The sequence below is a fragment of the Hemiscyllium ocellatum genome, chromosome 47, assembly GCF_020745735.1.
Source record: "Hemiscyllium ocellatum isolate sHemOce1 chromosome 47, sHemOce1.pat.X.cur, whole genome shotgun sequence".
NCBI classification, from domain to species: domain Eukaryota; kingdom Metazoa; phylum Chordata; class Chondrichthyes; order Orectolobiformes; family Hemiscylliidae; genus Hemiscyllium; species Hemiscyllium ocellatum.
The window spans coordinates 29,254,072-29,326,160 of NC_083447.1; positions in this window are offsets into that span (position 1 = coordinate 29,254,072).

Genomic DNA, 72,089 nt, shown 5'->3' on the forward strand with positions numbered 1-72,089 from the left:
CTCAGTACACGAATATTTTAAATCTTGTATCACAACAAGTAAAGCAAATATTTCCTTTGCTTTGGCACAAAACTCTTCGAAATGTCTGACTGTTCATTCACACGAATATATGTTCTTAATTCTTTTTCACATTTCACATTAAATACCATTCATTCTAAAAATTGCTAGGTTTCAAATTGTTGTTCACTTTAATTTAATAACACAGATCATTTATTTAATCTAATATTATCTGTTCATATTGAATTATTGTCATTGTTCAATTGTTGGTAAAGAACTGAAGGTCGCACATTTAGTGAGAAATTAAACTGATCGATTATGTATAAATGTGTAAGAACGCTATTTCTATATGACTGTTCAATCATTTCTCACTCGAAAAATACAATCAGTCAGAAGCGAACGACTTTCCAAATGTTGGAGCAACGATGTATTCATTTGAATACTGATAATGAGTATGTAATTATAGAGAGATTTGAGAAGATTTGTAGCTCAGGTGGATGTATTGGATGTAGACTTCTTCGCTGAGCTGAGAGTTTCATTTCGAGATATTTTACCATCTTCATCTTCAGTGGGCCTCAGGGGAACCAATGCTGAAAATTCCTGCTTTCTATTTATATGTTTGAGTTTCTTTGGGTTGTTAATGTCATTTCCTGTTGTGATGTTATTACCCGTGGTGAAGTCACGTCCTGTTCCTTTTCTCAGGGGTGACAGTTGAGGTCGAACTCGATGGTTTTGTTGATAGAGTTCTGGTTGGAATGCCATGCTTCTATGAATTCTCGTGCGTACCTCTATTTGGTTTTTCCTAGGATGGATGTGTTGTCCCACTCGAAGCGGTGTCCTTCCTCATCCGAATGTGAGAATACTAGTGAGAGAGAATGATGTAGTTTTGTGGTTATTTGATGTTCATGTATCCTAAAGTATGTAATTGTGATCACCACTATAGTCAGATAACATGTTCTTTGTTTCATATTAAATAAAATTTGCATTCTTTAGTTTTGTTTCATAAAATGTTGACAGGAATGTATATTTTAGTTCCATAAATATGACATCAACATAATTGTTTCAGAGATGATGCAATTATTGTTTGTTTGAATACTAATAGTTCACATTTTTGTCAATCACAATTCACAAACATAGCAAATATCTGATTTTTTTCAGATCAGATTGCAATCATAACCTACGTTGAAAAAAGACTTTAAAAGATTTGAATTCAGTCACAGCTGCCTGTGATACTGGGTAAGACATTTGCCTGTTCTTAAATGAATCAACCGAGCTTCCACCTGGGTCAGGGCAGTCATTCAAACATTATTTCACAACAAATTATTTCGACTCCTTCTTCGGTCTGAGCCTTGACTGGGGACAGATGAATTGACATGGAGTGTCAGAATCACATCACACAAGTTACTTATGGTGATGGCATCTGGCCTGGCTCCCAGACTCCAAGCATCTGCTACATGGACCAGACACTGGGTGAAGACGTTAACAAGTTGACAGTATTCTTCAGCACTTTTTGTCTCGCAAAGAAACCTCTAAAACCGTGTCCAATAAATGTCACCTTCACATTCACCAGCATCGAAATAAAATTCTACATCTCTATTGATTGACAAAAATTAATACATGGGTCAACCAACAAAATCTATCTAAACAAAACAGCAGCAAATGGCAAGTCCAGAACCACCTTAATAACAGAACTTGACGGATTCTGTCTGATGTAGGTCGTCACACGCATATTGTACTGGTACTCAGGTGACTGTGAGAATGCACCCCAGAAGTGGACGTCTTAGTCTACCACCCCTACGAAGCTTCCTGGTCTCACACACATCACTCCCTCACATATTCAACAATTGATAAGGATCCACATGCTGGGTGAAACATAGAACAGTACTGTACAGTGCGGACCTTTTGGCCCTTGACGTGCTGCCGACTCTTTATCCGACTCTAAGATGAGACTTACCAACATACACTTCATTATACTATAATTCATTTGCCTATGCAATAGTCACTTAACTTATCCCCAATACAGCTGACTCTACTACAGTTGCCAGCAGTGCATTCCACCCATCCACCATTCTCTGTGTAAGAAACCTATCTCTGACATCTCCATTCAACATTTCTCCATCGTGATAGATATTTCCACCATCGGAAAAAGTATCTTGCTATCCACTCATCATCTTTGCCTCTCATCATCTTATACACGTCTGTCAAGTCATCTCTCATCCTTCTTTGCACCAATGAGAAAAGCCCTGAACTATTCTTTGTTAGCATCCTGATAAATCTTCTCAGCACCCTCATTAAAGTTTTCACATCCTTCCTACAATGTGGCGACGATAACTGATCACAATATTCTATGTGTGATCTCACCATGGTTCCATAGAGCTGCATCATAACCTCGCAGCTCTTAAACACTATCCCCCTACTAAAGGAAACATCATATGCCTTCTTAACAACCTTATCAAACTGGTTCGCAACTCTGAGATAGCTATGACATGGACCACAAGATCAACCTGTTCATCCACAATGTAGGAATCCTGCTTTTTTTCTGCATTCAAATTCGACCTTCCAAAATGAATTGCTTTGTACATTTCCAGGTTAAGCTCCATCTGCCACTTATCAGCCACGTTCTGCATTCTGTCGATGTCCCATTGCAAACTACAACAGTCCTCCACACAACCAACAAATTCAATAATCTTTGTTATATCGACAGACTTACTAACTTACCCTTCCATTTCCTCATCCTAGTCAGTTATTAAAATCACAAACAACAGAGGTCCCAGAACCAATCCCAACAGAACACCACTGATCACTGACCTCCAGACTGTATACTTTCCATTTACCACCACTTTGTGTCTTCTATGTGCCAGCCAGTTCTGTATCAAGACTGATCCTTGCATCCCATCCCTCCTTCCTTTCTGAATGTACCTGCCTTGGGGAATATTATTAAACGCCTTTTTAAAATCCATGCTCTCCACATCCACTGCTCCACCTTCTTCAATGTGTTTGATCCCACCCTCACGAATGCAGTAAGATTTGTGAGGCATGATCTGCCCCTCACAAAGCCATGCTGACTATTTCTAATCAAACTATGATTTTCCAAGTAATCATGAATTCTGTCTCTCAGAAACCCGTCTAATACTTTGCCCAATATTGATGTAAGACGGACTGGTCTGTAATTCTCGGATTAACCCTGGCACTTCCCTTGAACACGGAGTTACAATTACCGCCTTCCAATCATCTGTCGCTACTCCAGTCGGCAGTGAGGATGTAAAGATCATCGCTAAAAGCACAGAAATCTTTTCCTTCTCTTCCTGTAGTAACTAGGATTTTGTCCGTCGAACTAAGGGGATTTATCTTTTCTTATGTTTGTACTTCAATCAATCTGTACTTCACCTCAAAATGTCCACTCTCTGTCTAAATAAATGATTGACAGCTTTCCATTTTAGGGCTATATACAGTGCTGCCTTCTGGAACACATATGGTTCCCCATATCCTGTCAATCATGGAATGGAAAACATGGGAAGGTACCAATGTCTTCCTGATGAACTGTTGATTCCCAAAACTTTGACTCTCCTGTTCCTGAGATGCTGCTCGACCAGCTTTACCAGCGCCACACGTTTCGACTCTGATCCCCAGGACCTGCAGTTCTCACTTTCTCCATTACTTAGAGCTCTCCCCTCTGCACACTGAGCAGGGAATTAATCAGCAGAAACTCATTGCATGTGGAGCTGACTAATTAGTTCCGAAAAGTTGCATTTGATGAATACATTTATTAGAAGAGAAATTACAATTCAATCAATATTCATTCATTCCCAGAGTTACAGTTAAGGTTCATGAATTGGGCAGCTACAACGAACAATGAATGACTAATGAAGTCCACGTTGTAGAGTATTCCAGATGTTATATTCCAGGCTGGATGTCCTTTACGTTAATGCTGAGAATACTATCGGATATGTGATAACGGAATGAGGTGAAATGAGGAAGTGTGACATTTTTGCCATCACAAAGATGTGTTTTAGGGAGGTCAGGGCTGGCAACCCAATATCCTGTGGTACAAGATCTATAGGCACGACAGGGGAGGTGGGAAAAGAGGAAGGTGGGCTGCATTCCTAATTATCGAGTTAGGTACTGCAGTAAGATCGATCCAATGAGGCTGGTAGTTCGAGCTCAGGATCATAACCATGACAGACACACCGCTGGGGATAATTTATAGACTCCCAAACAAAAGAAAGTACAGGAGCTGATATAAAATAAATTTACTGAGGTGTGTTAATACAACAATAGGATCATTACATTCAAGCATTTCAATTCCAAACATTCATTCGGGCCATGATAACTTTTTAAGAGGGGACAGATGCCTTGATATTTATTCTAGAGAGCTTCTTATGTCAACGTGTAGCAGATGCATCAATGGGCGGGGCTATGCTGTGCCTCATCGTGGGGAACGAAACCAGTCAGATGTTGTAGGCAGGATTGGGAACGCATGGAAGGACCAGTGACCGTGACTCCTATGTCTAGAGTTTGCTAAGTAAAAGACCCAAAAAATGCTTGAAAAATAAAAGCTTTTTGGATTTGGGAGACCGATTTCATTAAAAAATATTACAGGATCTGGCCAAAGGGCAGTCGCTTCTGGGTGAAACTGTAGCAGAACAAGGTGGGACGGGAGTGAGGAGGTCACTTGATCAAAATGTAATTGATGACAGAGTCTGCCCAGCATGTTACGCCGAAGATGAGTTTTGGGAACACAAGCCCAGAGAACCTCGGATGTCGACACAAATTCTGAACAGAATTAAAAAGGAAAAAGAAGCTTCAAGAACCATGCCATGGGTACTTCAGGCTTACCTATCTGTTCTGTTGCATTTAAATAAAGGCAGATTAATCCAACAGGAGTACTTGCTCCCTGTTGTGTTCAAGATATAGAGGAGTTGGGCGACCACCTAAAATGGCGAAAGGAGTTGGCAGAGAATGCTGGAATCCCCTGTGGCAATTCCCCTCGAAAACAAGTACACCGTTTTGGATACTGTTCAGGAGAATGACGTTTCAGCGGAAAGCTGCATCAGCCAGGTTGGTGGCACTACCATTGACTCTGGGGCACAGTGGGAAAGGGTAACGGTAAACAGGACATTAGATATCGTAGTGTCGATTGTTAGAGAGACAGATCAGAGATTCTGTGGCCTCAAATTGGAATCCAGGATTTGTTACCTCCAAGGCGCCAGAGTCCAGGATGTCTCCGAGCGGCTGCAGAACATTCTCAAGCGGAGGTGACCAGCCGGAAGTCATTCTGCACGTTGTCACAAATGACACATTTAGATATAGGAATGCGGTCCTACAGAGTGATTACTGAGAGCTGGGAGAAAAGTTAAAAACCAGGACCTTGACGGTAGTACTCTCCTGATTACTTCCAGTGTGATGCGGTAATGAAGGTAAGAGCAGGAGGATATGGCAGATAAATAAGTAACTAAAGAATTGGTGCGGAGGTGGTGGGGGGGGGGGAGGGCAGGGAGATTCAGATTTTTACATAATTCAGTCTTTTCTGTGACAGAGTTAGCCTGATCAGGAGGGGCAGGTGGCACATGCACAGGTTAGGGGACCAATATTTTGTTGGCGAATTTTGTTAGTGCTACAAGGGAAGGTTTAAACTATATTGGCGAGGAGCGATACCCTCATGATCAGGGAGGCTGGAAGGAGATACAGAATCAGAAACAATAAAGTGATGAGACAGGTCATGCTGGAACATGATGAGAAGTAAGGAATGCCTGTTGGATTAAACTACTTTTATTTCGGTGCAAGAGGGCTGGCAGGTAAGACCAATAAACTGACGGCATGGATAGGAATGTGTGATTGGGATAATATAGCTTTTATAGATACATGGCTAAGCGAGAGACAGGACTGGCAGCTTAACGCATCAGGGTGCATGTGCTTAAGGCGGGTCAGGGATGGTGGAAGGAGGGGAGGAGGAGTTGAATTCCTAATTAAGGGGATTATCACAGCAGTGATCAGAGATAAAATAACTGACCAATCATCCAGTGAGGCTTTGTGGGTGGAGCTAAGAAGTAGGAAGGAGATGATGATGTCACCGGGGTTGTACTATAGGCCTCCAAAAAGTCAACGTGAATTCGAGTAACAAACATACAGGGAGAAGGGAGACATGCAGGAGCAATATGGTTGTCATAAGAGTGGATTTTAATTTTTGTAACAGACTGAGACTGCCGGAGCGTTAAGGAAGTTGATGGAGTGGAATCCGATAATTGTGTTTAAGAAAGTTACCTCTACTTGTCCAATAGTTTCGATGCGCTGACTGGCTTTCTGACATTCTTGTGAAACCTGCTTGAAATGCTGAATGAGCTCGTATTTTTTAATCCTGTGGAAATGTTCAGTGTCCAGTAATGCAGCTGTGTGAGACAGAGAGTCCCCAACATTCTCTACCCTCTGAGAGAGGACAACACTCCCCACACATATACATTGGCCTATTGATATGAACAAAAATACGAACTCAGCGTCAGAGTGGCTGGCTCTGACATTACGGCAGGATTTGATGGAACAAGCTGTCAAGGAGTCTGAATAAGTTTGAACTGAATGGGACCAGGTGTAAACTCCCCACTGGACCATTCAGAAAACAATGTGTCTGGTGACAGCAATCCACTTAGTCGCTGGATCTCTCTGTGGACGATCCTTTGGGTAGCTTCCTCGGCACAAACACCTGCAGCTGATTTATCAAAGTATTACCCTCCATTATTCGGTCAGAAGTGAGCAGGTTCAGAAAAGATCGCATAAAGCATAAAAAATTGGAAACATTCAAGGTTGTTGTTAACGTGTAGGTAATATTCATGTCACAGCACTGCTGGACACGGAACATTTCCACAGGAAAAAAAAAGAGGAGCTCATTCAGCATCTCAAGGAGGTTTCACAAGAATGTCAGAAAGCCAGACAGCCACGAAACTATTGGGCAAGAAGAGTCACCGCTAATTCACTCTCTCCTGCCTATTACTTATGAAGATTTTTTTAAAAATTGCAAATATTAGAAAGCAGGAGGCTGGAAGACCACACCAAGTAAAGCAGCATCAGGAGGTGGAGAAGTTAACACTTTGTGTGTAACATTTCTTCAGGAGTGGGGATGAAAGTAGGGATGTTTACAGATAAAGAAGCGGCGTGGGAAGGAGGAGGTGGTGTGGTGAGGTGGGATAGATCAACACTGGTAGAGGGTACCACTGAGTTAGTCGGTTGGAGGAATGAATGCAGTTGGAAGCTAGAAGAAGGGTGGATCAGAGGAACAGAAGGAAGCTGGAGGGGCTGGGAAGGGAGGGGAAAGTGATGGGATGGGAGTGGAAGGGACTGGGAAGGGAGTCAGAAGATTTGAAAGGAGGTTATCTGAAATTGGAGAACTCAGTGTTCTCGAGATACTGACACTTCAAAAGAAGAGGCCATTCAGCCCCTCCAAACTGTGATACTGAAACAGGAGGATGTCTTTGATGCTGCAACATGACAAACTAATGAAGTAGAAACTGCACAGACACACTGATCCATGTTGTTCCTCCTGGCTCCATTGTTAATGGTACACACGTGTTAAGTTAACATGGTTTGCTGACCATGAGGAGGGAAAGTGAATGATTTGCACCAAGTTCCAAGGAGACATCTTCCCTTTGCGAGTTATAGGGACCAGTCTAGATCACTCAAAACATTCTTAAGCAAACAGCCCAGAGCATAACATCCCAATTTGTTTCATTAAATGTACGATGAATATTGCCTGGTGTAATTTAGCTACATTGATTACTGGGTTTTAAAACAGACAAAAACTTTATTCACAAAAGTACGCAATGAAACACAAAGAACAGAATAAAGAACCCCGACAGAACTCCACCTATCTAGCTAGACTTAATTATGCTGCTCTGAATGCACATAAGAGTCCCAATAAGCAAACACCCTTTTAAATCCAGTATAAATGGAACACATGCTTACAGGTTGAAGTTTAAGGGAAGAGAGACTTTCCACACAGCTCCCTGTTGAACTTTGCAGTTCAAGACTCAACTGAAAACTGCTCAGCTCAGATAGTTCAGCTAAAAGAGTTCATCACTCCCCTTTCATTATACAGATCACTTATAAAACACAACCACTTTGGCCTGACGCCTCATCTGTTTACCGATAAAAAGAAGGCCTCTGAAAATCCTTTTAGTCTCTGTACCAAACCAGACTTACCGGAATCAGGCCCCGTTTTATTGATCCTCTGAAAAAAAATCAAAGACAGCGTCCAACTGAGCCGAGATAAAGCTTCTTGACAAAAAAGGGACTAGCGTTGTGACGCCTCCGCCTTAAAAATGGACCATCAATACCAAAAGATGGCTGCATTTTTAACCATTCAAAGCCACTTGGTAGTCTAAAAACACACAAAAACTATAGCAACTGTAAACATGCAAGCATGCACAATCCCATGCAAATTCAAACCGCGGTACACTCACCACCAAATGCTTCCATATTTCATTCAAGTTTCAATAACGCATCGGCAATCACGTTTTCACAACCTGCCACATTCACAATTGTCATAATGAATGGCAGCAACAACAAGCTCCATCGAAAGAGTCTGGCATTTTTGTCCTTAAATTTATCCACAAATATCAACGGGTTGTGATCAGTGAACATGATTGTCCCAGATGCATCGCTGGTGATATAACCACTGAAATTTTGGCATGCTAACACCAAGCTTAAATTCTCTTTATCCACTGTTGAATATTTTTGTTGATGAAGTTCAACTTCCTGGAAAAAATACCCGATGGCTCTCTTAATTCCCTCGTCATTCTTCTGCAGACCACCACACTGACACCCACATCACTGGCATCGAGAGCCACCTTGACAAGATTTGTGCAATCCGGTGGAGCTCATAGTGGGGGCAGTGGTTAACATAGTTTTTATGCTGTCAAATGCCTTTTGACTGCTTGCTGTCCACTGAGAGTTCTTGCCATTTTTAATAATTTGGTGAGTGGTGCAGCTACACTGCTAAAGTTTTGCACAGACTTTCAGTAAAATCCAGTCAATCCCAGGAACAGTAATACTGCGTTTTGCCGATGGTGTGGGAATTTTCCCACTACTTTCGTTTTTGTATCTCATGGGGCGATTGGTCCATGTACAATAACATGGCCCAGGGACGTGAGTTGGGCTTTCGCAAATTCTTGTTTCACTAGGTGTACCACCAAGCCTGCCTTCTGAAGTCGAGACAGCAAGCGGAATAAATACTGAAAGTGTTCCATCAATGAGTGACAAAAAATCACCAGGTCATCAATGTACACTACATAGTTGGGTAATCCGGCAAAAAACAACATTATTGTCAATCTCTGAAATGTGTGTGGACCATTTTCCATACCAAATGCCATGTCTTTGAACTGATGCAGTTCATTTGGTGTTATGAAAGCCGAAATTGCCTTTGCTCTCTATGGCAGAGTTCCTTGCCAGTAGCCTCTGAACAAGTATAACTTAGAAATGTTAGCGACTTCTCCCACTTTTTCGGCACAGTTCTCCAAACATGGAATTGGATATGCATCAGTCTTTGCAATGGTGTTGATTTTGTGATAGTCCTCACATGACTTTCGGGTACCATCTGGCTTTGACATCATAACTATAAGTGAGTTCCAGTCACTGTAACTCACTTCGATTATGCCATCTTGGAGCAATCACTAGCGCTCTTTCTGAACCTGTGCCAACATTGGAGGGTTAGGCCTATAAGGATGTTGCTTAATCAGAAAGCAACTCCTATATCTACATCATGCACAATTATGCATATACTTCCCAGTTTATTTCCGTATATCTCCCAAAGTGATAGTAATAACTCTTTTGGGTCATTTCGATTTTTCTTGTGGAAGATAACTCAATAATTTATCCCAATTTTTGACAACTTTCTCATTGTTCAGTTTGATTTGAGGAATGTCCAATTTAGAATCCTCAGAGTTTGGTTCTTCCCTCTGTGCTGCAATAATGAACACCTCCTCTTGCTTTCTTTCACTATCAACCTATCTTTTGAGCATATTCACAAAACACACTTTGTCAGATTTCTTCCTGTCTGGATTCCTTATCAATTAGTTCATCTCACTAAAGTTATTCTCAATTTGATAAGGTACACAAAACCTTGTTTTTAAAGGTTCACCTGTTACTGGAAGGAACACCAATGCTTTATTACCAATTACAAAATTGTAAAGATGAGATTTCCTCTCCGCTTCCTGTTTCATTGTATACTGTGATACTTTTAAGTGTATCTAGCCAACTCTCCAGCTCTACTTAATCGTTCCCTAAAATTTGACACATTGTCCAAATGGGTAATCTCTGAATTCTGACTTATTAATTCCTCCTAATTCAATTTTTAATGGTCATGCTAGTTCTTGCCAAAAAAATAACTAAAACGGACTGAATTTGGTCCATTCATTAGATGCATCTCTGATCGCAAAAAGTTAAAAAGTAATTTCCTTATTGCAGTCATCTGGATAATTCTGATCACAAAAATTCAATATGGTCTTCAGTTTTTGATGCCATCTCTCTCGTGCTCTCTGTGATTCTGGATAGTGAGCAGTAGATTTGAATTGCTTTATTCCCAAGTTATCCATCGCCTCCTTGAATAGTTTGGATGTGAAGTTTGATCGTTGATCTGACTGTATCGTTATTGGTAGTCCGTATCTAGTAAAAAAATTAACTATTTTTTCTGCAACCTTTTAAGCTGTGATGCTGCATAATGAGATTGCCTCTGGATATCTAGTCGGTACATCCATAATTGCTAATAAATGCTAATTCCCACCTTTTGTTTGTGGTAGGGTACCTACGCAATCAATCAAGACTCTTGTGAAAGGATCCTCAAATGCTCGTATAGGTACTAAATGTACAAGTTTTATTACTGCCTGCGTGACATGTTTTACGCGTCTGGCAAAATTCAGCTACATCTTTATGTAGTCCAGGCCTGTAAACAAATCTTTCTATTTTAGTCGGTGTTGTCCTCACCCCAAAATGACCTCCAACTGGTAGCTCAAGTGCCAATCGCGGCACCTCATTTATATACCCAACTGGCAAAACAATTTGATGAATTTCTGTCCATGCCTAATCTACTTGAAATTGTGATTGTCTTCATTTCTTCATTAAGACATCATTTTTTAAGTAATAACAGACAAGAATGCGTTCTTTCTTGCTTGCTAAATGCATTTTGATACAACTGTTTTAAGTCCTCATCTTTCTGCTGCAAGACAATCAACTCAGCAGAACTAAAAATACTAGCATGTTTTCCCACCTGCTCCTTCTCTGTTCTACTTAGCTGTTCAAAATACGATCAAGATAACTCTACATCAGCTTCCTATTCATCCATGCCTTTTGATCTCTCCTGATTCATCTTTTACATTGTGATCTGTGATCACACAATCAGGAAAAGTTCCTGGATAAGCATTCTCCAGGTCTTCCATTGCCTGCAACTCAACTGGCTTTTCAATTAGAGTAGGTGAATCAGCTATATCATTTGCAAGGACAAATTTTATCCCTGGAGCTGAGTGTTTATTGTCCAGTACTCCTATCACACATTTTCCACTGCTCTCACTTTACACAACTGAGCAGTTTTTGGCTCACCATGAATTTTTGTTACCAGCACATTTTCTGACAATAGTCTCTCAGGAGTGCATATTTCCTCATCCCTCAGCATTACAGACTGAGAAGGTCCTGCGTCCAATAATATTGGATCTTCCTTACATATTACTCCTGGCCTATGTGAATTACCTTTAATCTTGCAATATATATTTTTAAAAAGATCTTGACACATCCTCATTAATCAACCTCTGATCATCTTTAAACTCTGAGACAGTTGTCTAACCTCTCTTGTACTTTTTTTTACTAGTCCAACAAAACTTCCACCCTTGTCTCGTTTTCCTAAATCTGGTTTTCTGCTCGCCCACCAACGATTTTGTGTGGCCCACTTTATTGCAACGAAAACACCTGTGCCTTTTAGCTTCTCTGTCCCCCTTAAGGGTTTCTTTTTTTCACTGTGGTAAATTATCCTTATGACCTTCACTAAGATCTAACTTTCGCTTTCCATGTGAGGAAATCTCTTTGCTCCAATTTCTATCCCACATAGATATTGATTCTGGAAATTGATTCTGGAAGCCCAACCGAGTTTATGGAACAGTTCATAATCATCAGCCACTTCAACAGCTCACCTTGCTGTTTTAGCTCTCTTCTTTTCCATGTGAGTTCACACCACTTCAGGCAGTGAACTTTTGACTTCATCCAAAACTCCAAAACACTTACCTCTCTAAGGGCATCATAGTTTTGCTTGATTTTTAAAGTGCTTTTCCATTCAACGAAGTAACTCTGTTTAATCGTTTCGAATTCAATGGAGGTTTGACCAGGGTCCCTCCTTAGAATTCTGAAAAGTTGTCGATAGCCTTCTAGTACAAGCTCATATGAAGTTAAAATGGCTTTTTTCACCTCCTCATACTCCCCAGATACCTCCTCTGATAGGGATGCAAATACCTCACTTGTCCTACCTACACGTTTCGTTTGTGTCAACAAACCCACATTGCCTCTGGCCACTGCATTTGTTCAGCCACCTTTTCAAATAATTTGAAAAAAAGACTTCTACATCCTTCTCATCAAATTTAGGCAATGTTTGAACATACTTAAAGAGCTTCTCACTGCGCATCTGGCTTTCAGGGGCTTGCTCATCCTCACTAAGCCCCCAAAGCCTTTCTTTCCAGCCTTTTACGCTGACTTTCCTTTTTAAAGTGTCAGTTTTCGTGGTCAAAAAAGCGCTCTCATTTTCTCCTCTAATGCTCTCTCCTTTTCCGTTTCTTTTGCTTTTAATCGTAACTCAAACTCTTTCATTTCTGTTTCCCTTTCCTTACCTCTCACCTCAATCTCAAGCTTCTTCATTTGCAATTGAATTGTTGCCAACTCTACAGATTCTGATGGTTTCTGCAGCAGGCTTAATTGATGTGCTACTGCTGTAACACAATCTCATTTCCTCACAAAAGCAGGCAGTTCTAATTCCAGCTTCTCTGCTATTTCTTGCTACTTGATCTCTTTCACTTTTTGTTAAACTTCCAGAGTCACTGCATCCACATCGAAAAAACCTCTGGCGACTGAAAGAGAAATTACTGTCCCAAGCTTTGCCTACCCAACAAAACCAACACCCGAACTAAGGATACGAGCACCGCACACTCGCTGTTTAAATTCCCGCAAAGAGCCCGCAATCTGTTATGGGTTAGGCTAGACCACTCAATCCTTTTAAAGCAGGCAGCGCAGATCCTAACTTTGCAATTTGTTTCATTAAATGTACAATGGAAATTGCCCCGAGTAAGATAGCGAGGTTGTCCACTAGATATTAAAAGACACAAAAACTGTACTCACAAAATTACACAATGAAACACAAAGAACAGAGTAAAGAACCCATATAGAACTCAACCTATCCAGCTCGATTAATTTAAGTATTCCGAATATATACAACAATCCCAAAAGCAAACTCCCTTTAAACCCAAGTATAAATGGAACACATGCTTACAAGTTGAAGGTGAAGGACAGAAAAGAGAGAGAGAGAGTTTCCACACAGTTCCCTGCTGAACGTCCCAGTTGGAGACTCTAGTGAAAACTGCTCAACTCTGCTCAGCTTAGCTAGTTCATCTAAAAGACCTGAACATTCCCCTTTCATTATACAGGTCACTTCAAAAGCATGACCACTTTGGCCTGAAGTCCCATCTGTTTACATATAAACAAACATCTCTTAAAATCCTTTTCATCTCTTTATGAAAACAAATGATTGGAGTCAGTCCTGTTTTATTGCCCATAAAATCAAGGGCAGTCTCTTTGAGCCAAGGAACAGCCTTGAGAAAACAAAAGGGGCTAGCTTATTTTTGACAGAGAAGAGAGGCTAGTGTTCAGTATGGAGATCACAATCTGATAGGAATGGTTAACTCGATCAGAGGATGACTGCTGACAGATCTGTGAACAACATGACGCTTAGTGCAGGGTCAGTTAACAACTGGACATTGAGGAGGTGAGAGTTCATTCAGAACCGGGAGCTCTCTCCCAATCATCATGGTGGGGGTGTCCACAGAGCAATGTAAAGTATCATAGAGTCATAGAATCCTACAGCGCGGAGACAGTCCGTTTAGCACAAACTGGTTCATTCTGACAAAAATGTCCACTCATGCTAAATTAATTTCTCTGCACTTGGCCCATATCCTTCTCAACATTTCCTATCTATATATTTGGCCAAGTGTGAAGATGTGTATCGCGGAAAACACGTTATGTTTCACGCTATCAACATTTTGGTTTGGAAATAATGAGAGTTAATCCATAATGCTCAAGTTTTAATACAATCAGTTCATTTTAAAAATTATTTTGTAGATATACAGCCTAAACACTCATTTCCTTCACTCTGTCCTCATGGTACCATCACTGCAGGGATAGTATAGTGAAATTACATTACAATATCACTCTGTAGCAAGGAGATAATTCATTATAAAGGAGAGAAAATCTGTTCACAGTGACAATGTACTGTCTCAATAACAAATTACAACTGCAGAAACGTGTCATCACACTTATATATTAATCATTTTTGCAATGAACGATACCACACATTTACTGTGCTGATTACTTACTGCTCTGTCTGAAGTCTGTCAGTGGCTCATGTCCAAGGACATTCACCTCCTGTTCACCAAGAGCACTTCCCATCATCTCGCCTTCTCATAAATACAAAATGAGAAGGATGGCGTATTTTGCCAAATCATTTATTTGCCTTATGAATCAAAACCACACCAAAAGCATCATCACTATTGTCAGTGGAGATGCTGAGGAGGCGATGGTCCAGCTGTATTATCTCCGAAATATTAATCCAGGGAGCCAGGTAATGACCCAGAGCCGGGATTTGAATCCTACCACGGCAAATGTTGGAATGATATCAATTAAATATCAGGAATTCAGAATCAAACAAAACAACGAAACCATTCTCGATTGTCCTACTTGGCAGCCTCATGCTCTTCAGGGAAATCAATCTACCAACTTAACCAGTTCGGGCTTACATGTGACTCCAGAACTACAGCAATGTGGTTAACTCTCAGTTGTAGTTTGAAACGGCGAAGCCAGCCACTCAGTTATATCACTCACTTCACAGTCTCAAAGAAATGAAACAGCACGGAACTAAGCACTGTCTCCTTACAGCCCACAGACTGCAATGCGTCAGGAAGGCAGCTCATCAACGTCTTCTCAAGGACAATGAGGAAAGAAAATTAAATGCTGTCTCAGCATTCATTAATGAATACAAGAAGATGATCACACTCAGAGAAGAGAGACAAAAGGGCATAAGTCATTTCAACAGTGACTTTGATTTATACCTTACATGGGCATGATTTTCAGTAATATGGGAACAAGAGTAAAATAAATATGGTTAATCTCGTTTTATTTTCCATCCCTGCTGACCATCAACAATCCCTTTGTTTGCTTCTTTCTCTCTGTCCCTCACTTTCTCTATCTATTCAATACAGTCCTACTCCCCTTTACACAGATTTCCATGTCACCAGCATCAATCACGCTATTTCACAGCTGTGTTCAGTTCTGATGTATGCTCATTGTACTTGAAATGGCAATTTTGTTTTTACTCTCTATCCGAGGCTGCCAAATCTGCTCAATGTCTCTGGCACTTTCTCGTTCTCTTTGCTTCTGATCTCTTGCGAAATTCGTTCTTTTATTTAACCTTTAATTTTGTTATTACATGGGATGTCTGCATCGCTGGCAATGGCAGCATCTTTCAGGCAGTATACAGCCAAGCTCATTGGCTGTGGGTCTGACGTCAGTCTTATGACAGACCAGATAACAATGCTAGATGTCTTATTGACAAAATTCAGGTGAAGTTATGTTTGATATGAGTGAAAATCGCTTTTATTTCTAATTCCTGTCATTTGGGTTTAAGTTCTGACATCATCTGTGATAGGATCTGAAAAACTATCATTATATGTCACAACCTTGGCCTCTGACTTAAATTTGTTGTGACATTACGAATATGACAGTGTGTCTCTCGTGGAGTTAATTTAGAGACAAGGACAATGCTGTGATCAAAATAGTTGCAACTGAAATCGTGCTTCGAAGAAAGCTGGAACCATATAGTCTCAATTTTATCAAGGTATAGATAATCGTTTATTAAGTATCAGAATTGATGCCAAGATGGTAACTGGGGATAGGTTTGGTGACAGCCAGAATAACAAGACATAAATTAATTCAGGGAAAAAAAGGTACTTCGGGACTGTGAACAGTCTTGTTCTCAGATATCTGTGAGGCCAGGACCGTGGGCGATTCGGAAATCTGTGGGTAATGAATGGGATGTGCAGTTAAAACTGAAGACAACAGTTTCGGTCTTTGCTAAATATAGATAACAGAAATAACAATGAAGTTTGCCATGGTTTATGAGATTAATGAATGGTTAGAGATGGAGAGACTTACCAGGAACACCAACAATAACAAGCATGGGATAGTAACCCGCCTGAATAATCAACAGTACACCATACAGCTGATCGGAAAATGTCGATCCAGGCCAAGAAAAATAGATAAGAGACCAGGATAAACTCCTGTCCATTGTTGCAGCATTCCAGTCTAATGTTCTCAGATTCTGGTCCATTAATGGAACATTTCAGACTATTCTCAGATGTTGATCTCTCCTCTTACTGTCCCTGGAACTGTTGGTCAATGTTAGTGTTGGATGTTATGCATCTGCTGCTACAATTTGATAAAGCATTGCAAGTATCCCCGTACTAATAGAAGAGGGAAACCATCCAGTGACACAATTATGATCCATGGAGACTGATATCAACTACAGTCACTGAACAAACAGATTGAGTTAACTCCATTCAGTACGGTTCCTTCGGAACAGAATACGAACGGGACTGGATTGAATGTGGGTGTTTCTGGCTATTGGTCATATCTCCCATCACCAATTTTTCGAGTGAGGTTAGTTGTGAGGGAGAATGATTGATGTTTTCTTCTCACAGGCTGGATGATTCTTCTGTATTGTCTGTTGCAATGCTGTAACCGCTTGAACCTCCCACCATCACCCCCAGAAAACACAACCTCGATGTTGTTATCGAGCCAATCTCTTCTCGACTAGACAAGCTAAGCTGATAGATTCCCACTGGGTATATTTTCCCTGACCATGCACAGTAAGTGTTGGACTGTCTGGGCATTCATTTTATTGTTCTTTGTATCTTCAATACACAATGCGCTAAAGTATTTTTCAATACAAACTCACAAACATCTTAATACACTTGATTTGCATCAAACCAGTAAGTTTTGCCATTTCTTTGAATTCAGCCCAAAGCCAAATGCGGCATGTTACAAAGCCGGTCCATTTAAAAGTTTGATTGTCCTTGTTTCTTTAAGAGAGGGTTCTAAACTCAGTGCCATTCTCCATTTGTAACCTTGACTGCATTAGTCTAATTTCCCATTCTGTCTATTTCTCTATCTCCTGTAGGTATTCCTGATGTCCCTGACTCAGCAGAATTCTCAATTCCTTCTCATCCATCACCACATTGAAGACGGTTGGTCAGCCAGAGAGAGATGGAGTGAGAGATCTGGAGCCTTCAGTAAATCCTGCGGCCGGTAAGATCACAGTAAACAGCACAGGGCATGATGTAGGAACAATGCTGGGCAAGGAACATGAGACAAATCTCAGGTTTCATTACCACCATCCTGTCTGCAAATGTATCTGTTCCACAGACCCCTCCCTATGTCTGTCAGTTTCTCCACTGTCTGTTTCATAGATACCACATCCTCTATATCTATCAGCCACTATAATCCTGCCTATCCATGTAAGCTCCTCATATCAGTAAAACTTTCCAACTCTCTGCCTTTGCCTTTAATCCTGGGTTCTGTCACATCTCTCCTTATCTGTGAAAAACAACTCTTCAGTTCCTTCAGCCATCCTTGTCAGTGTAGTTCTTTCCAGCCCTGAAAAACTTCCCTGTCATGCCTTTTTCAAACTCCTCCTACTTCATGATCTCTGTAAACTTCCCAGTCACGACAACAAAAACGCTCTGGACCTTAGTAAACACCTCCAGCTGTTAGACCCCTCCTTGTCTCTGGACACAATGCTTCGCTGATAAATTGGTTTCCGCAATTCTCGTGATGACCATGAACTCATCCTGTCTCTAAAACACATTCAGCCTCTGTAAACTCTGCTGGTCCCGCTTCATGTAATTTCCTTCAGAAACTACAAACCTTTATGCCTTTAACCTCCTCCTGACGCGACCACACAGTTTATTTCTAAAACCTCCATGAGTCATACAGTCATCGAGATGAACAATATTGAAAATGACCCTTCGGTTCAACCTGTCTGTGCCGACCAGATATTCCAAATCAATCTCGTCCCACCTATTTGCACCCGGCCCATATCCCTCCAAATCCTTCCTATAGCCATCCAAATGCCTATGAAATGTTGCAATTGTACCAGCCTCCACAACATTCTCTGGGAGCTCATTCCATAGAGGTACTACCCTCTGTGTAAAAACGTTGCCCCTTGGGTTTCTTTTATACCTTTCCCCTCTCACCCTAAAGCTATGCCCTCTAGTTCTGGACTCCGCGACCCCAAGGGAAAGGACTTTGTCTATTTATCCTACCCATACCCCACATAATTTTGTAACTCTCCGTAAAGTTACCCCTCAGCCTCCGATGCTCTCGTGAAAACAGCCCCAGCCTGTTCAGCCTCTCCCTGCAGCTCATATCCTCCAACACTGGCAGCATCCTTGAAAATCTTTTCCGAACTATTTCAAGTTTTACAACATCTTTCCGATAGGAAGTTGACCAGAATTGCACGCAATATTCCAACAGTGGCCGACCAAATGTCCTGTACAGCAGTAACATGACCTCCAAACTCCTGTACTCAATACTCTGACCAATAAAGGAAAGCATACCAAATGCCTTCTTCACTATCCTGTCTACCTGCGACTCCACTTTCAAGGAGCTATGAGCCCACACTCCAAGGTATCTTTGTTCACACTAGGAACTTACAATTAAGTGTATAAGTCCTGTTAAGTTTTGCTTTCCCAAAATGCAGCACCTCGCATTTATCTGAATTTATCTCCATCTGTCACTTGTCAGAGCATTGGCTCAGTTGGTCCAGATCCTCTTGTAATCTGAGGTAACACTCTTCGTTGTCCACTACACCTCAAATTTTGGTGTCATCTGCAAACTTACTAAGTGTACCTCTTCTGCTCACATCCAAATCATTTATGTAAATGACAAAAAGTAGAGGACCCAGCACCGATCCTTGTGCGACCACAACCACCACAACCTCCACAACCACCCTCTGTCTTCTACCTTTGAGCCAGTTCTGTATCCAAGTGGCGAGTTCTCCCTGTATTCCATGAGATCTAACCTTGCTAAGCAGTCTCCTATGGGAAAATTATCGAACGCCTCACTGAAAACCATATAGATCACATCTATCACTCTGCCCTCATCACCCTTCTTTGTTACATCTTGAAAAAACTCAATCAAGTTTGTGCGACATGATTTCCCAAACACAAAGCCATGTTGACTATCCCTAATCAATCCTTGCCTTTCCAATACATGTACATCCTATCCCTCAGGATTCTGTCCAACAACTTGCCCATCACTGAGGTGAGGCTCACTGATCTATAGTTCCCTGGCTTGTCTTTACCCCACTTCTGAAACGGTGACACCATGCTTGCCAACCTCCAGTCTTCCGCCACCTCATCTGTGACTATTGATGACACAAATATCTCAGCAAGAGGCCCAGCAATCACTTCTCTAGCTTCTCACAGAGTTATCGGATGCACCTGATAAGGTCCTGGGGATTTATCCACCTTTAAGAGTTTCAAGCCATCCAGCACTCCCTCCACTGTATATCTGGACATTTTACAAGATATCACCATTTATTTCCCTACAGTCTATATCTTCCATATCCTTTTCCACAGTAAATACTGATGCAAAATATATTTAGTATCTCCCCAATTTTCTGTGGCTCCACACAAAGGCTGCCTTGCTGATGGGGCCCTATTCTGTCCCTAGTTACCCTTTTGTCATTAATATATTTGTAAAAATCCTTTGGATTCTCCTTAATTCTGTTTGCCAGAGCTATCTCATGCCCTGGTTCTGCCCTCCTGATTTCTCTCTTATGGATACTCCTATTTCCTTTATACTCTTCTAAGGATTCACTCGATCTATCCTGTCTATATCTGACATGCTTCCATCTTTTTCTTAACCAAACCCTCAACTTCTTTAGTCATCCAGCCTTCCCTGTCACCCTGACAGGAATATACTTTCTCTGGATTTTTGTAATCTCATTTCTGAAGGCTTCCCATTTTCCCCTGTCCCTTTACCTGCGAACATCTGCCTCCAATCAGCTTTCGAAAGTGCTCGCCTAATTCCGTTAAAATTGGCCTTTCTCCAATTTAGAACTTCAACTTTTAGATCTGGTCTATCCTTTACCATCACTATTTTAAAACGAATAGAATTATGGTCGTTGGCTCCAAAGGGTTTCCCCACTGGCACCTCAGTCACCTGCCCTGTCTTATTTCCCAAGTATAGGCCAATTTTGCATCTTCTCTAGTAGTAATACTGAATCAGAAAATTGTCTTGTACACAATTAAGAAGTTCCTCTCCATCTAAGCCTTTAACACTATGGCAGTCCCAGTCAATGTTGAGAAAGTTAAAATCCCCTATCATAACTATCCTACTATTCTTACAGACAGCTGAGATCTCCTCACAAGTTTGTTTGTCAATTTCTCTCTGACTAGTGGGGGGTCTATAATACAATCACAATGAGGTGATCATCTCTTTCTTATTTCTCAGTTCCACCCAGATAACTTCCCTGGATGTATTTCTGGGAATATCCTCCCTCCGCACAGCTGTAATGTTATCCCTTATCAAAAACGCCACTCCCCCTCCTCTCTTGCCTCCCTTTCTATTTTTCCTGTAGTTTCTTTCCTGGAACATTAATCTGCCAGTCCTGCCGATCCCTGAGCTATGTTTCTGTAATTGCTATGAGATCACATTGCCATGTTTCTAACCATGCCCTGAGTTTATCTGCCTTCCCTATTAGGTCCCTTGCATTGAAATAAATGCAGTTTAATGTATTTGTCCCTGCCTGCCCTGACTGTTTGATTCACTTCTGTTCTCAGCTGTACCCGTCTCAGATCGAGCTCCCAAAATCCTTCCTGTGATTGATATTATGTCCCATCCCTGCATTCCTCTAAATCCGTGTAAAGTCCTTCCATTCCTAAAACCTTCCCTGTATTTGTCACCTGTTCCAGCTTCCACAACTCTCCCTATCTCTGTAAGACACACTCTCGTCCCAGTTACTACGGCCTGCTGTATCACTAAATGCCAGTAGTCACTATAATATCAGGGTAAGTTGTGAAAGCAGTAATACTGTACTGGGTTAGATATCAGTCCTGATCATATTGAATGGTGGGACCGACTGTGTTATCAAATTGCCGATACCTGCTCTTTTTCCTGTGCTTCTCTATAAACTTACTATCTCAATAACCTCCTTCATGTCCCCACAGTCTTCCCTACGTGTATAAGCTCCTAAAGACCCCACAGCTCTCCCTATCTCCATAAACTCCTTCAGTTCCCACGACTCTTCCCATCAATGTAACCTGTATCATTCCCAAAAAAACCTCCATAACTCCATAACCTTCAAAAGGCCCCACGACCCTCCCTAAATTCATAATCTCATCCAGATCCGACGACCCTCCCATTCAGAGTAAACCTCCTTCAGTCCCCATAATACTCCTGATCTGTGCAACTTCATTCAGTCCCAAGAGCCCTCCAGATCTCTTTGGCCACTTTCAGGCCCCACATCACTCCTAATCTCCATAATGTTTTCAGTCACCACAGCACTCTCTATGTCCATAATCTCATACAGTTCCCACATCACTTCCTATTACCATAATGTCCTTCAGTCCCCATGACCCTCCATATTTCCAAAGCCTCGATTACCTGTTGAACCTGTAAGCTACCTTTTTCAGATTGAGAAACAAGAACTCCCATAAACCTGTCTGCTGTCAGTCTGAAACAACACAGTGTTAGCCTGACAGTAGGTCAGGAGCTGGAATGTGTTAGACATGAAAGATTTATAAACAATAACTGGACCTTTAGAAACACTTTTAATAAAAAGCAATTGTGGTTTTGAGCCTGTTGGATTGTATTTTTATTGTTGTGAGTATAAATGGCCGAATAGATACGGGTGTAGGAGTGCTTGTTCATAGGATATAGTTTATTTAAATTTTCAGAAACCTTTGCCCAAGATTCAATAAGGGCTAAGGAGTAACTTGGTAGACAATAGACACTTTAACTGTCAGGAGGTGGGTGAGATATTAGACAAAATAGTCTTGTCAGTATTTATTGTGGAGAAAGACATAAAAGCTCGGGAACTTGGGAAATAAATAACGATGTCTTGGAAGAAATCCTCACCAGAGTAGAGAAAGTGCTGGAATCTTAAAACAAGTAAAGATAGATCAATCCTCAGTAGCTCATTAGATCTAACCTAGAATATTATGGGAAGCGAGAGAGGAGATTGCGGTGTCCCTAACAGAGATACTTATATCATCAACAGACACAATGAGGTGTCAGAAGACTACAGGATGCTTAATGCTGTTCAAGCAGTTCAGGGCTGCAGGGAAACGCCAGGAAATTACAGCCCATTCAGCCCAGTGATGGGGAAGTTGTTGGAGGAAATTCTGAGAGAAATGAGCTACATATATTTGGAAAGGCAGGGGCTGATTAGAGATGGTCAGCATGGCTTTGTGAGTGGAATTCCGTATTTCACAAACTGGATTGACTCTTTGAGGAGGTTGCCAAGAGATAGGTGAAGGCAGAGCAGTCAACGTTGTCTACATGGACTCCAGCAAAGCATTTGCCAAGGTTTCAATGGATGTAGAACATCTAGTCAAGAGGAAGAAGGAAGCTAAATTAAGGTTGAGGAACCAAGGATCAGAAGCAGGGCTCTAGAGAGTTACATGGGCCAGCACGGTGGCTCAGTGGTTAGCACTGCTGCCATACAGCACCAGGGGCGCGATTTTGATTCCAGCCCCGGGCGACTAACTGTGTGTATTTTGCATATTCTCTCCATGTCTGCATGGGTTTCTGACAGGTGCTCCGGTTTCCACGCACAGTCCAAAGATGAGCAGGTTAGGTGAATCAGCCATGAGTTGTTTAAAAAAGGGAATAGAGATAATCCTCTTAACTACAGACCTGTCAGTCTTCTGTCTGTGATGTGCAGATTATTGGAGATGACGCAGAGAGACAGGATTTATGATTCCTTGGAAAACCACAGTTTGATTACAGAGAGTCAGCATGGCTTTGTAAGGGAAAGGTCATGCCTCATAAATCTTATTGAATCCTTTGAGAATGTGACAAACGGCATTTATGGCACATTGGAAAAGTACAGAACATGGGATGGAGGGAAACCTGCCAGTCTGGATACAGAATTCCTGGTCCATGGAAGACAGAGGGTAATGACAGACGGAACGCATTCAGCCTGGAACTCGGTTACCAGTGGTTTTCTGCAGGGAGAGGTTACAGGACCTCTGGTCTTTGTGAGTTTATGAATGACTTGGATGTGTGAGTGGAAGATTTGGTTAGTAAGTTTGGTAATGACACGAAGGTTAGTGGAGTGGTGAATAGTGTTGAGTTTTGTTGTAAGTTGCAACTGGACTTTGACAGGATGTAGCGCTGGGCAGAGAAGTGGCAGATGAAGTCAAATCTGGAGAAGTGTGAAGTGATTCACTTTGCAGAATACAGGGGTAAAGGCAGAGCACTGGATAGTCTGGAGGAACAGATGGATCTTGGATTTCATGACCTGAGATCCGTCAAATTTGTCACCCAAGCTGATAATGTTGTTAATTAGGAATATGTTGTGTTGAGTATTAAAGCCATGAGGTTATGCTGCAGCTCTATAGAGCCCTGATTAGACCGCACTTAGAATATTGTGTTCAGTTCGGATCCCCTCATTACAGGAAGGATATGAAATCTTTAGAGAAGGTGAAGAGGAGATTTACCAGGATGCTGCCTGGACTGGAGTGCATGTCTTATGAAGGAATGTTGAGGGAGCTTCGGCTGTTCTTATTGGAGTGAAGAAGGGTGAGGGGCAACTTGGTAGAGGTGAACAAGATGGTGTGAGGCATAGATAGAGTGAATAGTGAGAGACGTCTTTATCCCATGGCATACATGGTACAAGGGGCATAATTTTAAAGTGATTGGAGGGTGGGTAAGGGGAAATTTCAGATCTAGGTTCTTTACACAGAGAGTGATGGATGGGTGTAACGGGACATTTAATAGATTTTTGGTTAGGCACATGGATAATAGTAAAATCAAGTTTATGTAGGTTAGTTTGACCTTACAGTTGAGTAAAAGGTTGGCATGACATCATGGCCGAAGGGTATTATGCTGTCTCATTCTGTGTTCTATGATCTGTATGATAAACTGGATAATAAGCTCAGATCAATGTAAAAAGATATGGCATTCAGGAGGGGACAGTCAACTGGATACAAAATTGGCTTGATGGTCGGAAACATAGTGTGGTGGGATACATGTTGTTTTTCTGACTGGAGGGATGAGACCAGCGGTGTAGTGGGTCCACTGTTGTTTGTCATTTGGATAAATGGTTTGGATGGGAATATTGGTTTCCTGGCAAATAAACTTCTTGGGTGACACTGACATTGGTGGTAAAGTGGACAGTGAAGAAGGTTATCTATGATACAAGAGGATGAACAGTACTGCTGGGATAGTGGACTGAAGAATAGCAGATAGAGTTTAATTAGATAAATGTGAAGTGTTCCATTTTGGTGAAACAAAGCAGGGTGGGACTTGTGCAGTTAATGTTCGGGCCCTGGGTGGTGTTGTCAGTCAGAGACACAGGGATGCAGGAACACAGTTCTTTTAAAGTTGCATCACAGGCAGGCAGGCTGGTGAAGCAGGCGTTTGGGATGGTTACCCTCATTGGTCAGAACATGGAGAGGAGGAGTTAGGATCTCATGTTGTATCTGTACAAGACATTGGCGAGGCCAAAGTAAATACATTGCTGATCAGTAGGAAGAACCCATGAGGTTCACTTCCTTGCTTTCGGGAAGGACGACAAATATTCTCACCTGGTCTGGCCAACATTTGACTCCAGACCCACAACAAGAGGGCTGACTCGGAGCTGCCCTCAGGGCAATTCAGAGTGGGTTCAAAGAATGTTAGTCCAGGCAGTGACAACCACATCCCATAAATGAATAAATACAAATATATATATGTCCCTCCCTACTTCTGCAAACCCCTCCAGCTGCAAGAATCTGTACTTAGTTCGAAACATTCTTCAGGTCATGACCACTCTCTGTAACACTCTCACCACCTCCAACACCTTCACCTCTCCCTGTTCTTATTGTGACATTATAACCTCACAGGGATTCCTCTGCCAACTGCCCTTCTCCTGCTTGCAGACCCTTTACAACCCCTTTAAAACGTACTCCTAAAACACTCTCGCACTTCAGGACTTCAAGTACTTTTTGGTGATCTTCTCAGCTTCATAATATAATATGATCCATTTTTTTCTGTGTGAGGGACAGGTGTGAGTTTCTTGTTGAGGCTTTGTCTGTTTCAATGGAATATCCTTTTGTTGAGAGATTTATACTGTTCCTTCAAATGTTTACCACTGTTCATTTACACACACACATGTTTCAGTCTGTTTAGCTTTTTTACCTTGGTCAGTTCTCCTCTCAAACTCATGTATTTGGCTTTTTTTTTTTGTTTTTAGTCGTAGCTTGTCCTTTCTGCAATTCACTTTAAAATTTTATATTTCTTTAAAATGCACTTTATCACACTTTCCCACAGGATCTCTCCAGGTGACATTACTCATTCAGTAAGTTTCATCACACAACGTCGATCTGACATAGTTACATCCCTAGCCAGTTGCACAATGTGTTATTTAAAGAAACACAAAAAAACTTCGAACTTCCCTTCCAATATCACTGCTGTCAGTGTGATTGTCAAGATTATACGAATTTTGAATTTTCACTGAATTGTCATTACGCCTTTGTTACAAATTCCAATGAGTTCCTGTTTAATGCAGTGATGAGCAATGAAATGCTGTTCAGTGGCCCACAACCGTCCTGCTGTTTGTGTCCGTAGCAAGTAGTAGCCAAAATTTACATTCAGACTGACTCTACATCATGATCTGAGGCCAAATGCTTTCTCTGTAATGCCCTTGTTATCCATTATTGTTAGCGTTGTCCACTTTGCCTGAGTTTGCACAAGATGGTGAAGCATTGAATATTTATGTCTACCTTTTTTCATCCTGTAACCACGTCACCCTGATGTCTAACTCTCTTTTATCTCTGTGTCACAAATCCATCTACCTTATGGCAGAGGCTTTGTCCATTCTACAAAAAAAACATAATTTACTGTTTCCTACAATTTCCTGTAACACATTGATTCGCTGACGTATAGTTTTAGTGAAACTTGGTCCCATCCTGGTCCTTTCTGCTTGTCTTCAGCCCTCATTCCCATGCTGTTCCAAAGCTTCACCTTTTCTATTTGGATATGGAAAGTTCCTTTTACCTGAACTCTGTCCCTGATCCTTTCTGTCATTTTAAAGCCCTGTCCGTAAACCTACCAACGTGATTGGCCACGATACTGGTCCCAGCCCACTTCCAGCGGGACCATCCGAATGGTTTATTTTTAAACTCAGGTATGGGATGTTGGTGTCTCTGGCTGACCAGCCTTTCTTACCCAGCCCTCGCTGCCCTTGAGCTGAGTAACTTGCTCGGCCATTTCAGAGGCAAACATTTTGCTGTGGGGATGTCGTACAGACCACGTGAGGATGACAGATGTCCCCGAGTGTATTTTTCACGAACAAACATTATTTTGGACATCAGCAATGATTTCGTACTTATTCATGGATTGTTAATTTTTAAAAAATGATGATTGCAAATTCCACCATTTCTGATTTTGGGATTGAAACCTGCCTCCACTGAACATTGGATGAGCTTTTGGATACATGCTCTCGCAGTAATAACACGAGACCATCATTTCACCTGCTCAAAGGTTGCTCATTCCTGAGCACTGACACCAGGGCATCAGGAACCTAAACCTGTTCTTCTTCCATGATTGTTTCGTTATGAAATCTTCCTGCCCTCTGGTGATATCACTCAGACTCACTCCATGTGGTATCCATCACTGTGAGGGTCTAATTGCTGCTTCTGTCAGTGTCTCTCACTCTTGCAGCTATTGCGGATCCTGAGCCAATTGAATTCTTCACTCCAGAGAGACGCAGCAGCACAGGCCAGGGATGGAGACAGGGTTTTTTTCAGATCTCTGTTGGACTGAGTTTCATTCTCCATGTGTATCCCTCACGGGTTCATTCTAATTTCCCAAACTGTCAATTCCTCTGACTCCTGTAGGTATTAGGAAGGACCTGACTCAATAGACTTCCCAGCTGCTAGGTGTATCGTCCATCGCCACATTGAAGATGGTTGATCAGCCAGGGAGACGAAAGGAAGGGAGATTTGGAGTCTTCAACAAATCCTGCAGTGAAGTAAGATCACTCACAGTGAACAGAGCAGAGAGCAAAGAGAGAGTTCCAAACATCGGCTAACAAAACATGACATAGATAGAGTGCTGGAGGGGGAGTACAGTACAGACACGCACCTGGCTCAATAAACACACTTATAGTAAGTTATGTTGTGCTAAGACTCACTACTCTGCAACACTCTATCTATGGCATGTTTTGGTGACTAGTGTCTTCCATAATTTTTAACTCCTATAACAGTTCCTGTCCCGGTAACCTCCTCCCTTCCCTATACTCCTTCCACATATTTGAATTGTACTGCATTACAGACTACCATCCCTATCGCTGTAACTTTCTTCCGTGCCTTATCTCAGTAGTCTCCTCCTCCAATAACAGGAGACAGGGTCATGCAGCATGGAAACGGTTCCTTCGATCCAACTAGTCCATGCTGACCAGAGTCGCTGAATGAGTCGCGTTTCCCTGCACTTGTCCCATATCTCTTCAAACCTTCTCCTCTCCATGCACCTACTCAAATGTCTTTTACATGTTGTTATTGTACTTTCCCCTAAAACTTCCCCTGGAAACCCATTCCATACCTTCACCATACTCTGTGTGGAAAATCTTCTCCTCCAAACACTTTTAAGTTTTTTTTTCCTCACCCATCTCCTACTTATGCCCTCCAGAATACAGAACATAAGAACATGACAGTGTAGTACAGGCCCTTCAGTCCTCAATGTGCGCCAACCTGTCGAGCCAATCTGAAGCCCATCTAACATTCCCTATTCCATTCTCATTCATATGCCTATCAAATGACTGTTGAAATGCCCTTAAAGTTGGCCAGTCTACCACTGTTTCAGGCCATGCATTCCATGCCTGACAATTCTGAGCAAAGATTCTGGATTAGTGGTGCTGGAAGAGCACAGCAGTTCAGGCAGCATCCAAGGAGCAGCGAAATCTACATTTCGGGCAAAAGCCCTTCATCGGGAATAAAGGCAGAGAGCCTGAAGTGTGGAGAGATAAGCTAGAGGAGGGTGGGGTGGGGAGAATGTATAATAGAGTACATTAGGTGAGTGGGGGAGGGGATGATGGTGATAGGTCAGGGAGGAGAGAGTGGAGTGGATAGGTGGAAAAAGAGATAGGCAGGTAGGACAAGTCCGGACAAGTCATGGGGTCAGTGCTGAGCTTGAAGTTTGGAAATAGAGTGAGGTGGGGGAAGGGGAAATGAGGAAACTGTTGAAGTCCACTTTGATACCCTGGGGTTGAAGTGTGCCGAGGCGGAAGATGAGGCGTTCTTCCTCCTGGCGTCTGGTGGTGAGGGACCGGAGGTGAAGGAGGACCATGACCTCCATGTCCTCAGCAGAGTGGGAGGGGGAGTTGAAATGTTGGGCCACGAGGCAGTGTGGTTGATTGGTGCGGGTGTCCTGGAGATGTTCCCTATTGGCTCCTCTAGGAGGCGCCCAGTCTCCCCAATGTAGAGGAGACTGCATTGGGAGCAACGGGTGCAAAAAATGATATTAGTGGATGAGCAGGTAAAACTTCGATGGATGTGGAAGGCTCCCTCAGGGCCTTGGATAGAGGTGAGGGAGGAGGTGAGGGCGCAGGTTATCCAGTTCCTGCGGTGTCAGGGGAAGGTGCCAGGATGAGAGGGTGTGTTGTAGGGGGGCGTGGACCTGAACAGGAAGTCACGGAGGGAACAGTCTTTGCGGAAGGTGGAAAGGGGTGCAGACGGAAATATATCCCTGGTGCTGGGGTCTTTTTGGAGGTGGTGGAAATGTTGGCGGATGATTTGGTTTATGCGAAGCTTGGTAGGGTGGAAGGTGAGCACCAGGGGCGTTCTGTCCTTGTTACGTTTGGAGGGGTGAGGTCTGAGGTCGGAGGTGCGGAATGTGGACGAGATGCGTTGGAGGGCATCTTTAACTACGTGGGAAGGCAAATTGCGGTCTCTAAAGAAGGAGGCCATCTGTTGTGTTCTGTGGTGGAACTGGTCCTCCTGGGAGAAGATACGGTGGAGGCAGAGAAATTGGGAATACGGGATGGCATTTTTGCAAGAGGTAGGGTGGCAAGAAGTGTAATCCAGGTAGCTGTGGAGGCGGTGGGTTTGTAAAAAATGTCAGTGTCAAGTCGGTCGTCATTAATGGAGATGGAGAAGTTCAGGGAGGGGAGGGAGTTGTCAGAGATGTCCCAGCTAAATTTAAAGCCAAGGTGGAATGTGTTGGTGAAGTTGATGAATTGTTCAACCAACCTCACGGGAACACGAGGTGGCGCCAATGCAGTCATCAATGTAGCAGAGGAAGAGGTGGGGACTGGTGCCGGTGTAATTACAAAGATCAACTGTTCTACGTAACCAACAAAGAGACAGGCATAGCTGGGGCCCGTACGTGTGCCCATGGCTGCCCCTTTGGACTGGAGGATGTGGGAGGATTCAAACGAGAAATTGTTAAGGGTGAGGTCCAGTTTGGCCAAACGAATGAGAGCGTCAGTGGAAGAGTATTGTTGGGGATGTCTGGAGAGGGGAAAAAAAACGGAGGGCTTGGAGACCCGGGTCATGGCGGATGGAGGTGTAGAGGGATTGGATATCATTGGTGAAGATGAGGCGTTGGGGGCCGGGGAAACGGAAGTCGTGGAGAACGTGGAGGGCGTGGGTGGTGTCTCGAACGTATGTGGGGTGTTCCTGGACTAGGGGGGATAGGACAGTGTTGAGATAGGTAGAACTGAGTTCAGTGGCGTAGGAACATGCTGAGACAATGGGTCGACCAGGGTGGTCAGGCTTGTGGATCTTGGGAAGGAGGTAGGATGGGCAGTGCAGGGTTCCCGGACTATGTGGTTGGAAGCTGTGGGTGGGAGATCTCCTGAGGTGATGAGGTTCTGTATTGTCTGTGAGGTGATGGTTTGGTGATGGGGGTGGGATCATGGTCGAGGGAGCAATAGGAAGAGGTGTCCTTGAGTTGGCGTATGGCTTCAGCAGTGTAGAGGTCAGTGCGCCAGACTACTATTCTGAGTATAGAACCTACCTCTGGCATCTGTCCCATATCTATTAATTAATATTAATTGTTACCTCAATATAAAGCTATTTGCCCTCGTGTTAGGCATCGTCATCCGAGGGAAAAGGCTCTCACTGTCCCAACCATGTCACCCTCTGATTATCTTATATCTCTCAATTAATTGGCCTTAAACTCTTCTCTCAAACAAAAACAGATTCAAGTCCCTCAGACTTCCTCATGACATCTTCCCTGCGTACCAGGTAACATTGTATTAAAACTCCTCGGAACCCTTTCCAAATGTTTTAACATTCTTCTTCTAATGTGGTGACTTGGACCATAGGCAACACTCCAAATGCGGCCGCACCAGAGTTTTGTACAGCTGCAGCATTATCTCATGGTTCCAAAACTCAGTCCCTGTACCAATAAAAGCTCACGTGCTGTATGCCTTCTTAACAACCCTATCAAACTGGGTGGCAACTTTCAGCGATCCATGTGCATGGACACAGTGATTTCTCTACTCATCTGCAATATCAAGATCTGCTTTACCCACATCCACCTGTTTGGTCACCTCAAAGAAGTCAACAAGGTTTGTAAGGCATGACTTACCCTTCACAAAACCGTGCTGACTATCCCTCATCAACATATTCATCTCCAGATGATTATAAATGCTAGGTTTTACAAGCCTTTCCAACACTTTACCCAGAATCAAAGTAAGGCTCACAGCTCTATAATTACCAAGGTTGTCGCTATTCACCTTCTTGGTCAAGGGGACAACATTTGCAGTTGTCCGGCCTTCTGACACTATTCCTGAAGGCAATGATGGCATAAAGATCAAAGCCAAAGTCTCAGCAATCTCCTTACTGGCCTCCCAGAGATGCCAACAATAAATCCCATCTGGCCCAGGGGACCTTTTGTTTTCACTTTCCAGAATTGCTAACACCTTATTCTTCTGCAGTTCAAGCCCATCTAGTTATGGACTCCACTTCCCTGTGGTAAAGACGTTGGCTACCTGTAATGCCTCATGGTTTTATAAACCTTTATAAGGTCACCCCTCAGACACCTACACCCGGTGGAAATATGAAGGACAATGATATAAATATATCTGCTCGCGTCCCTGCTACTACTTTGCCACAACGTTTCTATATACACTTGTTCAAGACCTAGGGCTTTCTTTACCTTTGTGTTCTAAGACCTCCAGCACCACCTCTTCTGTAATGGGGACTCTTTACAAGCCATCACTGTTTATTTCCCTTTGTTTCCTAGTCTTTGTTCACAGTACGTTCTGACATGAAACGCTCATTTAGGCTGTCTCCCATCTCCTGTGATTCGACACTTGGATGGCCTCACTGATCACTGAGGAGCCCTCGTGTCTCTCCAGTTGCTTTTTTGTACTTGTGTGCTGTAGAACATTCTTCGCAAAATACTTAGACTTATCTACCAAATCTATCTCATTACCCCATATATTTTTCCAGCTTATCCAGCCTCTCCGTTTCTGTCAAACCCTCCAGGATCAGTAACATCTTCGTCAATCTTTGCTCCGTTGGCAGTTTCAGGAAATGTTTCCAAGATCAGGATGATCAAAATTCTATGCAGCGTTCCAAAGCTGTGCTGATTATCCCTAATCAATCCTTGTCGTTGCAAATGTATGTAACTCCTGTCCTGCAGAATCGCTTCCAACAAAGTCTGCATCGCTGACATCAAACTAATTGGTGTTGATGTCCCTGACTTTCCCTTGCAGTCTTTCCTAAACACTGGCACAACCTTAGCCACCCTCCAGGCTTCCAGCTCATCACCCATGGCTCTCAGTGATAGAAATATCTCTTTATGGGGCACCACAATTTCTTCCTGAGCTTCCCGCAATATCCTGGTATATACGTGATTAGTTCCCAAGGATTTGTCCATCTTATATGCATTTTAGAACCTTCAGTACCTCCTGTTCTGTTAAGTGGAGTTTTTTGAAGATGTCACTGTTCCTTATTCCCTGACTTGCCCAGTATTTCTCCAAGTTAAATTCAAACATGAAAGTTTTGTTCAGGATCTCTCCCATCTCCTGTGTTTCCACACTTGGATGGCCCCATTCATCGTCAAGGGGCTATATTCTTCCTCTAGTTAATCTCCTGAAGAATATACTTGAAGAATCTCTTTGGATTTTCCTCAGCCTGATTTGCCAATGCTTTTTGTGGTCCGCTTTGTGCCCTCCTGATTTCCCTCTGAAGTGAATTACTCCACCCTCTATGTTCTTCAATGGATTCCCTTAATCCAGCTGCCTATATGTGACACGTGCCCCCTTTTTGTTGACCAGAGTCTCAATACCCCCAGTCATCCAGTGTATCTCACTTGTGTCAGCATTGTCCTTCACACTAACAGAGACATGGTGTCCCTGAACTCCCATTTTATCTCTCTTTTGAAAGCTTCCCACCTGCCTGACATCCCTTTACCTGCAAATAGCCTCCACAATCAATTGCCAAAGCTCTTCACTAATACCTTCTGGATTACAGCAAGACGAATTTTGATCTTTGGCTTGTGGACCAGGCTTGTGCTTTTCCATTGCTATTTTCAAACTAATACAATTCTGCTCACTTTGCCAAAGTGTAGCCCCAGTCCCTATCCCTACCTGGGCCCCAAGGGGAGGTCAGGTTTTACCCCTTCCTGCAGTCCAACCATTTACATTCTGACTGAGACATTTTTCTTGTACATGCCTAACAAATTCCACCCATTCAAGCTCTGAGCACTCTGGTAGTCCCAGACTAGGTTTAGAATGTTAAAATCCCTGACCATTCCAACCCTATCATCCTTACAGATATCTGAGATCTCCCGACATATTTGCTGCTCAAAATCTCGCTGACTGTTGGGGGCCTGTAGTACAGTCATATCAAACTGATGACCCATTCCCATTTCTCAACTGCACGATCATCGCTTCAATGGGCGTTCCCTAGGAATATCCTTTCTAAGTGCTGCAGTGATATTTCACTGATCAAAAACTCCACCCCTCCTCTCTCACCTCCTGTTCTATCCTTCCTATGGAATCTGTACCCTGGAATATTGAGCTCCCTCTCCTGTCCCACTCTCAGCTGTGTTTCTGCCATATCTATGGTATTCCAGTCCCATGTTCTCATCCATGCGCCGACTTCATTTGCCTTAATTGTTAGGCCTTTGATTAAATTGGATTAATTTCAAAATAAATCAGTTTTCCCTCATTGTCTGTTGTGCTCTTTCCTGATGTTTCTACTTAAGTTCCTGTCATGAAATTCTGTCCCAGCCTTTACCTTCAGACTGCAGCCTGGCACCATCCACCTCACTATGGACAACACGCTCACCTTTCATGTCATTTGCAAACCTACTAATGATATCTTCTGATTTCACATCAGAGTGATGAATGTATATAATAAACAGCAATGGTTCCCGCACAGATCCCTGTGGTACACCCGTTGGTGAAAGAATTTCAATCGTAAAACAGCCCTCCACCAGTTGTGGATCCTGTTTTCCAAATTGCCTTGGATCCCATTGGTCTGTTGGACCAGGCTTCTATGTGAGACCTCGTCAAACGATGTAATGAACTTCATGTAACCCACATCATCTGCACAGCCCTCATCAAAATCCTCAATCGTAATTTCAATTAAAAATCTCAGCTGAATTTGAGAAAGGATATTACTCTAACAAATCTATTATGAGTATCCCTAACTGATCTCTGCCTTTCCAAATTCTGATTCATTCTGTTCCTCAGAATTGTTCCCAATAATTTCCCTCCCCCTGCTGTCAGACTATCTGCTCTGTAATTACCTGGCCTATCCCTGCTGCCCTTCTTGAACAAAGGAACCACATTAGCTATCCTCCAGCCATTCAGCACTTTATCTGTGGCCAGCAAGTTATTAAATATATCCACCAGGGTCCCAGCAATCTCCTACGTTACCTCTCATAGCAGCGTGGGATACATTTCATTGGGCACTGGGGATTTCTCCACCTTTGAGCCTGTGAAAACATTTAATATCTCCTCCTTAATGATCTTAATATGTTTGAGAAACTCACCATCCCAACTGAAATCCCCGGCTACAATGCCTTGCTCCTGTGTGAATATAGGTGGGAAGCATTCATTGAAGACCTCACCTACTTCCTCTGGCTCCATGTACCTATTGTCCATTTGGCTTCTAAATTTCCCCAGTAATTCTCTTATTCTGAAATACCTTGTGGCTTTTGTTTAAAACTATCTACAAAGGATGTTTAATAGCCATTGTTTGTCCTTCATTTTTAAGAAGCCCCCTTGCACACTCTATACTTTCGAAGGGCTTCAAATTAGTTTATTGCAATGTATTTTCTTTATCAAACTTAGGATATCGCTTAACCAGTATTCGCTGGACTTGATGCCTTTACTATTCCCTTGTCAGGACCACACTGGCCATGAATTCTCACTGTATCACTTCAACATAACACATTTCACAAATTCCACCCCATACAGGACTTTTATATTCTGGTGGTCCAGTCAATACAGGGGAAGTTAAAATCTCCAACTAATACTATTCTCTTATTTCTATAGGTATCTGTAATCTCTCTTCACACCTGCTCCTCTAGTACCCGCTGGCTGTTTGGGGATCCAGAACACCATCCCAGCAGACTGACCATCCCCTTTTAATTTCTAACTTCTAACCATATGACCCCATTTGATTACCCCAAAAGAGTATCCTCTCTAAGCACTGTGGTTATGTCCTCCCTTATCAATAAGGCAGCTTCCCCTCCTCACTTACTTGTCCTTCTGTCACGCCTGTACCTTGTGTGTCCTGGAACACTGAGCTGCCAGTCCTGCCCTTCTCTCAGCCATGTTTCTGTTATGGTTATAATATCCCAGTCACCAGACCCAATCCATGCTCTGAGCTCGTCTGCCTTATCAGTCAGGCCTCGTGTGTTGAAATAAATGTCCTTTAAACCAGAAGTATTTTCCCTCCCTTGACTGTGTCCCGGATATCCGGGATAGGAAACTTGCTCTCGATGGCTGATGTATTTTCCCCTGACTGGTTGATGGTACCTCTCTTACTCAGAGTCCAAACCCCTGCCAAAATATTTTAAACCTTCCAGGGTAAGACAAGCAAATCTCCACCCAGGGATACTAGTGCCCTTATGGTTCAAGTCGAAGCACGAGCTTTTGAAGTCAAGGTGATCATTCTGAAAGAAGAAATGTTAAACTAAATTTGTTTGGTATTACATTCCATGACACTGCAATCCTGTTGCTATAAATTCTGGGCCTGATTATTGTGCTCCACAACCACCTGATGAAGCAGCGCTATGAAACCAAGTGCCTCCAAATAAACCCGCTGGACTGTAAGCTGCTGTTGTGTGATTTTTAACGTTGTCCATCCCAGTCCAACACCAGCTCCTCCACATCATGCACCCATCCACTGGGTGGTCTGTTTGAAGGATACGGAATGACTGGCAAATGGGAGGCTTTTAAAAGTGTGATCTCAAGAATCCAATATGTCCCTGTTAGAGTGAAGGAAAAAGCTGGCAGGTTTAGGGATCCCTGGCTGATGGGGGATATTGAGGCTTTGTTCAACAAAAAGAAGGCGTCACACAATGTGTTCAATGTTTCTGTATCTACGTAACCTCTTCCATTCCTAAAGATACTATCCTTCGGTGGAGACACAACAATCCGCTCAGGTCCCTGCAGCACTCCCGATCTGTATAACCCACTGAAAGCCTGTGATTCTCCCGATCCAGTTCAGACAAGACTCACTCTCAGTGTAACATCACCCCATCGATAACACCCACCATTTCAATGTAAGCTCCTCCTGTATCTCCATTCATTTACTTATCTCCATAACCTTCTCCAGCTCTTAAACCCCTACCTTTGTAAATGTCACCCTCCCCTACAACCCTTTCCACTTTGACCAAACTGGAGGAGGCTACTAATGCTTCCTTATCTGTGAAACTGTCTCCAACCAAAGCTACTGCCCTTCTGGATAATCTGTCAGACTCTACACCCTTCATATCTAAATCATCTCCAGAAGTAAAGCTTCCTACATCTATAATCATCTTCAGTCATGACTACCCGCCATATCTCTGTTTGGACCTCCAGTCCATACAACCACTTTATCCCTATCATCTGCTCCATTCACCGAAAATCCTCCCTGTCTGCGTAAACCGCTCCATCCTACTAACTCCCTTCTCCCTGTAAACTGCTCCATCCCTCCCAACCTCGCCATCTTCATGAACATGTAGCTATTCATTCAAATCCCATCCTCATCAGCCTCCTGAAACCTCTTCCTGTCATTGTAACCCTCCCTATTTAGAACACAGAACAGTACAGCCCGGTACAGGTCCTTTAGCCCTCAATTTTCATCTTTTATCCTACTACAAGATCGATCTAACCTACAGGTCATTGAAAGAACAAAGAAAATCACAGCATAGGAAGAGGGTCTTCAGCCCGCTAAATCTCTGCTGATCCAGATTCTCTGTCTAAACCTGTCGCCTATTCTGTCGCCTATTTGGTGAGGATCTGTATCACTTTGCTCCCTACCCATTCATACAGTTGTCTGAATACATCTTAACTGACGTTATAATTCCCGCCTGCACCATCTCCGCTGGCAAAGTGTTCCAGGCCCCCATCACTCTCGGCGTAAAGATCTTTCCGCACATATCTGCCCTAAACCTTTCCCCTGTCACTGTGAACTCGTGACCCCTAGTAATTGAGTCCCACACGCTGGGGGAAAAATGCTTCTTGCTATCCACCTTGTCTATACATCCCATGATTTTGAGAACCTCAATCAGGTCCCCAGTCAACCTTCATCTTTCTAATGAAAATAATCCAAAACTCTTCAATCTCTCCTTATTGCTAGCGCCCTCTATACCAGGCAACATTCTGGTGAACCTCCAGCAGCATTGCAATGAGAGCTGTCAGTGCATGCACATCCTTTTGGTAATGTGGAGACCAGAACCGTACATAATATTCCATACTAATGCCCTACACAACTTAACATGACCTGCCAACTCTTGTACTCAATACCACGTCCAATGAAGGAAAGCATGCCATATGCCACCTTGACCACTTTACTGACCTGCGTTGCCACCTTCAAGGAACAATGGACCTGAATACCCAGATCTCCATTTTCCGGGACGTTCCCATTTGCTGTATAATTCACTGTATAATTGGATCTTCCGAAATGCATCACCTCGCATTTGCCCGAATTGAACTCCATCTGCCATTTCTCTGCCCGCCTCTCCAAACTATTTATATTCTGATGTATTATCTGACATTCCCCTTCACTGTCTACTACTCCACCAATCTTAGTGTCATCTGCAAACTTGCTAATCAAGGAACCAATACCTTCCTCCAAGTCTACCAACATTCAGCTCCTCACCACCACCCTCCACCTTTGCAGGGGAAGGGTCCTGACCCTAACAACCACGAGAGACTGACTGACCATGTCCAAGGTCCCGGACTGGGATCAGAGACTCCCCCTGACTCACTGTGCTAGGCACCGTGACTGATTGTGGACAATGATGCCAAGCTTCCTGGATTTGTGTTTGCACTGAACACCAAGACAGTGCAGCAGGCGGGTGAGCCTGGTAGCTCTAGCTGAGGGGTAACACTGCTAAAGGCAGGGTGAGGTAAGGCAATAATTCTGTGAGCATTCAAGTCAGCTCAAAGTGAGTGTATGCAAACACGGAGTGAGCAGCCCAGAGGGACAGTCCATGAGCTGGTTGGGTGTCCCTGAGCACAGTGTCCTTGCAGCAGCATTGAGTGTGTACAAACACGTCGTGAGTAGCCCAGAGGGACAGGCCACGACCTGGGTGTATCCCTGAGCACTGTGCCCTTGCAGCAGCATTGCAATGAGAGCTGTCAGTGCACCCTGAGCTGCAGCATTGAAGTACAGAAGAGTACTGTCAGTGTGTCAGAGATCTGCTGGAATGGCATGGTGAGGCTGACATGTGTCACATGCCAGCATTGGAGGATATTTAGTACATGCAGATGTGGTCTGTGCAGTGTCCCCTGAGACGCTGATGTCCAAGACAGAAGGCCATAGGCGTGAGGGTCATGATGGTGTCACCAGATACCAGCTCTAACATTCATGTCAAATTGTCCATATTGAGTTTCCCCACAGTGGGAGGAAGGACATGAACCTGAAAATTAAAGAGGAGAGATCGGCATGAATGTGGCTTCTGATCATGAGGAGTTATTCAATCAGCAATTGGCCACTGTCTTGCTGAAATCTTGTCTTGAACTGTACAGCACAGGAACAGGCCCTTCAGTCCACTAAGTTACACTGATACTTGATGTCTTTAGAAGTTATAAAATGTTGTATATCATTATATTCCCTGCTAACTCTTGTACATGTCAAGATACCATCATTGCTGTTGTATCTTCTTCTGCAGCCACCTCAATCAGTACATTCCGGACACTTTCACATACTGTCTGGAACACAGCAAAAAAAAACTTGCTTCTCATATCTCTTTTAACCTTTCCCCCACTTACCTTAAACTTATCCCCCTAGCAATTAATATTTCTACTCTGGGGAAAAAAAGACTCCAACTGTCTATTCTATCCAAACCTCTCATAATTTTGTAAACCTGTAACAGGTTCCACTTATGTCTAATATCCTCCAAACCAGACAACATCCTAGTAAATGGTTTTCAAACCCTCTACAATACCTCGACATCCTTTTGCTGATCTGGTAATCAGTCCTGCACACAATATTCTAAACGATGCCGAAATATAGTCCTATCCAGCTGCAACATGTAACAATGTTTCCCAGGGTTGCCACTTTCAGGGAACTATGGATCTGTATGCCCAGATCCCTTCAATGCTGAAGGTACTTAGAGGTCTTTCATTTATTGTATATTTCTCTCCTGCAGCAGACTTTCTCAAGGGTATCAGCTCGCAATTGCTCATTTTAGTTTACATCTGTTTTTTTTCTCCACACAAGTCTCCAGCCCACGTATATCCTGCTGCATCATGTGCCAATCTTCCTGACAATCCACAACTCCCCCAATCTATTCATGCATATCCAGACGGAAACAAAACACCCTTCCACCACTACTGATTGCTATGACCAAGCAGTTCTCTGTCTATGTTACTGACTGACCGCTAATCCTTTTTAACTTCTATATGAGCCTGCTGTAAGGAAACAAATCAAACGCCTTGCAGTGGTCCAGGTGGCCAACATTCAGCTCCATGCACTCATCAATCACTTTTGTCACTTTCTCAAAATATTCAATCACGTTTGTGAGACACATTTCTCCCCACACAAAGCCATGTTGCCCATCGTGAATAAGTCCATATTTTTCCAAATGTGAGTCAGTCCTACCAGTAAGAATCTCCAATATTTTTCTTACCACTGATGTAAGGCTCACCGAGCTGAAATTTCTGGAATTATCCGTGTTGCCCTACTTCAACCAAGGAGCCACATTGGCTTTTTCCAGTTCTCTGAAACCTTGCTGTGACTGAAGGGCAAACAAAGCGTGTGCAGAAGGTCCCAGCCATTTACTACCTCGATCCCCTCAGTATTCTGGAATTAATCCCATCATATCATGTAGACTTCTCGACCTTAATATTTTTCAAAACATCCAACACAGCCTCCATTTTTAATCTCAAAATGACATCGGATATCAGCATATCCATCTCTTGACTCACCACCCACCATGTCCTCCTCCTTTGTGAATACCAATACAAAGTATTTATTAAAGACTTAACCCCCTTTCTCCAGCTCCACGCCTTAATTCCCTCCTTTGTCCTTAATTGGGCGTACTCTTTCCATGGCTACTCTGTTCGTCCTGATAAACTACTTTTGCATTTTCCTTAATCTTGTTTTATAAAGACATTTCATTATGCTTTTTCGTCCTCCCAACTGTTTTTCTTTATGTTTTTCCTGTCGTTTATCATGTTTTTCGAGGCTTATGAGTGTCTTCAGCTCCCAAACTCTTAGATGTGCTTTCTTTTTCTTTTTGACTGAACTGACAATTTCTCTTGTCATTAAACTTTCCCAAACCTTGCCATCCTTACCACCCTGTCTCCATGACCAGATCTCACATCCCTGAATATAGTAACACCGAGGAGTGTCTGATGTGCCTCTCAGGCAATTCTTCCAGATTCTTCACAATAGCCCACATTGTTGAGGTCCTTAAAGCTTTAATTGAAACTCAGAACCATCTACAAACCTTCGACAGTTTCTATTGATTGCCTTTTATATTCCTTATTTTACTTTTCCTTCTCTGATCTGGAAAGATGATTTGATATTTCTTGAGAGCATCATTTCACAAACACTGTATGCTTTCTAATTTCGTTTTGGATCTCACCCCTCCATATTCTGCACTCCTCTCGGCATTCTGTAGTATTACGTTCCCGTTGTGTGATGTAAGGTTTTCTGTTCTGCCTTTGTATTCCTAGATTTCAAGGGTGCTCTAGATTTAACTGCCTGACCCTTTTCACTTGATGAGAACACATTTTTCTTAGAATCACTTTAATCTCCTCTGAGACTACCTACCACTGCTCTGATTCTGATTTATCTTCTAGTAACATGTTTCTGTTTACTTGAAGAAATAAGGTTAGACCGTGTCTTCTCAGACTAGCTTTGTCCTTTGCAATACTTATGTTAAAATCAAATGAATTATGATCACTATTCCCTAAATATTGTTCTTTTCTTTCCAGCTGGCAGTGGTAATGACTGCAAATGGTGCTAACAGAGGAAATGTCAATGTACTCATACTTGCTGCCGAGTGTCAGTGGAGGAGGGAGGGAGTCGTTGCGGATGGGGACCATTTATTTCGGTTACTTGGTTTTTAATCGTGTAAAACTGTCTGAGTACTTCTAGAGTTGTGCTCATCAACCAAGTGGAGATTATTTGATCATATTCCTGACTTTAACATTGGAGATTTTGGACAGGTTTTGGCAAGGCAGGAGAAAAGTTACTTGCTGCAGGATTCCTAACTTCTGATCTAATATTATCACCGTAGCAGGGAAATGGTCTTGGATTAACCTGAGAATGTTAGTGCCAATGGATTCAGCAATGGTACTGCATTTGAATGTCGAATGGCGATGATGAGATGGTTTACATTTGTCATTGTCCGACATTTGTGTGGCACAGAAGTTACTTATCACTTGTGAGCCCAGAAGCCTGGCTGCTGTCCAGCTCTCGCTGCATTTGGACTGATGTTTGTGATCTGAGGAGTTGGGAATTATAAATTCATGAGCCAACCTCATCACATCAGATCGTATGAAGGAGTGAGCTTGCAGATAACTGGTTTTCCAAATTCCCTGCTGCCTTGATTCTTCTAGATGGAAGTGAGTTTAGAAGGTACTGTCCAATAAGCCTTGGAGCAGTGAGTCTTGTAGATGGCATACACTGCTATTGCTTTGCATTAGTGGAAGATGGATGGATGGTTGTGGACGTGATAATTATTAGATTGACTGGAATTTGACCTTGGTTATTCTTGCAATGTAATCTATCATAAGTTTTGGGGAGTTAGTAGGTAAATTCTTAACCTCTGACGTGCACTTAAAGGCCGTGTTATTAATATGGCTAGTACAGGGCAATTCCAGGTCAATTATTGCATCCAGGATGTTGATAGACACCGTGTTGGGGAATCAGTGTTGGGGACTCGGTGATGGGGACTCAGTGATGGGGATTCAGTGATGGGAATGCTATTGAAAACCAAAGAGTGATGGTTTGATTCATTCGTGATATATTTGCCTAATGCTTGAGTTTCGTGAACATTACTTGCTGTTTGTCAGACAAAACTCGGATGTTTTCCAGGTCTTGTTGCTTTTCAGCATGTTGTTCATCTTGTTGCTGTTTAAGCAATGGTATAACCAGTGACCATTCCACAGTCTGACCTTATGATGGACAGAGGGTCATTGCAGCGGCTGGAAATGGTTGAGCCTCGGAGACACTCTTTCTAGAGGAATGGCTGAAGAGCTTTGCTGGAGTTCCAGTTACTCACACTGACAACAGGCATTATTGTTGCTGGGAATAATTCCCACCAGGAGAGTACTTGCCCAGATTCTGATTAACTATAATTTTACTTGGGCTCCTATTATCACACCCTGTTAAATGGTGACTCGATGTTAAGAGTAATTACTCTCACTGCCCCTTTGGAGTTCCCCTATTTTAAACTGAGCTTGCAATGCGCTCAGGATCTGAGTGAGCCAGACGATCACTACCTGAATGTCACTGAGCAGATTATTGCTGATTGATCCCATTATTGTTGACACTTCCATCACATTTCCACAGTGGACCGTACACCGATGGGTCAGTGACTGGCTGCAATGCAAGGGCCCTGCTTTTTTTCACAAGACACACTTGGGCAGTTTATCACATTGCTTGTAGGTGTCGGTGTTCTTGTTGGAATGGAACAGATGTACCAATCTCTGGAGTTAAATCACAGTTTGCAGTGTCTCCAGCCATTTCCTGGCATTGTGTGGAGTGAATCGAATTGTTTGAAGATTGGGGTCTACTAAAGGAGGGTGGAATGGATCAACTGCTCAGCCCGCCTGGGTGAAAGTTGTTACAAATGCAGCAGCTTTATTTTATTCCTGCCATGCTAGGCTCACAAATAATTGGGGATTTCATTGTTGGAGAGCAGCAGCCTCTTCATCCAGAGGTCTCTTTCATTTTCCATTATATTTTAAAACTACATGGGGCAGGAGTGCAGGGATAGATTTGAACCATTGATAGTGGAATCACTGAACTCTGTCCATCACTTGCTGCTTGTGCTGTCGGAATACAAGTCGTCCCGATTTGCAGCTGAAGGCAGTAAGAGTTTCTCGAGGTTGTCCCTCGTCTCTAGGTCTGGCTGGTACTGCTACCAGCATGTTATTCTGCACTTAACACTGACGCAGGGTTGTTCATTGGCTTGATAGTTACTGTACAGTGGGAGATATGTTGGGCTGTTTTGGTTACTGTAGAGTGGGAGGGATATTGGGCGGTGAAGGTTACTCTACAGTGAGAGGTATGTCGGGCTGTGATGGATTCTGTACAGTGGGAGGTAAGTCGGGCCGTGATGTTGCAGACTGTATGAGTTGTACAGACTACGATTCTGCTGCTGCCGATGGCCCATTGCACCTCATGAATGCACCAACATTATTTGCTCAATCTGTTTAAAGTCTATCCCATTCAGTGCTGAGTAAAAAGTGAGTTCTGCAGAGGCTGGAGATCAGAGCTGAAAATGTGTTGCTGGTTAAAGCGCAGCAGGTCAGGCAGCATCCAAGGAACAGGAAATTCGACGTTTCGAGCATAAGCCATTCATCAGGAATGAGGAAAGTGTGCCCAGCAGGCTAAGATAAAAGGTAGGGAGGAGGGACTTGGGGGAGGGGCGATGGAGATGTGATAGGTGGAAGGAGGTCAAGGTGAGGGTGATAGGCCGGAGTGGGGTGGGGGCAGAGAGGTCAGGAAGAAGATTGCAGGTTAGGAGGGCGGTGCTGAGTTCGAGGGATTTGACTGAGACAAGGTGGGGGGAGGGGAAATGAGGAAACTGGATAAATCTGAGTTCATCCCTTGTGGTTGGAGGGTTCCCAGGCAGAATATGAGGCACTCTTCCTCTAACAGTCATGTTGTTATGTTCTGGCGATGGAGGAGTCCACGGACCTGCATGTCCTTAGTGGAGTGGGAGGGGGAGTTAAAGTGTTGAGCCACGGGGTGGTTGGGTTAGTTGGTCCGGGCATCCCAGAGGTGTTCGCTGAAGCGTTCCGCAAGTAGGCGGCCCATCTCCCCAATATAGAGGAGGCCACATTGGGTGCAGAGGATGCAATAGATGATGTGTGTGGAAGTGCAGGTGAATTTGTGGCGGATATGGAAGGATCCCTTCGGGCTTGGAGAGAGGTAAGGGAGGAGGTGTGGGCGCAAGTTTTGCATTTCCTGCGGTTGGAGGGGAAGGTGCCGGGAGTGGAGATTGGGTTGGTGGGGGGTGTAGACCTGACGAGGGAGTCACGGAGGGAGTGGTCTTTTCGGAATGCTGATAGGGGAGGGGAGGGAAATATATCCCTGGTGGTGGGGTCCGTTTGGAGGTGGCGGAAATGACGGCGGATGATACACTGTATACGGAGGTTGGTGGGGTGGTATTTGAGAACCAGTGTGGCTCTGTCCTCGTGGCGGTTGGAGGGCGGAGCTCAAGGGCGGAGGAGTGGGAAGTGGAGTAGATGCGGTGGAGGGCATCGTCGATCACATCTGGAGGGAATCTGCGGTCTTTGAAGAAGGAGGCCATCTGGGCTGTACGGTATTGCAACTGGTCCTTCTGGGAGCAGATGCGGTGGAGACGAAGGAATTGGGAATCTGGAATGGCCTTTTTTACAGGGGGCAGGGTGGGAGGAGGTGTAATCTAGGTAGCTGTGGGAGTCAGTCGGTTTATAGTAGACGTCTGTGTTGATTTGGTAGCCCGAGATAGAAATGGAAAGTTCTAGGAAGGGGAGGGAGGAGTCTGAGACGGTCCAGGTGAATTTGAGGTCGTGGTGGAAGGTGTTGGTAAAGTTGATGAACTGTTCAACCTCCTCATGGGAGCACGAGGCAGCGTCGATACAGTCATCGATGTAGTGGAGGAAAAGGTGGGGGGTGGTGCCAGTGTAGTTGCGGAAGATTGACTGTTCCACATATCCAACGAAGAGATAGGCGTAGCTGGGGCCCATGCGGGTGCCCATGGCAACTCCTTTAGTTTGGAGAAAGTGGGAGGATAGGGAAGAGAAGTTGTTCATGGTGAGGACCAGTTCAGTCAGTCGAAGGAGGGTGTCAGTGGAAGGGTACCGGTTGGTACGGCGGGAAAGGAAGAAGCAGAGGGATTTGAGTCCTTCGTGATGGGGGATGGAGGTGTACAAGTGCTCAAGGGGTTGCAGATCATGGTGAGGATGGTCTGCAAAATGTGAAGATAGCCCTTGCCCCGCATAAGGACTGTGCAGTGACCATTCTACCCGATGAACAAAATGGAGAGGTCTATCTGCAGCTGGCAGATCTGTGACAGTGTGGTCAATTATATGTTTCCCTTTTCTTGGTTCCCTCATAACCTGCAGCATAGCAGTCTAGCATCCACAGGATCCAGCATCAACGATGAGCACTATGAGTAGATTAGATTCCCTACATTGTGGGGCCAGGCCCTTCGGCCCAATCAGTCCACACCGACCCTCCAAAGAAGAACACCCCCCCCCCCCACCTTGACTAATGCACCTAGCACTATGGGCAGTTTACCATGGTCGATTCAACTGAGCTGCACATCTTTGGACTGTGGAGAAAACCCACGCAATTACAGGGAGAAAATGCAAACTCCACACAGGCAGTTTTCCGAGGCTGGAATCAAACTTGGGACCCTGGTACTATAAAGCAGCAGTGCTAACCACTGAGCTACCATGCATTGAATACATAGCAATGATTTGTCCTCCTTTTCCTGGTTGTCTCCTGCCAGTGGGATAGACCCTTCCAGAGAGGGTGCTGATGTTTCCTGGGACATAGTCCTGTTCACAGAATTCTGCTTTACAGACAATATCTGACTGTTGCTTGATTCGTCCGTGGGAAATGTGCAACAGGTCACTTTTACATTTTCTATAATGAAGAGTTAATATTACTTTATTTCTTACATATTTTAAATTAACCCAAGCATCATTGTTTTTCAGTTGAAAATAATTGAAGCGAACAATAATTGAAATACCAGAGCGCACACCTAACTATTACACAATTCAGTGACTGTAGTAAATAGCTGATTGATGTTCAGATCAGTGAACACACCATCTTGCAGGCACCAAAGCTGTTAAAAGTGACTTTGAAGAAAAGCTTGAATTCAGACACAGTGTTACAGGCCCTCACCACGACCTCTAAAACACTGGCTATCTCCAAAATCTGTCCAGAAAGCTTCCAAAATGGAGCAGGACAGTTACTCACACAATCCCTCACAATAGACTGGTTAGAGACATATCTGAACTACAGGGAGATGTATGTGGGGCAGACTGGTCAATGGACTAGCACATGGCGCTGGTCCAGACGCAGTTCAATATTTATAACAACGGCTTGTAAACAGCCATGGCTTTCAAGTATATCTCTTCTTGTGTGCCACCTAAAATCTGCAATGCTGTACCTTGGACCTGATCCTAAATGAAGGTGTTATAAAGGTGATGGACTCCTGCAGCACATGGCATCTTACATAGAATCTCTCATAAATCATATCCAGTGTATGTTAGCTCCACGATGTCAGCGTCCAAACAGAATTGTACAGCTCCATTGATGGCCAGAATGATCCCAGCCCAACGTCTTGGTGTGTGACTTGAGCTGGAAATCTCTGTGTAAATATTTGGGCAGTATTGTTCTAATCATTAACAGCAAAGTCTCTTTGCTAAAGCTTAGATAGCCTTTCATAATATCAACTTTTAGATTGTCCAATAAGCATTATATCCCCCTTAATAACACTTCACGTTTATAACAACAATATGATGAAAACAGTGCACAACTCACAGTATTGAGCATTGAAATGATGAGTCTCATTCCCACACCCAAGACCACATTATTATTAAGTGCAAGGACTTTGAAAATATGCAATTATTTTCCCATGTATTAATATTACGAACTAATAGTCAACTCTCCTGCTCCTCAGATGCTGCCTGAACGGCTGTGCTTTTTCAGAACTTCACGTTTTTACTCTGATCTCCAGCATCTGCTGTCCTCACTTTCTCCCTGCTAATATTCACTCATAATCATTTTCGTGGCAAAAGCATCACTTTTTGTTTAAACATTTTAGTCAAATATGAGTACAGTTTGAATTGCTTCTGTCTATCACAGCGCTTAGTAATTTGGGGTGTGAATGTCAATGTCTATGTAAAGCTTGATTTATTAGCCTGCCTCTAAAGACTGACAGGTTATCCCTTGAGCAGTACACAAAAAGCAAGTTACGAACTGAACCCAACCAGCCTGAGCTCACAAAACCCAAAGTACTGTTTCCAGCATTGGGCATGTTTGGACAATATTTTGCATTTTAATTTATTCATAGAATATGATTGGGCCAGCATTTACTGTCCGTCCCTTGCTGCCCTTGAGACGGTGGTGGTGAGCTGACACTGGAGTTCATGAGTTGTCGTTAGACGTACAATACCATTGGGGATGGACCTTGAAACATTGACACTGAAGGAACAGCAATAAACTTCCCAATCAGGGTGGTGGGTGGCTTGGAACGGAACATGAACATGGCGGTGATCCCATGTACCTGCTTCCCTTGTTCTTTCTGATGATCATGGTTTCAGAGCTATGTTGTAAGGACCTTGGTAAATTTCTGCAGAGCACAGTGTAATTGGCAGGCTGAGTTGCGACTGAGTGTCAGTGGATGAGGGGTGCAGCTGCCATCACTAGGCAAATGGGTGATATTTCATCACACGCACATTAAATGTGGGTCTTATCAATGGGGACAGGCCTTCGGAGATAATGAGGTGAGTTATTTCTGCAGGATTCTGAGCACCTGACATTTTCTTGTCGCCAATAAATTTATATATGGTATAAGCTCTTCATCAGGAAGGCATTGGTGCATCCTTTCTTTTATCTTTCCGTGATTCACGGCATGTTGGGAACTGTACTTGCCCAGGATTCTAGCATTGTATATATCACTGAAATGGAAAACACTCAATCAGTTGGTTGGACAGAAAAGTTGACCAGAAGTAGAGAATGGTTGACGTACAATCATAAGGATAGATAAATCCTCAGCGCCAGATATGGTTTCCCCAAGTTACTCCAGGAAGTGACTGGAGAGATTCGTGTACATTTGGCGATGATCTTTGCGTCCTCACCATATACTGGCGTACTGACAGATTATTGGAGGGTGGCAAATGTTATTCCCTTTTTCAGATAATAGGGATAATCCTGAGAATGACAGAACAGTCAGTCTTGCATCAGTGGTGGGCAAACTATTGGAGATTATTCTGAGGGACAGGATTTCCAATTACTTAGAAAACCATAGTTTGATTCGGGATAGTCGGCATGGCTTTGCGGGGAGAAATTCATCCCTCACAAGCCTTACTGAATTCTTTGAAGATGTGACAAAAACACGTTGATGATGATAGACCAATAGATGTTGTGAACAAGAATATTAGCAAGGCGTTAGGTAAGGTTCCCCATTGTAGACTCATTCAGAAGGTAAAGAGGCATGGGAAACAAGAAAATTTGGCTATCTGGATGTGGACTTGGCTGGCCCATAGAAGACAAAGGGTGGTAGCAGATGGAAAAAATATTTAGCCTTCAGCTCAGAGGCAAGTTGTGTCCCACAGTGATCGGCTCTGGGAAATGTGCTCTTTGTGAATTTATAAATGACTTTGGTGAGTAAGTGAAATGGTGGGTTAGTAATTTTGCCGATGACACAAAGGTCTGTGAAGTTGTGAATAGTGTGTAGGACTGTTGAAGATTGCAACAGGGCATTGACAGGATGCAGAGCTGGGCTGAGAAGTGGCAGATAGAGTTCAACTTTAAAAAGCGTGAAGCGATGTATTTTGGAACATTGTAATTGCATACAGAATATAGGGTTAGAGGCAGAATTCTTTGCAATGTGGAGGAGCAGACCATAGATCCCTCAACGTTGCCATCCAAGTTGACAGGGTTGTGAAGAAGGCATATAGTGTGTTGGAAATTCATTCGCAGCGGAATTGAGTTCAAGAGGATAAGCTTAATGTTTATCTCTATAAAGCTGTGGTTCCATCATACTTGGAATGTTGTGCTCAGTTCTGGTTACCTCATTATAGGAAGCACGTCAAAGCCTCAGAGAGTGTGCAGAGGAGATTTACCAGGATGCTACCTGAACTGGAGGATTTGTCTTAGGGAGAAAGGTTGTGGGAGCTAGGGCCTTTCTCTCTGGAGCGAAGAAGAATGACAGGTGACATGTTAGAGGGATACAAGTTGTTGAGAGACATAGATATAGTGGATAGCCAGAGTATTTTCCCATGTCAGAAATGGCTATCAACAAGGAGCATAATTTTAATGTGATTGGAGGAAAGTTTCGGGGAGGGGGGATATCCGTGGTAGGTCCTCACACAATCTGTGGTGGGTGGGCGGAATGCATCGCCAGCGGTGGTAGTTGAGTCAGATACGTTTGGGATATTTAAGAAAACTCCTGAATAGGCACATGGAAGTGAGTGCATTGAAGGTTATGTAGGTTAGTCTGATCTTAGAGTAGGATAAAAGGCTAGCAAAACATTGAGGGCTGAAGTGCCTGCACTGTGCTGTACTGTTCAATGTTCCATATTTCACTCAGCTTGTGGACTCACATCAGTTAGCGAATGTGTGAGGGAGTGAGCTGTATGAGGGAGTGAGCTGTGCGAGGGAGTGAGGTGTGAGAGGTCAGGAAGCTGGGGAGGAGCGTTAGGCCAAGACTTCCTGTTTTGGTGTGCATTGTTACATTCACCTAAGTGTCAGCACAATATGTATGGTTAGCTAGACAAAATCCTCCAAGTTCAGTTATTAAAAAGATATTTGGCTCCTGATTTCTTCAGACGCATTCTGTTGGGTGACCTATGAATTAGTATCTGACCATTTACAGATATGCATAATTTTATTTCGATGCTGGTGAATGTGAAGGTTCATTTATTGGATACAGTTTCAGACGATTCACTGTGAGACGCAAGATGCTGCATTATACTGTCAATTGTGAACATTTTCACCCAGTGCCTGGTCCAGGATTCAGATCTATGGAGTATGGGGGGACATGCCAGAAGTCAGAACCATAAGGAACTTTTGCGATGTGATTCTGACACTCCATGTCCATACATCTGCTCCCTGGGCGAGGCGCTGACTGAGGATGAATTCGTAAGGCATGGTTCCTGGTCAGTCATTGGTATCTAATTTGGACAACATTTGTACCTACACTGAGAGCAGTGATAGCTTGTTGGCTAGTTTCCTCTTGCTCAAGGTGGATTCCAAATGATTCTCTGTGAGGGAATGTTTGCATAACTGCCCGGACCCAGGTTGGAAACTCTCTGGACAGATTCAGGACCAGGCCAGTGTCCCACTCATGCCACGGGCAGCTGTGAGATCCAGGAGCACTGTACCCGAATTCAGGCCTTTTGGAATCCACTTTTAATATCGGTCATGATGTAAAGTGATGGGTTTACTGACCTGAATAATGATCACGAGTTTGCCATGTTTGTGCAATGGGCAATAATAAGATATGAGCTATAATTATTCAACTGAACAATAACTGCATCATCTCTGAAAACAATCTAGTTAATTCTACATTGATGGAATTAAATTAAAAACACCAAACAATCTTTTATAATTCAAAAGTAAAAAATGCACATTTTGTTTTGTATCGAAAACGAACATGTCGTCTGACTATGCTGGTGATCACAATTACACATCGAAACTCGGTATTCAAATACATACATTGCTGCTCTATCATTTGCAAAGTGGTTGACCTCTGGCTGATTGCATATTCAGAGTAAGCAAATGATTGAACAATCTAATCGACTTATCATTCTGACATATTTAAATATAATCAATCGAAATGTGTGACCTCCAGCTTTGCCAACAATTCTATTAGTTTTAAAATAAGAATAGAAAAGGATAGACCAGAACTTAAAGTTGAAGTTCTAAACTGGAGAAAGGACACTTTTGACGTTATTAGGCAAGAACTTTCAAAAGCTGATGCGGCAGATGTTCGGGGAGAAAGGGATAGCAGGAAAATGGAAAGCATACAGAAATGTGATAATGAGAGTCCAGAGACAGTATATTCTTGTTAGGGTGAAAGGAAAGGCTGGTAAGTATAGAGAGTGATGAATGACTAAAGACATTGAGGGTCTAGTTGAGAAAAATAAGGAAGCATATGTCATGTACAGCCAGGATAGATCGAGTGAATTCTTAGAAGAGTACAAAGGCAGTAGGAGTATACTAAAGAAGTAAATCAGGAAGGCAAAAAGGCGACATGAGATAGCTTTGATAAATAGAGTTAAGGAGAATCCTAAAGAATTTTACGAATACATTGAGGACAAAAGGGTAAATAGGGAGAAAATAGAGCCCTCAAAGATCATCAAGGTGTCTTTGTGTGGAGTTGCAGTAGATGGGAGAGATACGAAACGAGTATTTTGTATCAGTTTTTACTCAGAAAGACATGGGAGATGTTGATATACAGAGGAATAGATGGTAACATCTTGAAAAATGTCCTTATTACAGAGGAGGAAATGCTGATGTCTTGAAACGCATAAAAGTGGATAAATCCCCAGGACCTAATCGATCAGGTTTACCCTACAACTCTGTGGGAAGCTAAGGAAGTGATTGTTAGGCCTCTTACTGAGATACTTGTACCATTGATAATCACTGGTGAGGTGTCAGAAAACTGGAGGTTGACGAAAGTGATGTCACTGTTTAAGAAAGATGGTAAGGACAAGCCAGGGAACTATTGACCAGTGAGCCTTATGTCAGTGGAGGGCAAGTTGTTGGAGGGTATCCTGAGGGACATGTTGTACATTTACTTGGAAAGGCAAGAACTGATGAGGGAGAGTCAACATGGCTAAGTGCTTGGGAATTCATGTCTCACAAACCTGATTGCGTTTTTTTGCAGAAGTAACAAAGAGGATTGATGAGGGCAGAGCAGTGGACATGATCTATAAGGACTTCAGTAAGGCATTCGATAAGGTTCCCATGGGAGACCGGTCAGCAAGGTTAGATCTCGTGGAATACAGCAAGAACTAGCCATTTTGATACAGAATTGGCTAAAGGTAGAAGGCAGAGGGTGGTGGTGGAGAGTTGTTTTTCAGATTGTTGGCATATGACCAGTGAAGTGTCACAAGGATTGGTGCTGGGTCAACTATTTTTGTCATTCATATAAATGATTTGCATGTGAGTATAAGAGGTATAGTTAGTAAATTGCTGATGACACCCAAATTGGAGGTGTAGTGGACAGCGAAGAAGGTTACCTCAGATTACAATGGGATTTTGATCAGTTGCACCAATGGGCTGAGGAATGGTAGATGGAATTTAATATAGGTTTAATATAAGATGCTGCATTTTGGGAAAGCAAATCTCAGCAGGAGTTATATTCTTAATGGTGATATCCAAGGGAGTGTTGTTGAACAAAGATAACTTGGAGTGCAGGTTCCTTGTTCTTTGAAAGTAGAGTCGCAGATAGATAAGACAGTTGAGAAGGCATATGATTTGCTTTTCTTAATTGATCAGGACCTTGACTACAGTGGTTGGAAGATCGTGTTGCAGCTGTACAGGAAGTTGTTTAGGCCACTTTTGTAAAATTGTGAGCAATCCTTGTCTCCTACCTATCGGTAGGATGTTGTGAAACTTGAAAGGGTTCTGAAAAGATTTACAAGGATGTTGTCAAGATTTGAGGGTTTGAGCTATTGGTGGAGGTTGAATAGGCTAGGGATATTTTCCCTGGGACATTGGAGGCTGAGGTGTGACCTTACAGAAGTTTATAAAATCATGAGAGGCATGAATGGGGAAATAAACAAGGTATTTTCCCTGGTCTGGGGAAATCCAGAACTAGAGGGCATAGGTTTAGGTTGGGATGGAGAAATATAAAAGTGACTTAAGGGGAAACGTTTTCACACATGGGGTGGTACGTGTATGGAATGAACTGCCAGAGGAGGTTATCAAATAAACAGTTTAGAGAAAGTAACAGACTGAAATTACTGGGCATAGACAAAGTCAACAGAGATTAATGAAATGGGAATCATACTTGTGTTTCCCATTCCCTTTTCTAATAACGAGGCTGGGGCCTGGTATTCGCTACGGGTTAATCCTTTAAGGCGGTAGTGCAGTTTGATATAATTGAGTGTCTTGCTTGGCCGATTCAGAGACCATTGAGGAGTTTATCACATGTCTGTGTGCCTGGAGTCACTTTTAGGCCAGACCAGGAAAGAACCTTAGATTCGCTTCCTGAAAGTACACTTGGGAAGGAAATCGCTGTTTACAATTGATATTGAACACAAGATCACTATTACTGACACCAGATTTTAGATCTTGACATTTTATTAATTGTTTTTAATTTGCACCAGCTGCCAGAACATTAGCCTGGTCTGAGTTAATAATCCAGTGACATTTCCACAACAGAATTATTTCCATATGGGGACCAATGGGAAACCACACTGAGCAGATTATTTCTGTGCTGCTTGACATCTCTGTCGAATAGAACTCCCGCCAATTTAACTGTTGTGATGGGTCTGTAGGACTAGTCAATAGTCATATTGCAGTAATCCTCCTCTTAGCGGATTGGACAGAGTTGAGTTCTTTTCCACATTGCCAGGGAGATGTCAGAGTTGGAGCTGGAAGGAAACAGATTCCCCAGGGACACGGCTTGTTGAGCAGCACAAGTCTTCAGTCCTATTGCAGCAATGGTGTCAGGGCCCACTGCCTTTGTAGTATCTACTGTGAGCAGCTGTTTTTTTCATGTCATGTGCAGTAAATTGAATTGGTTGAAGACTGGCATCTGTAATTCTGTGGGCATCATGGCGCGGGTGAGGTGGATAATTAACTCAACACTTCTGATTAAGGATGGTGCAGATACTGCATCTTTTACATTGACGTACAGGGCTGTTCCATTACTTAGGATGCGGATATTTGTGCAGTCCTCTCTTCCAGTAAGTTGTTTAATGATCCATTGACTTTTATGCATTGGGTTGACAGGCCGACAGAGCATAGATCTGATTTGTTAGTCTTGGGATCATTTCTCCCTCTGTATGAGATGTTAGTCCTGCTGTTTGGAGTATAACCAGTCACGTGTGGTCACATTAATGGGTTGTCATCAAGTTTAGGTGAATGTGATTCTGACCATACTTATTGATTAAGGTTAAGGGCAATATAACAGATTCGAGAAACTGGTGAACGTATCCCTTTCTTCTGAAGGCTAGTTAGTTCATTGAGTATTTTTGTAATGATTCAGATCTTTCTTAGTCATTAATTCAGATTCAACCAGTCAGCCATCCATACTATGGGAAATTGCTAAGAATTATGCCAAGGGAATAATTATTCCTTAGGATGCAGCAGAAGGGGGAGCAGGAACGCTGGCTTGAGGCACAGCTGAGGGCAGCCGAGAGGACATACTATGATAGACCCTCAGTGGCTAAGCTGTAGAGGATCACAATGCTTCGGTCTACAGTGAATTTCTCGCTCACACAGACAGGCAAGAAGGAACTTACTTTTGCAAAACAAAGGTTGTTTGAATATGGTGATAAGCCAGGCAAGTATTTAGTCTATCTTGCCAGGAAAACGAGCGCTCCCCTCAAACCATTACCTCACTTAGGGAAGGTACTGGGATCCTGACTTCCGATTCCAAAAAGATTAATGCAGCCTGTCCGAGATTTTGATCCGAATAAATTCAGACTGAACATTTTGAGGATAGATGGATTAAGATGGAGTCATTTTTCAAGAACCTGGGTCTTCCAGGAGTAACCCCTGAATTAGTGTTGTGCCTTAATGCACCATTGTCAATGCAGGAGGGTATGCAGCAGCTTCAGAATGTAAAGGCACACGTTCCTGATGGATTTCCGACTGAATTTTATAAATAATTTATAAACTTATTGTCAGGGCTGATGTTTAACATGTTCTGTCACTCATACAGTCACGAATCCCTCCCTACATTCTTAAGAGAAGCTCATATCTCTCTGATACTGCAGAAAGGTAGACCCTGGAGGATTGAGCTTCTTACGCGCTAATCTCACTTTTAAATGTTGGTTTCAAAATCCTGCCTGAGACTCGTGCATTAAGGCTGGAAACGTTGCTGCCTTCCGTTACCAAAGAGGAACAAACAAGCTTTATAAAGGGTCGCAGATCTTCCTAGATTGTTAAGAAGTTACTCAATATGATCCAAGTGTGTCAACAAAAATCTGTCCAGGGATAATTGATCTGTCTAGATGAGAGAAGGCATTTGCTTGGGTTGAGTGGCCGGAACTCTTCTGTACATTAGAACAGTTTGATCTACGCAAAGGTTTTATCAAGTTGGTGAGGGTCCTTTACCGTGATCCTCTGGCTGCGGTTCTCACTAATTGTGTGCCAACCAGTAATATTAATATTTCTCCAGTCATCTGACAAGGTTGACACTTTTCACCATTGTTGTTTACGTTGGTGATTGAGCCACTGGCGGAGGCAATCCGTAGGGATACCAACATATCTGCCCCAGAAGTGGGATAGAAATCACGTAAGAATACATTGTATGCAGATGAGGGTCTTATGTGTTTGTCAAATCCTGCAATTTCGGTAATTTATGTGATACAATGCATTAATTCGCTTGTTGCCTTTCTGGGTAACAATAATAATTTAACAAATTTGAAGCCCATGCCTATGGGAGGTCTTAGGGAAATACCTGATACTGAGGGTAAATCCTGATTTCCTTTTAAATGGTCACTGTGGTGGTTTCCCTATTTCAGCGCATTCATTATATCTGTCTTTGATCATTTATTTAACGTGAACTGTGTCCATTTGTTTGACAAAATTAAAAATACCTTCAAAGATGTGGGGCTTTTCCTATATCCTGTCTAGGTCAGATAGCTGTTATTAAAATGAATGTCCGTCCTCATTTACTGCACCCCTTTCAAATGCTTTCTTTGATGTTTCCCAGACAGATATTTAGGAAACATAATGGCTGGTTTAGCTCTTTTATTTGGCACCATAAGTGATTCTTTATCAATTCTAACAAAATTGCAACTGCCCCACAGGTTGTGGGGAGTAGATCTCCCCGATTATAAACAATCAGTTACATTTATTTTATCATCCTATGTTAGTGCCTGGGCCACTGAGGACTCGGCGTCAATATGGCTAGACATTGAGCCCTCTCAGACAAAGTGAACACTTATTAGTTTGTTGTTCTTAGATAAAATGACAACATTTATGGAATATTGTCAAAAACTAATGATTATAAGTACTGTTAAAACTTGAAGGACAAAGCATCAGATCAAGGGCAATTCAGGCAACACCATGTTTCTTACCCCTATAATTGGTATATCTGGTTGTCAACCGGGGATAATGGATTCCAGTTTTAAACTGTGGGCAGCGAGGGGGGTACTTTGGGTGATTTAGAATTAGTAGAATCCCTACAGTTTGGTTGACACCCTTGGGACCAACAAGTCCACTTCGACCCTCTGAAGAGTAACCCACCCAGACCAATTCCCCGACCATTCTATAGTTATCCTGACTAATGTCTGAACTTACAGATCCTGGAACACTATGAGCGATTTAGCAATGGACAATTCATCTAAACTGCACATCTTTGTGACTGTGGGAGGAAACCTACGCAGACACAGCTGAGAACATATTAACTCCACACAGTCAGCCACCCAAGACTGGAACCAAACCTGTGACCCTGGTGCTGTGAGTCAGCAGTGCAAACCACTGAGCCACCACGTGTTACGTGAGGAAGAAACAATGATATTTTTTGATCAATTAACTCATAAGTATGGACTACCTAGTAGAGACTTCTGTTTTTTTTTTGCCAGAATAAAGGTTTGATTTTAAAAAACACACGCTTTTAACGGACTCTTACAGATCCGATGCAGTGAAGTGGGTGCTTATTGCTAAGAATACACTCTCTGTCAGTTGTTGGAGAGTATCTCCTCCGACAAGACTGCAGCTTCGTGACGACTGTGCAAGAGAGTTGGGGGTTCAGATCTCTTCGGAGACATGGGAGGATATTTGTGAAAATGCTCGAAGAATTTTGATCTGTAATAGGATCCGTACCATGCAGTTAAAAATTCTTCATAGGGTCTACCTTACACCAGATGTTCTCTCAAAATTCAATGTGGGATTATCTTCATCATGTCCTAAATGCAGAATGACTATAGACACTTTTACTCATTGCATGTGGTCCTGCTGTAGGCTTTGTATATATTGGAGCACTGTGTTCGGTGTGGTAGAGTGGGTCCTGGGGACCGAATTGGACATGGACCCGGTTTCTCTTTTCATGGGCCTGCCCAGTGTACATTACGCGGATGCACATGAGAAAAAAAATCATATCCTTACTTCCTGTGCTGGGAAAAAATATTCTGTTGTGTTTGATGTCTGAAACCTCCCATGGCCTGTTGGGACTTTGTAAGCTAATCATGGAGAATATCCCTTAGAACGTTCTCACCAGTATGCTGCACCAAAAAAAACAGAGATTAATAAAAGTCATAGAGTCATAGAAATGTACAGCATGGAACAGACTCTTCATTACAACTCGTCCATGCTGACCACATATCCCAAACCAATGTATTCCCACCTGCCAGCACACGGCCCATAACTCACCAAACCCTTCCTATTCATATGCCCATCCAAATGCCTCTTAAATGTTGTACTTTTACCAGCCTCCCCCACTTCGCCTGGCAGCTCATTTCATACACATGCCACCCTTTGTCAAATAGTTGCCCCGCAGGTCTCTTTTATATCTTTCCCCTCTCACCCAAAAACTATGCCTTCCACTTCTTGACTCCCCGACACCAGGGAAAAGACTTTACCTATTTACCCTATCCATGCCCCTTATAATTTCAAAAACCTCTATAATGTCACCCCTCAGCATCCGATGCTCCAGCGAAAACAGCCCAAGCCTATTCAGCCTCTCTCTATAGCTCAAATTCTCCAACCCTGCCAACATCCTTGGAAATCTTTCCTGAACCCTTTCAAGTTTCACAACATCTTTCGGATAGGAAGGAGAGCAGAATTGCACGCAATATTCCAAGTGGTCTAACCAATGTCCTGTACAGCCGCAACATAATCTTTGAACTCCTGCACTCAATACTCTGACCAATAAAGGAAAGCATACCAAACACCTTCTTCACTATCACATCGACCTGCGACTGCACTTTCAAGTAGCTGGGAACCTGCACGCCAAGTTCTTTTTGTTCAGCAACACTCCCTCGGACCTTACGATTAAGTGTATAAGTCCTGCTAAGATTTGCTTTCCCACAAATGCAGCACCTCGCATTTATCTGAATTAAACTCCATCTGCCACTTCTCAGCCCATTTGCACATCTAATCAAGATCCTGTTCCAATCTGAGTTAACCCTCTTCGCTGTCCACTGTACCTCCAATTTTGGTGACATCTGCAAACTTACTAACTGTACCTCTTATGTTCGCATCCAAATCATTCATGTCAATGACAAAACGTAGAGTGACCAGCACAGATCCTTGTGGCATTCCACTGGTCACAGGCCTCCAGTCTGAAAATCAACGCTCCACCACCACCCTCTGTCTTCTACCTTTGAACCAGTTCTGTATCCAAATGGCTACTTCTCCCTGTATTCCATGAGACTTAACCTTGCTAATAGGCCTCCCATGGGGAACCATGTCGAAACCCTTACTGAAGTCCATATAGATCACATCTACCCCTCTGCCCTGATCAATCCTCTTTGTTATTTCCTCAAAAAAACTCAATCAATTTTGTCAGACATGGTTTCCCACGCAAAACGCCTTGTTGACTATCCCTAATTTTTCCTTTCATTTCCAAATATATGCACACCCTGTCCCTCAGGATTCCCTCCAACAACTTGCCCACCAAAAACGTCAAGCTCACTGGTCTATAGTTGCCTGGCTCGTTCATACCACCCTTCTTCAACAGTGGCACCACGTTAGCCAACCTCCAGTCTTCCGGCACCTCACCAGTGACTATACATATTACAAATATCTCAGCACGACGCCCAGCTATCACTTCTCGAGCTTCCCACAGAGTTCTCGGGTACACCTGATCAGGTGCTGGGGATTTATCCACTTTTACCAGTTTTAAGACATCCGACACTTATACGTTTTGGAGAATATACCTTTGGACTTTCTCACCAGTATGGCGCACCAAAAAGCAGAGATTTATGTAAGATATGGCAGCTCTTTTTGGATTACCGCGATGCAGACTTATCTCCATTCTAAAATGGGCTTTTATATGACTATAACGATATTGTCTAATGAAACCAATATGAAGAACTGTGAACATATGAATGCGTATCAGTTAATGCGCTCGAAGAACAAGAGCTATCGTTTTGTTATTCTGAGCCGTATTATTTATTTATGATTTATTGTTTATTTTTGGTTTTCTTCTGGCCGTTAAGAGACTTTAACTTGTTTTGTATGCACATGCACGTGGCTGTAATTTTGTTCAGTTATTTGAGTTGTTTTGTTACTGGTTTAATATAATAATAAAAATCCAAAGTTCTGTAAAAATTTTGTTTAAAATTTAAAATGTTAACATTGATGGTATAGAGTCCCAAAGAACTCTCATTAGATAGACCTCGCATCCTGCTTTACGTTGAAGGTCACCACACTTCGGGTGGTAGGGTGTGGTTGAGAGAGCATCCCTTTCATGGTAATCTGTATCAGTGAGGGGAATTGAACCTGCGCTGGTGGCCTCCTCTGCATCACAAACCAAACATCCAGCCAACTGAGTGGGAGACTGAGTAACTGTTACACACAGAATCGGTCACAGACAAAGGGCAAAAGAAACGTTCATGGCAAGGAAAAGGGTATATTTGAGATAATGGTCATGATAACGGCTGAGGATAAAAACGTTCTCTCCTAGAAATTGTATTTTATCATGAGACAAGTGTTTGGAAGGTGTATTTGGCTGAATACAATAACGTGAGACAAGTGAAATAACAAGAATGACTAATTGTGTTTGGATATCAATAACCATTTGAAAAGTCCATGTTTTTGATTGGTCTGTGGAAAGCATGCTGAATATTGTATGAGTTTATAAAGCAGATGAAATATATTGTCAGGAGAGTCCGTCCCCATGGGAAATGCCTTCAGAACACATGCTAGAAGAAACCCGTGGTATGAAGTGTCTCAGAATCGTCTGCTCGGTAACAGGAACCTGGGTGTTCAATGACTGAAAGTTCCTGTAACATGGAGCTGAGAAAATCATCAGATCACCCCGAAACGTATTGAATGTTGGAGCATGTTTGAAGTACTGAATGGTCTCATGATGGATTTTAATTGCATGAGATTTGAAAAACGTACATCTCTACTCCATCCTCTTACATGTTACACACTGGGACACTGCCGCTTTGCTGAAATTGGGAATAAGTTGGAACATTATCTGAAAATTCCATAATTGGCATTCTCCACGGTATTCTAAAACTGCATGGGGGGTATTAGAAATGCAAGAGAGAAACAGAGGGAATTGCACCTAACATTACGGGCAATTTAGCATGGCCCATTCACTGAACCTGCGCGATTTTGGACTGTGGGAGGAAAGCAGAGCACCCAGAGGAAACCCACGCAGTTACGGGGAGGATATGCAAACTCCACATAGTCAGTCGCCTGAGGCGGGCATTGAACACGGGTTTCTAACGCTGTGAGGCAGCAGGGCTAACCACTGAGCCACCGTGCCACGCACCAGGGCCATGCACTAGTGAGAGTGGTAGAGCATGAGCCTTGTTCGGGTGCTGGTGCTATAACAGATATACAGTGAGAGTGAGGGAGCAGAGAGAATACAGTGACCCTTATCTTGAGAGAGTGGGGAAGGTTATTGATGCTTGTCCTGTTTTGCTGGACATTTCTTCAGACCGGAGATACTTCACTGAGGTAGGTGGTGAGCTCAGACCAGGCTAGGTGGGTCAGGTGGTGTGATCCCTCTGGGAAGAGAATTGTCCCCCTCTATACTAGTCCATCCACCAGGACCACCATGGTCCTGTCAAGAAAGCGTGGTATAATTGCCACTTATCTGCCGTGCTCGAGGCAAACTGTGCAGGGCAGCTCCAAACTGGGAAAACTCAACTGTGTGCCTATTGGCCTTTAAATATGGCACCAGTGTCAGGGATCACGGAATATCCAGGGGCATCCGGGCGATGGTGAGTACCTCCAGTCATGTTGGTTGGGAGAATCGGGCTGGCATTGTATGAGAGGGACACCATGGAGTGGGGTGGGCATTTAATGAGATGAGTTTGGTAAGATAGCACCAGGAAACTAGCTGGGCCTTGTGCAGACAACCCCTCCGTAACACTCAATGAAAATGTCATTGAGACAGTTTTTTGTTAGATTCAGATCAGTGAGGCGAAGACACTGTTATCCTCACTCCCAGTTACAAAACTGCAGAACAAATCCATCGCCTGAACTCACAGCAATATCCCTTTCACTCATAATTCTTCATAATACTGACCCGTGTTGCATGGCACTATCGAAATATCTTCATTTCAGCATTCTGAAACATGTGAACATATCCTTCCATGACGTTTTTTTCTCAGTCTCCCCCATTCTGTCTCCACCCCAAAACACACTCACTTCCAGTCATACTGCACGAGACTGCCGGTTGAATGATCTTTTGGCCCAGCTGGTCCATGCCAACCAAAATGTTCATCCACACTCACCCATTTCCCTGCCCTTGCTCTGTATCCCTCTAATCCTTACCTATCTGTGTATTTGTCCAAATGTTTTTTCAATGTGGTTACTGTACCCACCTCAATCATTTCCACTGGCAGCTCAGTCCATATGCGTACCACACTCTGTGAAAAAAACATTGCCCCTCAGGTGCCTTTTTAATATATTTTTTATCTTTTCCAAATATTAATGGATGTCCTCTAGTCCTCGATTGCCCAACCTTAGGAAAGAAAATTGAAGTTTTCATCCCATGCACGCCGCTCATGGTTTTATAAGAGTTACACTTCTATAAGAACCGACTCAGTTTCCTACGCTGTCAAGAAATAAGTTCTAACCTGTCCAACCTCTGCCTATAACTTAAAGCCTTTAGCCCAGGAAACATTTTTGGAAATTTGTTCTACATTCTTTCTAGTTCGATACTATCCTTTCTCGGGCAAGGTGAACAAAACTGAACACCATACTCCAACTGCAGCCTTACCAACATCCTGTACAACTGCAACATAACGTCCCAACTTCTATACTCAATGCACTGATGAAGGCCAATGTGCCAACAGCCTTCTTCACTGTCCTGTGTATCTGTGACTCAAATTTCAGATAACCGTGCACCTGATCTCCAATGTCCTTTTGTTCCACTACACTCCTTAAGACCCTCTCATTCATCATTAAACTCCTACCTGGATTTGACTTTCCAAAATGCAAGACGTCACACTTATCTATATTAAACTCCATTTGCTAATTCTCAGCCCACTTCCCCAGCTGGTCAAGGTATTGCTGCAATTTCTGATAATGTTCCTCTCTCTAAACGATGCCTCTAATTTTAGTGTCATCTGCAAACTTACTAATGTTGCGTTGTGCACTCTGGTCCAAATCACTGATATAGATAACAAATAGCAATGGGCCCAGGACCAACCACTGAGGCACTGCACTAGTCACAGGCCTCCAGTCCGACAAACATACCGCCGCCATAGTCATTTGCTTCATAACGTCAAGCCAATTGTGTCCCCAGTTTGCCAGTTTACAATATCCGGGGAGGGGTGGGGGGAGGGAGGAAATACTGTTCCGAGGGTCAATGTGGACTTGATGGATGGAATGTCCTGCTTCCACCTGTAAATTTTCTATAAAAACAACAAGAAGTTTGGATGATACAAACACTCAGTGGGTACCTATCTGGTCACTGTCCTCTAGATTTTGAATGTTTCAATAAGATCACCTCTCATTCCACGAGTAACCTGTTAAAGCCTTCATAATATAAGACCCTCATTCCTGGAATACATGAAGTGAAACATCTCCAAACTGCTTCCAATTTAATTATATCCTTTCTTAGGCAAGCAGACAAAAATAATCTCACACACAGATGAATTTTTTTTTTTGTTTTCTCAATGGTGAAAGTATTTGGATCTTTCTTCCCTGCAGAGCATTGGAGGCACAGACAGAAGGTTCATAAATAATAACGGAGTCAAGGATTATCGGGGAAAGGCAGGAATGTGCAGTGTTGGGGAAATGCTGACAGTGGTAAACAAAAACCCACACTGCTCCAGAACATCCTGGAATATAATGCAAAATGAAATGATAATATCGATAAAATGTTAAGGGGAAATCCAAGATGGTAGCGATCTGGAAGGTCTGTTTTGTTGGGATCTGCATCACAGCACGGGCAAAGTGATTCCCTAACCCACTTTATTCCAGACATTTACTTAAAATACTTAGTTTTGGAAAGTTTTGAGAGTTGGCAGTTGTAGTATTCTTAGTTTGTGTAGTTTTTAAGCTCGATGAGACTTTGTTTATTAATGACCAGTAATTCGAGATCCTCGTCTCTCGAGTTCAAATGTTGCTACAGTGTGGTTTGGGTAATGATGTGCTTAAATGGTCTAACAGGAGCATTAAGGTGAGCCATTAGCCAGAAAAGAGGAAAAAATTACTTTCTAGTCTTAAAAGGAGAGGGGGGATGTTGTCCTATTGCAGGAGATGCACCTTGATAACAAGGAACATTTGTCATTACAGCAGGTCGGTCTTGATCGGGTTTAGTTCTCCTCTTTTAATACTACGAGGAGGGGAGAAGCCATAATGGATAAAAAGAATCTTCCATTTAACCTACGAGATTGTATTTGACACTCACGGGAGGATCATAATCCCCGAAACCCTGAACTACAGTCATGAATACAGTAACTTGAATGTTTATTGCCCCTCCACCCTCCCCCTCCCTCTCTCCCACACCCCCCCCCCCCCCCAATTCAGTGATCTTGCATCGTGGCACATTATTGTAGAAGTTTGCAAAAGTCCTATGGACCCCACGGTGCACAGAGTGTCCAAAGGTGCCCCACTACCCTCGTTCTAATATGAGCAATTAGTGGATTTATGTGCAGAACAAGAGCTGGTGGAAGTCTGGAGGCAGATCCACATCACAAGCAGGGATTTTATTTTCTTCTTTCACCCGCAGAAATGCCACACGAGGGTTGATATCTTCCCCATCCCTGCAACAACCTGAGATTCGGTAGCATCCAGCAAAATTGGGAATGTTACCATTTCTGACCATGAAGCAGTATACCTAATGATTAAGATTAAGGGCAATATAACAGATTCGAGACACTAGTGAATGCATCCCTTTGTTCTAAAGACTAGTTGGTTAATTGAGTATTTAGATTAGATTACTTACAGTGTAGAAACAGGCCCTTTGGCCCAAAAAGTCCACACCGACCCGCCGAAGATCAACCCACCCAGACCCATTCCCCCTTCACCTAACACTACGGGCAATTTCCGATGTCCAGTTCGCCTAAACTGCACATTTTTAGACGGGGGGAGGAAACCCACGCTGACACAGGGAGAATGTATAAACTCTACACAGACAGGAACCTGAGGCGAGAACTGAACCCCGGTTTCTGGCACAGTGAGGCAGCAGTGCTAACCATTGTGCTACTGTGCCAACATACCGACCACTGCAATGAATTCAGATCTTTCTTAGCCATTATTTCAGATTCAACCAGTAACCCATCCATTATGTGGGAAATTGCTAAGGCTTATGCCAAGGGAATAATTATTCCGTAGGATGCAGCAAAATGGGGAGCAGGAACGTTGGTTTGAGGCACTGCTGAGGGCAGCCGAGAGGGCACACTGTGATAGACCCTAAGTGGCTAAGCTGCAGTGGATCACAATGCTCGATCTACAGTTAATTCCACGCTCACACAGAGAGCCAAGAAGGAACTTACTTTTGCAAAACAAAGGCTGTTTGAACATGGTGATAAGCCAGACAAGTACTTAGCCTATCTTGCAGGGAAAACGAGCGCCTCTCTCAAACCATTACCTCAATTAGGGATCCTTGCCTTCAATTCCAAAAAGATTCATGTCTCCTGTCCGAGATCTTCCACCGAATTATTTCAGACTGAACATTATGAGGATAGATGGATTAAGATGGAGTAATTTTTCAAGAACCTGGGTCTTCCAGGAGTAACCCCTGAATAAGTGTTGTGCCTTAATGCACCATTGTCTGCGCAGGAGTGTGTGAAGCAGCTTCAGAATATAAAGGCGCACACCCATGACGGATTTCCTAGTGAACTTTATGAATAATTTATAAGCCTATTGTCAGGGCTGATGTTTAACATGTTCCCGTCACTCATACATTCACGAACCCCTCCCTACATCCTTAAGAGAGGCTCATATCTCTCTGATGCTGCAGAAAGGAAGACCCTGGAGGATTGTGCTTCTTACGCGCTAATCTCACTTTTAAATGTTGGTTTCAAAATCCTGCCTGAGACCCGTGCATTAAGGTGGAAACTTTGCTGCCTTCCATTACCAAAGAGGAACAAACAGGCTTTATAAAGGGTCGCGGATCTTCCCACAATGTTAAGTGGTTACTCAATATGATCCAAGAGTCTCAACAACAATCTGTCCAGGGATTATTGATCTCTTTAGATGAGAGAAGGCATTTGATTTGGTTGAGTGGCCGGATCTCTTCCGTACATTAGAACGGTTTGGTCTGTGCAAAGTTTTTATCAAGTTGGTAAGAGTCCTTTACCGTGATCCCCTGGCTGCGGTTCCCACTCATGGTGTGTCAACCAGTAATATTAATATTTCTCCAGGCAGCCGACAAGATTGACACCTTTCACCATTGTTGGTTACGTTGGGGATTGAGCCACTGGCGGAGGCCTTCCATCGGGATGCCAACATATCTGCCCCAAAAGTGGGATAGAAGTCACGTCAGAATACATTGTATGCAAATGAGAGTCTTATTTCATTTTGTCAAATTCCGCAATTTCAGTAGTTCGTGTGATGCAATGCATTAATTCACTTGTTGCCTTTCCGGGCGATAAGATTAATTTTACAAAGTTGGAGGCCATGCCTCTGGGAGGTCTTTGGGAAATACCTGATACTGAGGCCAAATCCTGGTTTCCTTTTAAATGGTCACGGGGGTGGTGTCCCTATTTCAGTATATTCATTACAACTGTCTCTGATCATTTATTTAACGTGAACTGTGTCCATTTGTTTGACAAAATTAAACAAGACCTTCAAAGATGGGAGGCATTTCCAATATCCTGGCTAGGTTGGATAGCTGATATTAAAATAAATGTCCTTCGTCATTTCCTATACCCCATGTGAATGCTTTCTTTGATATTTCCCAAACAGAGGCGGCATGTGAGGGGCACAGTGGCACAGTGGTTAGCACTGCTGCCTCGCAGCGTCAATAACCCGAGTTCCCTTCCTGGCTCAGGTGACTGACTGCATAGAGTTTGCACATTTTCCGCGTGTCTGCATGGGTTTCCTTCCACAGTCCAAAAATGTGAATTGGCCATGCTAAATTGCCCATAGTATTGGGTGACGGGGTAAATGTAGGGGAATGGGTCTGGGTGAGTTGCGCTTTGGCGGGTCGGCGTGGACTTGTTGGGCCAAAAGGCCTGTTTCCACACTGTGAGTAATTGACCTAAGATGTTTTTTTAGGAAAAGAATGGCTGGTTTAGCTCTTTTATTTGGCACCATAAGCGATTCTTTATCAAGTTAACAAAATTGCAACTGCCCCACAGATTGTGGGGAGTTGATTTCCCCGATTAAAAGCAATCAATTAAGTTTTTTTCTCATCATATTTGAGTGCCTGGGTCACTGAGGTCTCGGCATCAATATGGCTAGACATTGAGCTCTCCCAGACAAAGTGAACCCTTATTTGTCTGTTGTTATTAGATAAAATGACAACCTTAATGGAGTATTGTCATAAACTAATGATGATCAATACTGTTAAAGAATGAAGGACAATGCGTCAGATCGAGGGCAATACCGCCATTACCATGTTTCTTACCCCATAATTTGTATACCGCATAGTCAACTGGGGACAATGGATTCCAGGTTTAAACTGTGGGCAGGCAGGGGGGTATCTTGCTTGGGTGATTTAGAATTTGTAGAATCCCTACAGTGTGGAAACAGGTCTTTGGGCCCCGCAAGTCCCCTTAGATCCTCTGAAGATTAACTCACCCAGACCCATTCCCCTACCATGCTATATTTACCCTGATTAATGCCCGAACTTATAGATCCTGGAACACTATGAGCAATTTAGCAATGGCCAATTCATCTAACCTGCAAACAATGTGACTGTGGGAGGAAACCTACGCAGACACAGTTGACAATATACCAACTCCACGCAGCCAGTCACACAAGGCTGGAACCAAACCCTGGTGCTGTGATTCAGCAGTGTGCAAACTACTGAGCCACCACGTGCTACTTGAGGGAGAAACAATGATATCATTTGATCAAATAACTCGTAAGTATGGGCTACCTAGTAAAAACTTCTTCTCTTTTTTTTCACACTAGAGATTTGATTTAAAAATTACTTTTAACAGACACTTATAGATCCGATATAGAGTAGTGGATTCTTACTGTTAAGAATACCCTTTCTTTCAGCATCCTTTATCATAATTTGGAGAGTGCTCCCTCAGACAAGACTGTGCAGCTTCGTGACGCCTGTGCGAGAGAGTTGGGGGTTTAGATCTCTTCAGAGACATGGGAGGATATTTGTGAAAATGCTCGAAGGATTTTGATGTGTAATAGGACCCGTTCCATGCAGTTGAAAATTCTTCATAGGGTCTATCTGAAACCAGATTTTTTCTCAAAATTCAAAGTGTGATTATCTTCAGCATGTCGTAAATGCAGAATGACTACAGACACTCTTACGCATTGTATGTAATCCTGCTGCAAGCTTCGTATATATTGGAGCACTGTGTTAGGTGTGGTAGAGTGGGTCTTGGGGACCGAATTGGAGATGGACCCGGTTTCTCTTTTCCTGGGCCTGCCCGTAGTAAATTACGCAGATGCACATGGGAAAACAAATATATATCCTTACTTTCTGTGCTAGGAAAAATATTCTGTTGTGTTGGATGTCTGAAAACTCCTCGGGGCTGTAGGGTCTTTGTAAGCTCATCATGGAGAATATCCCTTTGGACTTTCTCACCAGAATGGTGCACAAAAAAGGGGGCTTAATATAAGTCATAGAATCATAGAGACATGGAGATGTAAAGCATGGAACCATACACTTCGGTACGACCCTCCTTGCCAATCACATATCTCAAACCAATTTAGTCCCACCTGCCAGCACCCAGCCCATATCCCTCCAAACCCTTCCTATTCATTTACCCATCTAAATTCCTCTTAAATATTGCACCTGAATCATCCTCATTCCACACACACACCACCCTCTGTGTGAAATAGTTGCCCCGGAGGTCTCTTTTATATCTTTCTCCTCTCACCCTAAAACTATGCCCTCTAGTTCTGGACTTCCCGACCCCAGGTACCTATTTACCCTATCCATGCCACTCATAATTTTGCAAACCTCTGTAATGTCACCATTCAGCCTCCGACGCTCCACGGAAAACAGCCCCAGCCTGTTGAGCCTCTCTCTTTAGCTCAAATCCTCCAACCTTGGCAACATCCTTGTAAGTCTTTCCTGAACCCTTTCAAGTTTCACAACATCTTTCCGAAAGGAAGGAGACCAGAATTGCACGCAATATTCCAACAGTGGCCTAACCAATGTCCTGTACAGCCGCAACATGATCTTCCAACTCCTGTAATCTATACTCTAGTATGCTTTCCTTTATTAGTCAAACGCTTTCTTCACTATCCTATCTACCTGCGACTCCACTTTCAAGGTCTATGAACCTACACTCCAAGGTCTCTTTGTTCAGCAACACTCCCTGCGACCTTACCATTAAGTGTATAAGTCCCGCTAAAACTTGCTTTCCAAAAGTGCAGCACCTCACGTTTACCAGAATTAAACTCCATCTGCCACTTCTCAGCCCATTTGGCCATTTCGTCAAGATCCCGTTGTAATCTGAAGTTACCCTCTTTGCTGTTCACTGTACCTCCAATTTTGGTGTCATCTCCAAACTTACTAACAGCACCTCTTACGCTCGCATCTAAATCATTTATGTCAATGACAAAAAGTATTACATCCAACGCCGATCCTTGTAGCACTCCACTGGTCACAGGCCTCCGATCTGAAAAACAACCGTCCATCACCACCCTCTGTCTTCTACCTTTGAGCCAGTTCTGTATCCAAATGGCTTGTTCCCCTGTATTCCATGGAGATCCAACCTTGCTAATCAGTCTCCATGGGGAACCTTATCAAACCCTTACTGAAGTCCATATAGATCATATCTACCCCTCTGCCCTCATCAGTCCTCTTTGTTACTTCCTCAAAAAAACAAAACCAAGTTTGTGAGACATGATTTCCCATGCACAAAGCCATGTTGATTATCCCTAATCAGTCTTTGCCTTTCCAAATACATGCACATCCTGAGGGACAGGATGTGCATGTCCTAATCGCCCTTCTTAAACAGTGGTACCACGTGAGCCAACATCCAGTTTTCCAGCACCTCACCTGTGACTATCCATATTACAAATATCTCAGCAAGAGTCCCAGTAATCACTTCTCTAGCTTCCCACAGAGTTCTAGGGTACTCCTGATCAGGTCCTGGGGACCCGTTTCAAGACATCCAACACTTTCCCCTCTGTAATATGGACAGTTTGCAAAGGTGTCACAATCTATTTCCCTACATTTTAAGTATTCCATATCTTTTCAACAGTAAATACTGATGCAAAATACTCGTTTATTATCTCCCCCATACTTCCTGTGCTAGGAAAAATATTCTGTTGTGTTGGATGTCTGAAACCCCCCTGGATCTGTTGGGTAGTTGTAAACTCGTCATGGAAAATATCCCTTTGGACTTTCTCACCAGTACATGGAGCACCAAAAAGCACAGATTTATATAAGATATGGCAACCGTTTTTGGATTACCGCGATACAGGTTTATCTGCCACATTAAAAAGGGTATTTATATAGCCATGATGATATTGTCTAATGAATCACATATGAAGAATTATGAACACATGAATGTTTATCAGTTAATGCTTTCGAAGAATGATGGCTATCACTTTGTTATGCTGAGCAATATTATTTATTTTTTTCTTCTTCTTCTGTCCGTTTAGAGACTTTAACTTCTTTTGGATCTACATGCACAATGGTCTATTTTTTTCAGTTATTCAGTTGTTTTGTTATTGGTTTAATATAATAATAAAAATCTTTTCTTCAATAAAACGTCTTTGTCAAAAAAAATTAAAATGCTAACATTGATAGAATAGAGTCCCAAAGAACTCTCATGAGAGAGACCACTCATGGTGGTTTACGTTGAAGGTCACCACACTTCAGGTGATGGGATGAGGGTGAGAGAGCGTCCCTTTCATGGTAACCTCTGTCAGTGTGGGGAATTGAACCTGCGCTGGTGTCCTCCCTCTGCATCACATACCAACCATTCAGCCAATTGAGTGGGAGACTGTGTAACTGTTACACACAGAATCAGTCACAGACAAGGGGCAAGATAAACTTTCATGGCAATGTAAAATGTATGTTTGATGTAACGGTCATAATAACGGCTGAGGATAAAAATATTCTCTGCTAGAAATTGTATTTTATAATGAGACAAGTGTTTGGAAGGTGTCTGGCTGAATACAATAAGGTGAAACAAGTGAAATAACCAGAATGATTAATTGTGATTAGATATCGATAGCCACGAAATAAGTGCATGTTTTTGATTGGTCTGTGGAAAGCATGCTGATTATATTAGATTACTTACAGTGTGGAAACAGGCCCTTCGGCCCAAGTCCACACCGACCCGCCGAAGCGCAACCCACCCATACCCCTACATTTACCCCTTACCTAACACTACGGGCAATTTAGCATGGCAAATTCACCTGACCCACACATCTTTGGACTGTGGGAGGAAACCGGAGCACCCGGAGGAAACCCACGCAGACACGGGGAGAAGGTGCAAAATGACTATTGCATGAATTTATAAAGCAGATGAAATATGTTGTTCGGAGATTCCGTCCCCATGCGAAATGCCTTTTGAACACATGCTGGAAGAAAACCGGGGTAAAAAAAACTTCTGAGAATCGTCTGCTCGGTTACAGGAAGCTGGCGGTTGAATGAATGAAAGCTCCTGTGAGATGGAGCTGAGAAAACCATCAGATCACCACCGACCGTAATGAATTACTGAATGGCCTCATGATGGATTTTAATTGTGTGTGATTTGAAAAACGTACATCTCTGCTCCATCCTCTTATGTGTTACACACTGGGGCACAGCCGTTTTCCTGAAATTGTGAATAAGTTGGTACATTATCTGGAACATTCTATAATTGGCATTCTCCAGAATATTCTATAACTGTGTGTCTGTGTGTGTGTGTGGGGGGGCGGGGGGGGGGGTTAGAAATGCAAGAGAGAAAGAGAGGGAAGATGATGCATGCAGTTGTGAGAGTAGTGAACATGAGCCTTGTTCGGGGGAAGGTGCTACAACAGATATACAGTGAGTGTGAAGGAGCAGAGAGAATACAGTGACACTTATCCTGACAAAGGGGGCAAGGTTATTAATGCTTGTCCTGTATTGCTGGGCATTTCTTCAGACCGAAGATACTGCACTGAGCTGGGTAGGGAGGTCAGACCAGGCTCAGTGGGTCTGGTGGTGTGATCCCTCTGGGAAGAGAATGGTCCCCCTCTGTACGAGCCCATCCACCAGGACCTCCGTGCTGCTGTCGACAAATCGTGGTGTAATTTCACCTTAGCTGCCATGCTCGGGTAAACTGTGCAGGACAGCTCCAAAATGAGAAAGTTCAACCGTGTGCCAATTGGCCTTTTGGAGATGGCATCATTGCCTGAAATCACAGAATATCCAGGGGCATCCAGGCGACTGTGAGTACCTCCAGTCATGATGGGTGGGAGAATCCGGCTGGCATTGTATGATAGGGACACCATGGAGTGGGATGGGTAGTTAATGAGATGAGTTTTGTAAGATGGCACCAGGAAACTCGGTCGGCCTCGTGCATACAACCCCTCTGTCACATTCAATGAAATTGTCACTGAGACAGTTTTTTGTTAGAT